Raw genomic sequence first — 72,089 nt, forward strand, 5'->3', positions numbered from 1 at the left:
TGGGGGTGGTGAGGAAGGGATGGGATATGGCCATAAGAAGCCAATAAACTGGTGCTTTCCATCCTGAAAGTCTGCGAACACTCCAGATGTCCTGGGACAGTCGTGTGGTGTGCGCGGACACCCCGGATGTCCTAGGACGTCTGTGCCTATTTCTGTATTACGGAAATGCTGAAAAGCAGTTTTTGGATGGCTTATAACTTTGGTGCCACTCAATGAAACTGCATGTAATTTTGGAATTTTATTCTAGACCTAATTCTGTATGGTTTGCAAAGTTTGGTGGGATTCTGTCAAGAGGGGGCAAAATTAGAGGGGGAGTCCCAAAATATTGTAAAGGCTTATAAATGCGGTGCCATTTGACGAATCTGTACGACAGTTGGCAAATCGATTTTGGAACTAGATGTAAATGGTTTAGCAAAGTTTGGTTGGATTCTGTCAAGACGGGGCAAAATTAGAGGGGGGGTCCCAAAATAATGTAAAGGCTTATAAATGTGGTGCCATTTGACGAATCAACACAAAAGTTTGCAAAACGATTTTAGATCGAGATATAAATGTTTTTCTAACATTTGGTGGGATTTTCTCAAGACGGGGCACAATTAAAGGAGGGTCTCAACATTTTTAGATGGCTTATAACTTTGTTGCCATTTGACGAATGTGGACAAAAGTTCTCAGAAAGATTATTGACCCAACCCTCAATGTTTATGTAAAGACTGAATGGATTTTGTCAAGTGGGGGCTAAGTTATATGACTATTGTATGTACATACATTTTGACACTTTTGAAAAAATAAAACATGGATGGATTTCAAGCAAACCTGTGTAAGGAGTATTGGCAAGGACCTTAAAGCATGGTTTTGCACATGTGCCCGTGTTTTATTTTTTGACAAGTGTCATAATGTAGGTGCATGGGCAGTGGCCAGATTTTCTGGGTCATGGTATAAGGTCATGACCCGGACAATCTGGCTACTGGCTCTTAGGGAGAAATCTCATAAATGTGCTTTCCCTGAATTCCCATCACCTTAGAGACCCCAGCAAATTTGCTGGATTTTGAGGACTTCATTTGTTTACCTGGAGAGAGTGTGAGCCTTTTCTCTCACTCTTTCATGTATTTTAATGTGTGTTTTACTCTTCTGTTCCTTGATTATGGAGTTTTAAGATAACTCCATAGGCATCTTTTCATGTGGGTTACACAGCACCCTGTGACACAGGGATGTCTTTTTTAGACTTCCAAAAGGTTTAAAAACCTTCTCTGGGATAAACTACTGTTTCCCAGAGAATGTAAAGTTAAATTGACTTTACTAGTCTTTTTAAATTCCTAGACCCAGCACACAATATCTTCCTATAGAGTGCTGGAGGGGTTATCTAGTATCCCCTGTGTTTAGAAACTCATGTAGCAGTCAAATGCTACACCTTTCCATTGAAATGGCTGGTGGCAGTGGTTTTAGAACAAACTACCATGATTATTCCCGACCGCGAACACCGGTAGCTAAAAATCACAGGGAGCCATGTTTTTCAATATGGCACCTTAAGCCCCTTTGTTTAAACGATGAGCGAATGCTTGCTTAGAACAGACTAGTAGGTAGAGCCGATGAGTGTATGGAGCAGACGAGTGCGTATGAGCGAATTAGTGCGTAAGTAAGGAGGGGTGCGTAAGAGCGAGTGAGTGCGTAGAGCGGATGAGTACATAGAACGGATGAGTGCGCAGAGCGGGTGAGTGCATAGAGCGGGTGAGTGAGTAGAGCAGGTGAATACATAGAGCGTGCGAGGGCAAAGAGCGGACGAGTGCCTAGAGCGGACGAGTGCCTAGAGCGGATGAGTGCCTAGAGCGGACGAGTTGCGTAGAGCAGATGATTTGCATAGAGTGGATGAGTTGCGTAGAGCCGATGAGTTGTGTAGAACAGATCAGTGCATAGAGCGGATGAGTTGCGTAGAGCGGATGATTCTCCATCACTCCCTTCCTGGGCAAGCTCCTGGAGAAACTGGCCATCTCCCAGCTCAGTCTCCACACTTAATCTGTTGGGTGTCTTCATGACCATCAGTCTGGCTTCAGAGCTGCCAGAAGCATGGAAACTGCTCTCCTGAACATCCGTGAAGACCTGCTCACCATCCTTGACTCTAACACCCTGTGCTTTCTCATCTTGCTTGATCTCTTTTCTGCCTTTGACACTGTCAACCATGCCATCCTGCTCAACTGTCTTTGTGATAACCTGGGTATCACTGGTCTGGCTCTGGCATGGCTGACTTCTTTCCTCTCCAACCGACCCTCCCAGGTCCAACTTGGGTCCTTCCTCTGTGAAATATTTTTCTCTACCTGTGGTGCCCCCCAGGGATCTAACCTCTCTCCCTGGCTGTTCAACCAATACCTGGCACTCTTTGCTCACCGCATCGCCGCTCTCTGTCCCAACTTTCAGTGCTATGTGGATGATACGCAGCTCATTTTCAGGCCACCCTCGGCCTCCTCCTCTGCTACCCTCATCTCTGACTGTCTGTCTGCCATCCAGGAGTGGTGTGCCACCAACAACCTCTGCCTTAATGCCAGTAAGACTGAGATTCTACTCATCGGCACACCCACTCCCTCCTTCCCTGCAGCTCTCTGGCTGGCCTCTCTTGGCCCTCTTCCTACTCCCACCTACAAGGCTAAAAACTTTGGGGTCGTCTGCGACTCTGCACGCTCCTTCTCCCCTCACATCTCTGACGTATCTAGGAAGTCACACTGCCAGCTGCACCTCCTTAGAGGTATTCTTCCTTTCCTCTCCTTCCCCCAGAAGCTCACTGTCTCCAGAGCCCTGGTCCTCTCTAGGCTGGACTATTGTAACAGCCTCTATCTTAATCTGCCTGCCTCTACTCTCCGCCCTCTGCAACATATCCAGAACAGGACTGCGAGACTTGTCCTTGGCTTCAAGCCCAGGGATCGTATCTCTCTAGGACTGACATCTCTACACTGGCTCCCAGTGGCTGCAAGGATTAATTTCAAAACCCTCTGCATTGTACACAAGGCCTTCTGGGGTCTGGGGCTGTAATACTTTCAACTCTCTCTTCCTAAATATCTTCCTTCTCAAGCTCTTCGCTCATCTGGTCTGATCACTCTCTTCGGGAGAGGCCTCTCTCTGGAACAGCCCTCCTGCCTCCCTTAAACTCGAGGAGAACCATCTTCGATTCCGGAAGCACCTCAAAACCTTCCTCTGAAACTGCACTGTTACCTGGCCACTCTCTCTGATCTCTGGACAAGGGCCGGTCAATTGCCCACCTGTACTGCCTCCCTGGCTACCCCTGCACCTGTATCCCTACAGTCCCCTTACCAGCACTTATGTCTGCACTTCCTTGCACTTGCCACCAGCTGGTCGTTTTATCTTATTTATTCCACTTTCCCATGTACTGCACTTTCCCCTCTCCCTTCCCCCGTGCACTTTTCCTTTTCCCCCCTTCCCATGCACTTGCGCGATCTGAATGACACCTGGCCTAGTAGGATCGTTGTCTGTCCTCCCTTTGTTTCCCCCCCTTGCTTCGTCGCGCCTTGAAACACTTGTGTATAGGCGCGTTATAAATACCATATCATATCATATCATATCACATCATATCAAGTGTTTCAAGGCGCTAGAAGTGTTAAAGTGGCCATTTCCACCTGGGACCGGCTATTTGGTAAAGCTATTTGAAAGTAGGATAGGTTTGAAAGGGAAAAAAATGTGCTTGAGGTAATATGGTCATAGGGTTCTGACTACGCCTTCTGTGGGCCGCCATGGAAAGGGAAGAAGGGCTCTGTATGGAGCCCTGCCTTCTCTTTCCATGATGGCCATCTTGGAAAAGGATGTTCCTTCCTACAGCGGGACGCGGCATCCCGCTGTAGGAAGAAAAATCTATTTTTAAGCACCCCGGGTTCTTGCTTTGTGCACCAGGGGTGCTAATGGACTTTATCCACCATTGCAGGGGATGCAATGGAGCAGAAAGGTCCAGAACCCTTGTTATTTATTTATTTTTTTACGTTATTCCCCTTTCCAGTACCTAGCACAGAGGAGGAACGTCACATTATTCCTATTAGCATAACACAAAATGCTAATGTAAATGTTGGAGAAACGTATTGTTTCTATGTACTTTACTGGGAAATGTAAAGTAGATGGAATCTATAAGATTTTTTTTAGTTCTATTTTTAACTGTGAGAGGTGATTCCAAGAGGAACCTTTCTTTTGTTGTTTTAAAAAGAAAAATGTTTGCAGGGAAGGTTAGAACGCAAGGTGAGGAGGGGAATGAGGGAAGAGGCACCCAGCACTAATATGGAGGGGTAGGTGGACAGGGGAAGAAGTTGCCAGTGTGTTACTTCTAAGGTAGTGGGCAGTGTTTCTCATGCTCCTTGATTTCAGCTTCAAACGCATTTCAAAATTGCTTCCCCCTGCAGAGTGGTGTGTTGAAGTATATACAGAGGACTGTTGTCTTCCAAAGATATTTATCAAAAGCCTCCTTTATTGCTTATGATGATAGGTTATTTATAACACGCTTAATACCCAGAGGTTTCTAAGCGTGGACCCAGTGTTTGAACCTGTACTGCTCCTTGTCATCTTGCTTCCAAGGTGAGCACGTTTTGCTGCTGAGCTATCCTCCCGAGCTTGCAAGGTAGCTGGTGGTATTTTGTGTACCACAGAAGAAGGCTGTGTGGTTACAGTATTGGTTGAGGAAGATGATGTGGAGGAAGACTCCCTACTACTTGCTAAAAAAGGAACAATCTTTCTGGGAGAATTGCGTTAGTTGGATTTGGTGTGGCAGCGCAACAGGTGGTCCGTATGAGTAATGTTCAGCTAGTCCGCGGCTGAGTACAAAGTTGCACTCAGTGCATTTCACTTTTGTAGCTTTAGCCTTTGGTACATTCCCAACAGTGGTAAAGAACTGCCACACCCTTGATTCTCTCTGGGTAATAAAGGTAAGCGCTTCCTCTACCTCAACTTCTTGGTCTCTTCATTGTCTTTAGAAATACTGTGCTTTTTTGTTGTGTGGGTCCTCCAGCTGGTGGTGGTGGCTCTTGGGGAGAAGGGATGGCAATAGCTGATGCCATTTTTAAGATAAATAGCAGTTTTGCTACTATTCTTCCAAGTATGCACTTTGTACTAGATTGTTAATGGATAATGAGTAACAATATGTGTAGGAGCTGTGCAAGGGTACATTTTGAGCTTGAAAGTTCTTAGATCAGTAGAAAATGCAGTTCCAAACTGTCCTCGAAGCAAGGACCCGAATGCGAAGTGCAAACGTGTTCATGGACACTTCATCATGCCGCGCGCAAGCGCATGGTCATGTGGCACTGTCTGGAAGTTCCACAATGACGTCAGATGTTCGCGGATGTCGATGGAAGCAAAAACAGTGGGAAAAGTATAGAAGTGTTAAAAATTTTGCTAGAAGGTGGGAAATGGTAAAGTTTTAAGGTGCAACGTTGTATAAGCTACAACTTTTGAATAGTTTTGTTGTTGTATTGTTTCTTTGGTGTGACTAATACTCTTCTCTTACAACTCCCTTTTCGTTTTAGAGAGGGGTAATCAATTCTATGTGCTTCGGCACCCCTTTGTGACATCACTGATGACATCACATGTGAAATTAATTTTTATGAAAAGTCCCTACAAGGGGTTGTGTTTATAATGTTGGTTACATGATGTCAGGGGTGATTGTGTAATGTTAAACATGCAATAACTAGCTAACAATTCAAGACTTACTGCACACTTGTGCTAGTACAAACAATACATATGAAGACCCACAATGCATACAAATCAGAAGCACATACAGGGAAACTAAAGTAAGGAAGAAAGAAACAGCATCATCAGAAAATGTTAATAGCATTAAAGTTTATCTTCATGTATACAAATGAATTGTGTGTTTGAGGCGTGTCAGCAAAAGTTAAAATTAGATTGTGGTTTGTGGCCTATCGACAAAGCCATAAACCATGTTCACAGGGAAGGGAAACAAAAAATGTATGAGAGGCGAATGGACCTAAGAGGCGAAGGTGAAGGCAGGTAGCATTCCAGAAGTTTACACATTTTTGCTGCCTTAGTGAAATTCCTTTTCCAGAGGATTTTTTGTGAGTTGGTGCCTGCCGACGAAGCCTTAAGCCATGTTCACTGGGAAGGGAAACAAAAAATGTTGTTTCTCAACAGGTCGCGACACAAGGAACAGAACTTGCGGTCCTGAAGACCATGATTCAAGGCCCTAGGATGCACGATTTCTGAGATTTTTGCACCGCAATGCACCACAACAAACTGCACCATGCCAGTGTAAAAGGGAACAGCCACCTACAGGATCATTCATTTTCAACAATTAATGAGAGTGTTATCTTGTCTGTCTACAGAACCCTTTTGGTGACTTTTACTAGTTAGTTTATAAAACGGTATAGATCAAAATGAAGATGGTAGTTGCTACTTCTAGTGGTATTAATGGTCTATATTTTTTAAAAACCTAAAGTGTCTGATGAATCCAGCATTAATTGAAAATGCAGATTCATCGCTAGTAGAATTCCTTATGCTTTCTAAAATTAACTGGCAAATATTGAAGTTGCACAACCCAGGTAGGTCAAGAAAGTTCAGCTGCGAACATGCCTTACTATCAAAACTGCTGTGGGAAATAAGAAAATAGTTTTAATTAAAATATATCAATACCAAATTATTGCAATTGTTTATATACAGTTTTGTATAATCTTGCAAAAGGAATGCTAGGACACTGTATAAGAAACAGGTTATGTATCCATTTAGAAGAATGTGTTGACTTCATAAAACAAGGACCTCAAAACTGTTTGCTCTACGGCCTGATTCTAAAAGATTTGCACTGGAGCAAATCAAGAGATGCCCATTAACATTGCAGATTTGCACGTGCTACCTTACACCAGATACTCAAACCCTCAAACTCGAGCAAATCTGTAGACCATTAAACCGTACTTGAGTTGTTCAAGTGCAAATCTGGTTCCAAATGTTTGCTCAAGAGCATCTCACAAATGAAAGGGGCAACTTCATATTTTCCACATTTGTATTCATTGTGAATTACATATTCAATGAGAATCAAGGCCAACATTTCTTTAAACTCCTGATTTACAAAGTTCTGAACCAGGGCAAAAGAGGAGAATCCTTTGACCATGTCAGACGTTCACCTACTATCTGGTTCCTTTTTCAAAAAGCCTAAAACTGGAACAAATGTAGACATTACGGAAAAACTTTGAAGTGCTCACATGCATTAACAAAGGTTTGCTCAAGGGCATTCCAGATGTCTTTGGAAATGATCCAGGTTCAGAATCTGTGCATCATGTGTAGCATGTGCAAACTGAGATGGTCAATCGCATCTTCTGGTTTGCTCCAGTGCAAATCGTTGTGAATCATATAATGATGCGCAGTAAAGACATTCTTAGATTTTCACTGACTTTATTCACTTAGTTCCCATTTTTATTATGCACACATTGCACTGCTTCCCTAAAACTGAATGTGTGCCCGCGTGCAATTAGAGAGAAAGGGGTTTCCATCGAGGTTAAAACTCTTCTGCTCTACTTGGTGATCCCTGAATCCTAGTCATGGATGTTTATCTGAGTCTGGATCTTGAAATAGGGGTATCTGCCATTAGGATTTTCCTTCCACTTCAAACGTATGCCTGAGAAAGTTTGACAGCAGGCAATGGCCATCCTTTTTCAGTTAGATTCAGTTAAGAAAAGACAGCAGATTGTCAAGCTACGGACATAGTGATAATGATGATGTGTTATTTATATTGAGATACCTGTAGTTTCTAGCCTGGCATAACAATCAGTAACTGACATTGGCAGCCATGTTTTGTGGCTCGGCTGTAGAGTTCTAGTTATTTAAGGTCGAGAATGTTCATTTGAGACCTTGATACACAAAATGACCATGGGGTTCTTTGTTTGCACCTTGTGATGTTTTTCTATTTCACATTTTCTGGGGAGTTAAGCAGAGGCATGAACTCTTTGATGATTGCTTTATTCAATTTGTATTTTGCACACATTATTTTGTTTCAGACTTGCTCAAATCAGATTTTGTGATAAGTCATTCTGAGAGCCTGAGTCATGTTGGGCACCCTGCGCTCTGCATTAGAACTTGTTTTACAGAATTATTTCTTGGATCTTTTTGTTTCCTAAAAGAGCAAGGGACTGACCCAGACCTATCGGCTAACATTTGCCCTGTGTTTCTCTTTCCCAGAGTTGTGTTCAAATGTCTTACCAATTTCATAGACATCCACAACCTTCGAGACCCCCTACAAGCAGGCTTCTGCTCCCGTCACTCCACAGAAACTGCTCTCATGAATGTGTCCAACTTCATTGCCTCTGCTAAGCACTCCAACCTATCTTCTATCCTAATTCCCCTGGACCTGTCTGCTGCCTTTGACACTGTCCATCACGCTGATCTCCTTAATACTCTCTTTCTTATTGGGATTTGCGATCAAGCCCTTGCCAGGATTGAATCCTACCTTTCACCTTGCCAATTTTCTGTCTCCTGGAGCAACATCACATCTCAACTCACTAGTCTAACTGTTAGTGTTCCACAAGGCTTTGTCTTGGGTCGGCTTCTATTTAGACTCTGCACCTCTGCTCTTGGGGCACTAATCTCTTCCTTTGGGTACTTGTAGCAACTCTTTGTGGATGACACCCAAACCGTCTCCTCCTTTCCTGAACTCTACTATGATATCTCTATCAACATTTCCAACTGTCTCTCTGCCATTATATATTGGATGCCTTTGCACTCTCTAATGTTAAACTTTACCAAAACAGAGGAATTCTTCTTCCCTGCCAAAAGCTCTCTCTCATCTCCCTCTGCCTACCCAGTTCCCACCTGACACTCTCCCCTACACTTTTTCGGTGAGAAACCTCGACATCGTCTATGACCCTCCTCACACCTTTGCTACTTTCATCTCCAATACTGGAACAGTAGCACGCCTCAACTGCCTAAGTATTAGGAAAATCAGGCTCATCCTTCCTTTCAACACCACCAAGAATCTCTTAACCACTCTTTTTGTCTCTAAACTGGACATCTGTGTCAGCATCCTCATTGGTCTCTCCAGTTATGCTTTCTGTCCTCTCTACAGATTTAAATGTCTTCTTCTGGTTCACAAATCTATTCATGGTAAGGAACCACTGTATCTATCCTTCTCTATACAACTCTACACGTCTTCCCGTAACCTCTGCTCTATTTCCGCAACTACCCTTGTGGCTCCTCGCCCTCCCTGGGCTTCATCTCAATTCTGTGCTTTCTCTCTTCTTGCTCCACTTGCAAGCAATTATATTCCCGAAACAAACCAACCTAAAAGCATACCTCCTCACCTCTGAGTTACCCTCTTTACCTCCCTCTCATCTCCCTGCTAGCAAAAATGTTTCTCTCACCTGTAACCTGCCTCTGTCCATCACTTCCACTGCCTCCACTCTAGCACTTCACTCATCATGGTCACATCCCGAGCACAGCTGGCCGCACCTCCTAGCTGCCCTTAAAAAAGTCCAATGTTAGTTGTCCTTAATCTGTGTATGTCCACTTATGTATTGGCCCCAGTTACTGTTCCATTTAATCCCCGACACAACCGGGTCAGAATGTCCCTCAAACTCGCCCCACTGTAAAAAGCTCACTGCTTAGCTTCAAATCGGATTTCTTGTCTATTGTATCTTCATTTGGGATCAAAAGAGCATGTTCCTCCTGTATATAAATAATTCATTAAATAAAATAAAGGTTTGATGTTTGATCAGCAGGTAATAGTTACTTCTGCACAAACATTCCTTAGTGATTAAACACACCAGTCAATGGATTTCTTTTCTCATAAATCATTAGATTCAGTCAGTTGATTTTGTAAAAGAAAATCCAATAAACTTTATTAAGGAGGGGTTTCAATGATGAGAAGATAAACATTGAGTTGGTAAGAATAGGGCATTCTCCAGTGGCGGCTGGCAACCATTTTGATTGAAGGTGCTTACATGTTTCCATCAAATATGCGGGAGCAACCTAGCGGGCAGCCCACTGGGTAGTTCCCAGTTAATGTCAACATATTATCAAGGGTTAAACATAGCAATTAAATGGTAAATAAATAAAAAATACATTATATAGCCGTTATATGCAATGTTTGTGGAAAATGTGGACATACTTATGGTACGTTTGTGTGTTCCACTGTTGGCAAATGCTCTCTCCTCACCTTCCATGGGTACTCCAAAACTTCATCCTCTATCACCAGAAGTTATGAGTACCACAGAGAAGGTATTCAGCTGAGTTGATCTTGAGCAGTCAAGGCTGACTCGTTTTCTCCAGGATGCTATCCATAATTACTTATCAGCTGTTATTTGAAATTATTTAAATATTTTAACTACTTGTCATGTCTTCAACTTGATGGCATGAGGTGCAGTCTCTGCTGATTACAACATTTCTCCCAAACATATGAAATGATCTGTATTTAACATTTTGCATAATTAGTCTTTAAAATATCCAGGCTACCCGATGAGACCAACAATGGCTGCAACTTCTTATAATAATCCACTTTATGTCACATCATTAATTTGCAAGTGTGTATATTTTATAACCTGATTTGCTTGAAATATTGCTACAAAATATACATAAAGCCACCTTATGTTGCTGGATATGCCATAGAGCCTAGACGTGTGTTATGTGCATTCTCTCCCTTGGCATAATTAGAGATTTACTATGTTTCAGATGGATAACTCCGTATTAGAGTAATAAAATGGGCAGGCCTAACAGCTTTATTTTAACTGCAGTTGCAACAGTGGCAATGTCTTTTAGCAGTGGAGGCTGTTAAAAACGTGCAGAGTGGTGAAGCGTAAATATTATTTCTTGAATCGAGCACACTGAGCAAGAGGGGCGAGCAGGCCCAAAGCAACTTCTTACTCGTGGGTTCATCGCCCGAAAACGGTTACTAAATTATGGCTGAAATGGTGCCTTTGACTGCACAAACTTCAGAGAATGTAGGTAAAAAGCCATACAATTTCCAATCGGTTCTGTAGGAGAACGCATGGAATACTCCATTAGATGGAAGATCACGGACAGCACAGAGAACGCCTCACAACATGTTTTCACACTCACTGCAAATCAGAGAAATAATGAGGACCACATGAACATTTATGGCAGCCTGGCCATTGCAAAGAACATTTTCAAGCTACCAGTGCCCAACGATATTCATGAAACTGGCTCAACAGTATAAACCACTTTTCTTTCGTGCTGAGTATGCAAATAAAATCATGAGGCATGACTCAATACTAAATGCCAGCACTCACTCTGTAAAGCACACGTTCATGCTGTTTGTCCCCCTGGATAATTATGAGGCCAGTATTCCCAGTATTCAACATGTTTTCATGTTGCTGAAGCCCGAAGAAAATCATGAGGCATTTATTAACAATTAACAATGTATAACATTGTTAAATATGTTCATCCTGTGTGTGCTGAAGAAAAATAATGAGGCCTAATTCTGTTTTATTTATTAATTTGTTTATTCGTTATAGCTTAAAAAACAGCCTTTCAAATACAAAATATTAACATCAGTGTAACAATATTTCAACCTTTAAAACACCTATACATCATAGTCATAAAAAGAAAAACTTTACATTTAAGAGTTTCACAATATTAATAACACAATTAACTCAGTTTACACATCTCATAATTAATGGAAAGGAAAAAGAGTCAATCTTTCTTTTCATTCAAAGATTTGGTTACTTCAGGCAGATTTAAAGATTGCATAAAGTTTACCATAGCTATATTCGTACCAGATATATGGATGTCGAACAAAGCCCTCCACAATACCTCTGGATTTGAGATTTGATAATCCTTAAACATTTGGCGAAATAATCTAGTTCTTAAAATGATAATTGAGGGACATTCGGCAATCAAATGCTTTATGATCTCAGGCTCGGAGCTCTTAAAACAAAATATGCAGCCATTATTTTTACTAATTCTGCGCATATACAAAACATCATTAGTATACCATAAGTTCATCCTTAGTCTCATATACAAATGCCTTTTCTTATGGTCAGGAAATCTTGTCAGATAAGGCTCTGAAGTGTGTAATTTTTTTTATCCTGAAAGTGTGATCTCTAAACAACCACCATTCACAGCATTTTTCCCTAGTTCTTATCCGGTCACTCAGCCACAGTTTTGTTTTGGCCTTTCATCCAAATCAAAATAATGAGGCCTAATTCAACAATACATGCCAACATAACCAGTGTAAAAGGCTTGTGATTGCTGCTTGCTGCCCCAGTTCTGCCTCCTGTCACTCCACCACCTGCCACACATCTGCAACCCATTTTCTTATCAGTGCCCATTTGTGCATCATTAGGCTCACAATGAATAACACAAACCCCATAAGCTCCATGGTGCCCAGGTATGCCCCCATTTACCTCTCAGTACCTAGCTCCGCTCCAATTTGGCCCACAATTAATGGTTCTGCCCTTCTTTGCCCCTAAGGGCTGAGAGATTGCTGAGTGTGTCTCTTGAAGCCTAATTCCACCTCATTTGGTCCTCAATGAACAGTTCTGCCACAATGTGCACTTTGGTTTATAGTTCTATCCCCATTAAACCTCAGAAGTAACCTCCTTTTTCCCTGATGAAGGCAGGGTTTTTTTTTTATCAAAGACTTTATTGATTTTAAACATAGGAAAACAACTTAACAGTACATGCATCTCTCTGTGTATCAGGGCTGGGAGCAGGGGAGCAGTCATACAATCAATATTTTCAGGAGGAGGGTCAGGAGAGGAGAGAGAAGCAGGTAAAAAACTAAAAACAACAAAAGAGAGGAAAGAAGAGAGAAGAAAAAATCTCTTGATAACTGGGACTGCCGTCTAGTGGTCCGTCAGACTTTGCCAAAGCAGGGGTTGCTTGTGGCACAATCAGTATGTTTCTGGCTCGCTTCCTGATGAAGGCAGGGTTGATGTGGTTACATCCCTAGAAGTCGCACAGGCTTTGTCTGAAGCGAAAAAGGGAAAGGCACCCCGAGCCGGATTGTATTCCTATTGATCTTTTTAAAAGCAAACCTATGCTCTGGTTACCCTTCTTAACGAAATGTTTTAATGATATTTTTTCCAGTAATCCTCCCCCGGGCAGTTGGAGGGAGGCAATTATTATTCCACTATACAAGAAAGGCGACCGGGACTCCCCGAGCAATTACAGGCCAATCTTGTTGATTGACTCACTGGCAAAACTTTATTCCTGGGTACTTTTGCACCATCTGAAGGACTGGTTTGCTAGAGAAGACATCCTTTCCAATGTGCAAGCAGGATTTAGGGCAGGAATTTCCACGGTCAATCAAGCTATGAGGCTTTGTATCTGGCATTTGTGGATCCACAGTCGGCTTTTGACACAGTCCTGAGGGATTCCCAGTGGTCTGTGCTAGAGGGACTAGGCATCCCATCATCCCTGGGTAATGCTATTAAGTCATTATATTCTGGGAATACGGCACGGATCCATTGGGGGTCTGGCGAGTTAACTGATCCAGTATCTATTGATGTAGGGGTTAGGCAGAGATGTGCTGCAGCGCCACTGCCTTTTTAAAATTATACATCAACAGTCTAGTCCCTGGATTCTTAGAAGCTGCAAGGGATGCCCCAATGTTGGGTAACAGAAAATCAGAAAATGGAGTCTACTGCTGTTTGCGGATGATGCAGTTTTGTTATCAAGTACTCCAGTTGGCCTGCAAAACCAATTGGATGTTTTCCATAAGCTCTGCTCTGCAAAGGGCCTTCGAATTAATTTATCCAAAACTAAAACCATGCAGTTTGCTGGCGCTGGGAAAAAGGCCATGGGCAAATTTCAACCTAAATGGCCAGCCCTTGGAGTCGGTGGACTCATACACGTATTTTGGGGTTGATCTTTTTGAATACACTGAAATGGCAGGATCAGATAGCAAGGTGCTCACTTTTGCATTTGCGTCAGTGTGGCCTCACTAGGGACCTGCTGACAAGATAGGATGGTGAGGCTCTTTTGGTACCCCTTAAGATTTACCAGGCCCAGATAATCCCAGGGATAATTTATGGTGCCGATTTATGGGGCGCAAATGATTGCACTGTCATTCCGATAGCCGAAAAAAGATTTTTGAAATCATTGTTGGGTTTACCCCCCAATGCACCCTCCACGCCAGTGGAATGCAAATTTGGCCTTATTGAGATCCAATATGCAAGGATAGGTAGTGCCTATAAGGTGGTGGTCAAGAATAATTCTAGAGAATGGGCATGGAGTATGATGGTTGATAATTGCCTAAGGGGGAAAAAGCCAGGGCTTATTTGCAGCTTCCGGACATCTGGGGGTCGGAGATATATCTGGACCTCCCGATGGTAACAAAATTAAAAACCTGGTTTGCTAAGTTCCAATTAGGCATAATCCCATTGGCCCATGAGTCTGTTAAGTGGAAGAGTGGGTCTTGAGCCTCGTCCGCATGCCCTCTCTGGGCAAGGGGTGTGAGGATGAGGTGCATCTTTTTTTTTTTTTTTTTTGCAATGCCCATTGCAAGGGGGCATTGGCTTGCCCCAGTTTGGAGGCACTTTGTCCAGCTCCCAACCCCATCAGCTATCCGAGCCCTGAAATGTTGTAAATGTTGTACCCATCCTGAACAGGTGCTAGCAGTCTCACAATGCATAGGATTGGCATTCAAGAAGTGAATGCCAGGGTCCAGAATCCAGAATGATCACTATATTGGGAGAACTGTAGGTTGGGTGGGATGCGTGTACCAAGGTCGGGATTTCTATAAGCTAATAGGGGTTTTATTTTTGTATGCAAATTTTACACACAATGATTTTAAAATACAGAGAACAATGCAGATATTAATGTAAATCATGTTTTAATGTTTTGTACCATATAAATTGCACTTTGATGGAGATTTTGTTTCTGAATAAAGTTAATAATGACTGCTAAACCTCAGCATCCAGTTTTACTTCACTTTATCCTTCAGTGCTGAGTTTTACCTCAATGTTCCACTGGCCTTCATTTGCATCTCAACTCCCATTTCTGACCCATTGGCCGTTCAATTCACTCTCATCAGTATGCGCTACCACCATCAGACTGACAATGAGCAGGGCAGATCCATGGAGCCTTTGATATTTAATTAGGCTGGCCATGGCAGGAGGAAGGTGTTGCCCGCCTCCTCTTGATGCTCATGTAATCCTGGCTGTCACATTCCAACTAAATGTAACAGGGAGGACTGCACCTGTAAGCTGTGTCTCCCCGCAGAGTACACAGATCTATGTGTTTGTTGTGCAGTGAGCATAGGAAAATATGTGCGATTTAGTCCCTCACATTTTCCAAGGTTGATCTCCCATCAATCCATTTCTTAAAAACATATTAAAAAAGCCCATGCGAGATCACACCCACCGTGCAGATGGCCGAATTCCTCATAGCCCTCTTTAATGGGGTTTGCCCCAGTATCTCCTTCAATAGTGAGTTATACTCCAATATTCCCTGAGTGCTGCGTTATGTCTCAATTTGTCTCTACATTACTGGCTTCTGCCCTAATGTACCCATAATTTGCACGTTTTTTGCTAATTTTCCAAAATGTTCTGTTTTCTGCCCCCATGTTCCTCTTACCACCCAGTTCTACTCTTATTTGTCCCCCCAATTCCAAGTTCTGTGCCAGTTTGTCCATCAGTACTGAATTTGGGCCCAATTTGCTCTCACTGCAGATTGGTACAAACATATCACTCTCACTGCCCAATTTCTCTGCAACACCTCTGCGTCAACACCCAGCACCTCATCCTTATATGCAAACATACAAGCGTATATGAACATATACAGGCACCCTCTACCACACAAGCACAAACATACTCCATTTCATTCACATGAGCACACACACACACAACAAACACAAACATGCATTCATACAACGCATGTATTCGTACACATGTTTTTCTCCCTATTCGCAGCCGTGTTCTCTGGCTCCCACTTTTCTCATCCTTTTTGGCTAAAACAGCAGCACCAGAGATGAAGTGTTACCAATTCACTGCCCCTACTGTAGGGCAGCCATCGAGCACTCGGTGCCCCATCCATTCATACTCTCCCTACTTATAATGTATGCCAGGGGTGTGGTCTGCATTCAAACGCCACCTCCAGGCTGAGACAGGAAGCGAAAGTTGAAGAAGTCATTATTTCCCTCAGGCCACTGTTATAGGCACTGATACAATTAAGGCTGTGACTTCACCATCATTGCATCTCTGGTCTCCATGGGACTCTGCAAATTGATATCAGTCCATTAGTGTTGTTTTAAAGTGTGCACCACCCCATGACCCATGCACAGCACTGTGCACAGTAATATGGAACCCCCAGTCTTTGTATCTGCAAAGAACAGCGTACATATTACAATTATTATATTGCAATAGTCTTCGTTTGCAAATGCAAAGAATACGCCTTGCAAGTCTACTTGCACTACTGAGTGAAAGACAGAAACACATGTGGCCGTTATTGGAAATGGTGTTACATATTTCACCCGTCTGCATTGCTATTCAATTGCCATTCAGATGCCTAGACAAAGCTGTTTAACTTTCCTAAAAATGTACCAATATCTTTTTTGCTTTGATAGATGAGGATATCATAACACACAAATGTAATATTTGGCAACAGGACTATTATTTCAATGTAATTCTGCCTTTTATCGTTAATAGAATAAGATTCAATGTTTCCATCAGATGGAAAATATTTTACTTCAGAATAAGAAACGTCAAGAGGACTCTGTCCTCTACATCCTTTATTACTTGAACTCTACATGTTTTATAGTGTGTTTGACTAGATTCTTCAACATTCTAAGATACAATTCTTCATTTCCCTGTTTTGAGACTTAGGGCCTGATTCACATATTTTTTCCGTGCTGAAAAGTGACTTTGCACACTTTTTTGCGTGTCCTTCCAGGACTTTGCGCAGGTCCCTCATGTCTTTGCGTGCAGTCGAGTGCTTTGCCTGAGACTCCACGCAAAGAGTTGGATTGGCCTACACAAAGAAATAAATAGGGGGCAGAACATGCATATTCCCCATTCTCCCTGCAAAATGAGGATGAACAAGGAATAACGTGGACGTGTTGAGGGAAGGGCCATGCAAAGAAATCTCATGCACGGTCAATCGTAAACCCAACCGAATTCATGGATTCCAACACGCAACTTCACATCAAGGAACAGTCTTGTGATCTTACTGCCACATTATAGGAGGCGCAAAGTACCAAGCTCTTAAGAAGTAACGTGCAAAGGTAACGTTTATATAGCAATTAAGGGGTGACGGCATAGAGTTGAGGTGCTCGTATGCATATTAGCAGGGTACTGTCTTGAATTTATGAGGGTTCGTACACAGATCATCCAGGTGCTGCCTTGAGTTATGTGGAATGGAACACAGATTAACAGGGTGCTGACTTGGGTTATGGGGGGGTTATATCCAGTTTTGCTGAGGAGTTGCCTTGAGTTGCGGGTGGTGGTCTCTAATATCGCAGGGGTGCTGGCTGGTTAGGATAAGGTAGGCGCAAAGGTTGGTATTCGTTGCTGGTATTGGTTTGCATGGGGGCGTGTTGTGGCGTGCTAGTAGTCAGAAAGTTGTTTTACATGCTAAGTACTTTGCAGGACTTTGCTCTTTTGCTATGATTTGGGCCCTTAATCTTATAACCTGAAATTTACCCTACATTTTTTATCATGCCATACAGTTATTTTAATAAATACTGTATATTAGCAGTGTGTTGTTCTAAATCACCAACATGGAGGTCAACTTATATTTGTACACGTTGAGTATCATTGCAGGTTAGGTGGTGAAATGGTGCTCATTCTTTTACTGCCACCACTTCCCCACATTGTCAAATCGCAAGACTGTAGGTTGAGTGGATGAGCAACCTCCAAGAGGTAGCTGCTCCACTTTACTGGCAAAACGTGACAGATTTACCAGAGGCACAATTATAACATACAGTACATTTTCCAGAGCCCCCAATGGAGCCCTCCAGACTCCAGAAATGGCAATTAACACTCCCACATTGCCACTCATAATACGGCAGTGAATCTGCTGGACCGAGCAGTGGAAATGGTAAGCAGTTTGGTGGAATTTCCATGAGTTCATTATATACAACAAATGAAAGACTGAAAAGGTGCAGCCATGATGTGTATGATCTATGGTTTTAAATGCATTGCCATTTCTCAAGGCGCCTTGTGCTCTAGCACCTTGAAGCGTCTCTTGTGCTAGATGGAATTACCAATAAAAATCTCAAACCAAATAACCGAACAGACTCAGAAAATATGGTAAAATACTACTTTATTCTCAATTCAATAAAGCAGGATGAACTGGAAAACAAAAGTGCGATGCTCGCACACTCACACATAAACTTGATTATACAAAGGTTATATACCCCAATATGCATCATCCCTGACGTCATCCTACGTGGAAAATTGAAAAACCTATTGAAGGGAAGGATTGGTTAAGGGAACATGTGTACCTATGGCATACATAGGGGTTAGTACTTCATTGGCTGTCCCTTATCTGTAGGGCACACCTTGAACTACCTTTAAATATGTACCATGCTGATTATAGCAAAGAGAATGGCAGTAGATTGGTCTATGCAACATTGTATAGCATGTTTCTCCATAGATCCTCTTATTGGTTGGTATGCTGACCCAACCATGGACTTTTGCTCATTAGCAGCATGTAAGCAAAATTAAACTTAGGTGCTTGAGTCATGTCAGATCTCTCATCAGTCCAACCACAGAGCAGGACGATTAGGCGCGGCCAGTTCGGCGTGGGCCGATTCGCCACGACCGATTTGGCGCGGGAGCCAACTGGGCGCACCCATTTTGGCGCGCCCAATTCGGCGCTGCGACGTTTGGCCGCAGGGATGTTTTGGCGCGGGGTGGGGGTTACAGTATTTTTTTATGTGATTTGCTCAAATGATGTTTTGGCGCGGGGAGTGGGTTACAGTATTTTTTTACAGTATTTATTTTAAAGCACATGCTTTAGAGTATTTTTTATTGTGAATTGTTTGAATACTTTGTTATTTTTTTTTCTTTAGCAATTGTTCAATCGAGGGACTTGAATATAAAACTTTTGCTGCCCAGGCACACGGCCTGTTTGGTCTTGTGGTTAAGTTCAAAGCCTCACAATTTTGCAGGCCATGGTTCGTGGCTTTGGCTAAAGCTTTTAATTTTATTCTATTTGCAAAATATCACATTATTTTTATTTAAAAGGGGGAATTAACGAAAGGTTCTGTTTATCCACAAACCATGGCCTGCAAGACTTTGGGGTAGAGAACTTAACGCAAGGCCACTACCTTCGAGGTGGTAGCTGGGAGGTGGTAGTGGGCAGGGGGTAGGGGGTGGATGAGCGAGGTGGTAGCTGGCAGGTGGTGGGAGGCGGTAGTGGGGAGGGGGTGGAGGAGAGAGGTGGTAGCTGGCAGGGGGTTAGAGGTGGTAGCTGGCAGGTGTTGGGAGGGGGAGGTGGTAGTGGGCAGGTGGTGGGAGGGGGGAAGTGGTAGTGGGCAGGGGGTGGGAGGGGGAGGTGGTAGTGGGCAGGGGATGGAGGAGCGAGGTGGTACCTGTCAGGTGGTGGGAGGGGGGAGGTGGTAGTGGCCAGGTGGTGGGAGGGGGGAGGTGGTAGTGGGCAGGGGGTGGAGGAGCGAGGTGGTAGCTGGCAGGTGGTGGGAGGTGGTAATGGGCAGGGGGTGGAGGAGAGGTGGTAGCTGACAGGTGGTGGGAGGTGGTAGTGGGCAGGTGGTGGGAGGAGAGGGGTGGTAGTGGGCAGAGGGTTCTTTTTTATTGTGAATTGCCCAAATGCTTTATTATTTTTTTTTTATTAAACTGTTCAATCATGGGGGTTAAATATGTAACTTTTGCAGCCCCAGGCAGAAGACCAGTTTGGTCTTGTGGATAAGTCCAAGCCTCACAATCATGCAGGCCATGGTTCATGGCTGGGCTAAAGCTTTTAATTTTATTCTATTTGCAAAATATCACATTATTTTTTTTTTTCAAATAGAATAAAATTAAAAGCTTTAGCCCAGCCACGAACCATGGCCTGCAAGATTGTGGGGCTTGGAACTTAACCACAAGAACAAACTGGACTTGTGCCTGGGGCAGCAAAAGTTGCATATTTAACTCGCATAATTGAACAGTCTAATAACAAAAAAAAAATAATAAAGCATTTGGGCAATTCACAATAAAAAATACTACACTTCACGCCAGTTACTTGACCCCAAATTATTTTCAAATGCAACACGTTGTCAGGCACAGTTCCTGTCAACGTGCTGCATTTGAAAATAATTATGCTTTTAAATTTGGCGTGAGGGAGTTTAGATGTGGCTGCAATGTCAGCCACGTCCAAACGTCCCTCGTACCAAATCGGCGGCACCAGAAAGGCTCCCGCGGCGAAATGGGTGTGGCGAACTGGCTGCTGCGGCCAACTGGCCGCGCCGAACTGGCCCGCGGCGAAACGGCCACGCCAAAAGGGGGTGTACCGGTCCAACCATAAACCAAGGTTTCCCATCTGTAGTTGACTTTGTAGCCTTCTCTCTGTTCTGTGACATTTGAGGGAGTGTAAGCACGTCTTTATCTTCATCCAAGGCTTAATGAATAGCCCTTGTTTTCGACTTCTGAATCACATGTGAAGAGACCGCAAATGTGTCAATTTCAACCTGTTATTTACTGATATTTGATTTATTTATACTGGGTGTTCTTGCTTCTCTTGCCCTCTAGAGACTTGCTCACTCCATCTTGTATAGACTCTATTCACTGTTAATTGTCCAATACTTGGCTCTTACAAATGTTTTCTTCTTTTTTAATCTAAGAGAAATATGTCTTATTTGCACTTATCCATCCGCCTCCCTTTGTGCCTTGCAATTATTTCTTAAAATTGCACCCTTTATCCCAGGCCAACATATACTCCTCTTCATTTGCACGCAAAGCTGCTTCTACAGCGTCTTCTGACACTGCATCCCTGGTCTGTCTCTGAGGTAGCTGAATTGAGTATTAACACAAGCTGACGTCCATCTTCCTATTATGGCCACCTCAGCCACGATATATTTTCCTCTATAGCAAGCTTCTATATGTCTCATCTACCTTGCGTTACTGCATATTTACACTTATTGGTCAGCAAGTTACTTTATCTTCTTTTCATATATGATTACTTTATCATTTCGCATATGTTTCTCTTGTCATTGGAGTTACATCGTCGGCTTACAGTCCCTGAAATCTCTTTGGAACCTTGCTGTATGTAGGTTGTGGGCAAAGATCACTTTTGAAGACTCTCATAGGCCAAGCCTATAGAACCTTACAATGGGACACTTGCATGGGGTTTCCAGGAGTATTTGGTTTAGGGAGATGGAACAAACAGTCCTGAGACATTTCTCTGACATTTGAGTGATGAAGTCTGAGGTCAAATTCCATCTTGCTAAAATGGAGGAGAAAATTTGCTATCAAGGCAGAATATTATCCTTAGCCCAATTGGCTTTACGACCCAGATATGTACAATACTTCCATCAAGGTCAGTTTGGGGGGACACCACTGAGTTATCTTTCTAAGCTGCGCTCTCCGGGGTTGGTCCATTTTATTCTATATTTAAGGTTCGATATTTTGCCAGTATTGGGCTATACCGGTGCCTGGGAAGGAATGCCTAAGGAGATGAGACTCTGCAGAATGTGCAGGGAAGTGGTAGAGACTGCACAACATATCTTAACACAATGTCCTAGGCTTCGCTGTTTGTATGATAAAGGATATGCCAAGTTCAGAAATGTTGAACATGACCAATTTTGGAGTCTGCTATATGGGGCTGAATCGCTTGTTGTAACCTCAGGGACCCACCATATTTGCAATATTTGCAATATTGTGAAAACTAGATTAATGGTATGAGTCAGTCAAATGTTTTTATGAGATTTCTTTTGTATACTATATTCCTGAATTGTCCTGAAATGTATGAAATTTAGATGAATTTTCTTTTATTGCTTTTTATGTATGTTTTATATGTAGTGACACAGGTTAATTAACCAAATGTACTTAATAATAAAAAAGAAATAAATGAAAACGTTGTCACAATTAAGTATTTTCGTATCGTTTCAGTATGTCCTCGTATATCTTCTTTATGACATCAATCTGACATCACTCTGCCCTGAGATTTTGCTCAGCAATACATGATGTTCAATGGTGCGTGCTGACATCCTTTCACTCTTTCAGTACGAGGGTATAATCGGTATGATTGCCTGAGTGCTTAATGTGGCTCATACACTCAATGCGGTACAGGGACAACACACTCCCCCTGCTGTTCCAGTATGATAATGGTAAGGTGATGGGAGCTAGGGAAAGTGCATCTACCTGCTCCTCTACATTACTACATTACCCCCTCTATTTTCCTCTTAAAATTGCTTCACCTTCTCTTCATACTGCCGATTCTTTGATATCCATATCTTTGTCACCTCCCTCAGGTGTCTTGCATCCTTTATAAGTTGATCCACACTCCGGGTCATGTGACAGCATTCTCCTGATGGTGGACAGAATATTCTACATCCTACTTAATTTATGTGATCCTTAGCAGAGTGGAACTTCATTCCTAGAGGTGCCAAGGATATTTTCTTTATATTCTCACAGGTACCTTTCTAATCTTTCATCGTTTCACCAGCTCCATCATCTATATCAATCATTATCTTCATCCAAATAGCTTTGTTGGCTGTCTTCTAGCACTGTCCCAAGATGATTCTTATGAGACAAAATCCTAGCAATACCAACACTAGTATTGCTCCAAGTATTTTGAAAGCATTCACAGCCAGGTTGCAATCCATGATAATAGAAGTGAACATCGGTCATCTCCTGCTGTCTCATCAGCTTCATCTTCCATCTTTGTATGCAAGGTTATCAGCATAGTTATTGCTTCTATCAGGTTTCCATTTTCTCCATCATGGGATGGTATAAATGTACAGCAAGAAGGTCTGACCTTGGCACACATACCTCCTTCCAATGCTGTAATTAAGTCCAGGACATACCTGTTCTGGTGAGTCATCAGCCTGATTGCATTGAATCCTTTTATTGTTGAATTGATCATCTGTAACAGCTCCCATCTGGTGATTTACAGCCACTTGGCATTCACTGCGGTCTGGAGTCCTGGCATGAATATAGATGTCATTATCATTGCTGTCTTGCTGGACAGTTTATGATTATCTGAAATATCCTCATAGGCCTTTATTGAATTTGATGAGAAGTAGACCTCTTCATACTTTGGAGATCATTCATTTTTGGAAATCCATCAAAATTGAGGTCACTTTGAGGAATCACTAATGCTGGAACCTGTATTACTACAATGTAACATATTCCTCCCCGATTTTTAGGCAACTGCATGTAAGCTCTGGATCCAGAGGCCCAATATCGGTCCATCAGTACTGCACTTACTCCATTCATTCCTGGGACCTCAGTTTTCTGTCCACATCCTTTGTTTTCACCAATCAGAATCAAGCCTTCATTCTTGAAGCATGCTGTTGCATTCTTTAGTGGTATTATAGATACTGGTCCTCGTTAGGGAGAATTCTCATTTCTGTGCTAATTCCCTTCAGGCTTAGAGACCCCCATTCTTTTGCTGGACTTTAGGACTTTTAATTTTTATCCTGGAGTGAGTGAGACCTTTTTGTCACCCCATCATGTATTCTTGATCTGATTTGGACTCTGCGTTTCTTTGTTTTTGAGGTCTGACAAACTCCATAGGCATCTGCTTTTTGTATTGGGGCACACAGCACCTTCAGTGCAGTGTCACAGATAAGTCCTTTGGATTTCCCCTAAGGTTTAAATACCTTCTCTTGGGTTAACTACTGTTCCCAACAGTAGTAAAGTGACATTGACTTTACTTACTTTTTTCCTTTGTAGGTCCAGCACAACCCATCTTATATGGAGAGCTGGCATGGTTACATAGTACCCTTTTCCTACTTACTCATGTAAAAGAAAATATGTTACGCTCACTACATTTAATGGCTGGTGGCAGTGGTTTAATTTTCCTACCATTGTGCGTTCTTACCGCAGGATGAATCCTCAGCTGCAGTATAGCACCCATGCGTGACCATCTCGTCAAAATGGCCCGGTCTTCTTTTTTTGCAATTTTGCTGCATGCCTCCTCTGCTTCTACATATTTTGGCTAGGTGTCCTATTCTCCTGCAATTCCAGCATTGTTGCGGTTGTCCGCCATTGAATCCTCCTCCTCCTCCCTGAAGGTTCTGAAATCCATCTCGCTCTCCTCCTCTAGCTCCATTCCCTCTTCCTCTCGGCAAAGAATTGTACACACCCTGATCTGTGCGGTACATTGCATTGTTTAGTTGCACTGGTTTCATTTCCTGTGTCATGATACCCTCATTACTCGTCAATACCGCTCCCTCTATGACGAATTTTGATAACTTCTTCTGAAATAACTTTGCCTTCTCCTGCATTCTACTCTTGGATTTCTGCTTATTCTTCTCTTCTAACAATCAGCAGTGATGCACGATTGTCAACTGTATTTCTGGCCATCGTTTCACTTCCATTCTCACCTGTTTCTTAATTTGCTGTTGCACTGGCTCGGGCAGTCCTTGGCACAAAATGTGGTAAAATAATGCCACTGTTTCATCCCACTGTTTTCCCATCTCAAGGCAACATCTCGCTTTAATATTTTCAATAAAGGCAACAGGGTCTTCATCCTCTACCATTTTCATAGTCATTATTCTAGTCATAATCACACCCACATCTGATGTATCGGGATATTGCACTCTGAGCACCTGCCATACATCTGCTCTGCAATTGTTAAATAGCGATTCATCATGTGCTGTGTTTTGTGCAATCACACCTCCGTATCCTGCTTGCTTCCAAATGTTGTCACCTCTCTACCCTAGAATGGCTTTTATGTCGCCTATTGCTATCGTCATTGCTGATGTCATTCTCTCTAGCTCATAAATCATTTTTCCCGCACTGGAAGTTAAACTTGGTAATGTACATTTTAAATTGTCTTTATACACCTGTGGCCATGTAATATATTGTGGGCTTCCTCCCCCCTTCTCTAATAATGGGAATTGTGAGAATCCTGGTCCATTATCATACCTGCCTACACTTCTTGTTTTCCAGGCAGGGCTAGTCTCGCCCATTTCTCTCCATCCTGGTAGTGTCCTTAATCTTTTTACATAAGGCATGGATACATCCCCTGCACTGCACGATCGTGCTTCTGGTTGCTCAGTGTATGGTGTTGATTCTGGTGTTCTTTCTTGGGGTCCTCTAGGTCTGACCAATATACCCCTTTCTCTAAACTCAATTCTGTTGAAAATCCTTATGCGCTCTCCCTTTGTGCTCTCTCATTTTCTTCCCTTTCTTCGTCTGACATAATTATGCCACAGCTTGTATGACTATTATCTTTCTCCACATCATCAAGATCTAATCTGTTAAAGACAGCATTCTGTGCTCGTCTGGTATGAAGTCATCTGACCTACCACCCATTTCCCTTCTATATCCTCTTGGGTTTTATACCATTCCTTACGCTCATTTTGCCTGTATAAATCCCCAATTCCTTTCGCTATGTTTTCTGTTTCATGCTTGTCAGCCCATGTTAGTATTCTTGGTCTCCCTTGCAGCTCCCTGCGGGGATGTTGTGACTGACCCTCTCTATTCATCGAGTGTTTCTTATGCTTCAATCAGCACTATGCTTCTATGACATAGATACTCTATCTCATCATCTTTTAATCCTCTACTTCTATTCACCTCTTCTTCCCTTCTCCACATCTCCCTCAATTCATCTTCCTCTCACCTTTTTTGCAACCTACGTACTTTCATTCTTTGTGCTTCTACCTCCTCTTGTTTCTTTTCTTCTAATCTCTCCTTTTGTTTCCTTGCCTCATACCTTCTTCGTTCTTCCCTTTGCTTGCTTTCTCTTTCATTCTCTTCTTTGTATGCTCTCTCTCCTTCCTTTTCTTTCTTTTCCCGCTCTTCTCTTTCTTGAACCCCTTCAATGACTTTATTGTCCAACTTAAGTAATATTTGTCTTCCAATCCATTAATTCTGCGCTATTATTACTTCCAGGGCCTTATCCTTCTCTTCCCTTTGTCTCTTTGCTTCTTCCCCTATCTCTATCTGTTTGTCTTTTCTCTCATCATGCTGTTTACTTTCATCGCGTGTTGACATATATTTGCATTTTCTGCTTTTGCAATTGTCCTCACTGTTACAAGTGGGGGGCTTGTAGGTAGGATTTACAGAGCCCGCCACGATCTTTGAGGCCACGGCATGAGTTTCTTATTCGTCATGCCTCAAACCCACCCGGATTGATACTTTATTATTTTGGCTGTATATTTTGACAATGTTCTGCATAAGTGTTGATGAGGAGTGTCTCCCATGGTGACAAGTCGATCTCGACTGTCCATACTTACCCGATCTTTTATTCTTCTCTTTATTTTATCAAATATACCACACTGATCAATTTGGGCAGGCACCATCAATCGCCGCTTATTATCCAAAAATCCAAATATTTTAACCACTTTTAAAATCTATGGAACAATGTTCTTTTTGTTCCTTCATTTACTTTTTCTATTAATGTTAAGTATTTTGATGTGTTATCATTGATATTTGAATCTCTTCTTTATTTATTTATTATTTTCCTTTGATTTGTATCCTCCTATTTGATGTCCATCTTCTGATTAAAAAAATCTAATAATCACTTTCATTTTTTACTATTGTTTTATATATATTCATCTAAACACAACAAATGTTGATCCTAACATATCATAACCATACGCACATTTTTCGTGCATATGCCTTCCTCTACTACCTATAGCAAATGTATCTCATCTCGTTTTTTTACTCCATATTGGAGTTTGATATGCACTCTTATTGTTGCTTCAGGAATCCTTAACACCTCTATTTGGAGTGGTTTAGTGTGTACCCTTCCGCCCGTTGGCACTGGGAATCGAAGTACTTCCCTTCTTTATAATCTCAAAAATCCCACTACTTTTACACCTTTTATTTACAACACAATCCCTCCCCCTATTTTTGTCATCTTCAATGTTCTACTTAGATCCGTTGCTCAACTCTAGTCCCTCTGCATCGACTCTTGTTCAACCAACCAGTTAGCCTTCAGTCCGCAGGGCACCTGCGGGGACCATACTGGAATTTCATCAAAGAGGGACCTGCCAACCGTATCTTCTTACATGTGTTTTGTTATGCGTCGTTCCCCACAGGAAGCTCTGCAATCTTCTGGCTAATGGCGGAAGCAGACGAAAGTCCGAAGAGCTGCATCTGGGCCTAGGTCCATTAGACCTGAAACATCTGCACCGCTACCAAAATGTGCTCTAGCACCTTGAACGATCTGTTGTGTTAGATGGAATTACCAATAAATATCTCAGACCAAATAATCGGACAGACTCATAAAATTTGTAAAAATACTATTTTTTTCTCAATTCAATAAAGCAGGGCGAACTGGCAAACAACGGACTGATGCTCGTACACTCACACCTAAACTTGATTATACAAAGGTTATATACCCCAATACGCATCATCTATGAGGTCATCCGATGCAGGCAATTGCAAAACCTATTGAAGGGAAGGATTGGTTAAGGAAAAACATGTACCTATGGCATACACAGCGGTTAGTACTTCATTTGCTTCCCCTTATCTGTAGGGTATGCCTTAAACTACCTCTAAAAATGCACAATACTGATTACAGCATAGAAAATGGCAGCATATTAGTCTATGCAACATTGTATAGCAGGTTGCCCCATAAACCCTCTGATTGGTTGGCATGTTCACCCAACCTTGGTCTTTTGGCTCATTAGCAGCATGTAAGCACAACGAAACACAGGTGCTCGAGTCACATCAGATTATTCTCCACTCTCCCAAGGAATCCATCATCTCTCAATAGCCCTTGTTTTAGACTTCTGAATCACGTGTGAAGAGACGGCAAATTTGTCAATTTTGACCTCTTATTTACTGCTATTTCATTTATTTATACTGTGTGCTCTTGCTCCTCTTACCTTCCAGAGACTTGCTCTCTCCATCTTGTATAGACCTTATTTATTGTTAATTATCCAATGTTTGGCTCTTACAAATGTTTTCTTCTTCTTTAATTTAAGAGAAATATGTCTTACATACATGGCTTATCCGTCTGCCTTGAAGTTATTCCTTAAAATGGCACCCTTGATCCTAGGCCAACATAAACTCCTCTTTATTTGCACACAAAGCTGATTCTCCAACGTCTCCTGACTCTACATCCCTGGTCTGTCTCTGAGGTAGCTGGATTAAGTCTTAACACAAGCTAATGTCCATCTTCCTATTATTATGGCTGCTTTTGCCATGTTGTATTTTCTTCTATAGCAAGCTTCTATATGTCTCAGCTACCTTGCGTTACTGTGTATTTACACTTATTGGTCAGAAAGTTACTTTATCTTCTTATCATATATGATAACTTTATCCTTTTGCACATGTTTCTCTTGTTACTGCTGTTACATAGTCACTTTTAAGTATTTTCATATTGTTTCCGTATGTCCTCAAATATCTTCTTCATGATATCTCTCTGCCCTCGTCAGATGTCACTCAGCACTACATGATGTCCAAGGGTGCGTGCTGACATCTTTCCACTCTTTCAGTACAAGAGTACATTCGGTATGGTTGCCTGAGTGCATATCGTCTCTCATACACTCTATGCGGTATAGGGACAACACATGTGGTCCCACATAGGGCTCTTCTGCTGTTTCAGTATGATGGCGGTGAGGGGCGGGAGCTAAGGAAAATGCATCCACCTGCTCCTCTACAGCCTTTCCTTTGCTAATGCTGATTACAGAAAGGCATTGATGTGAATTCTAAAGTGGTTGTCCTTTTCACATGCATTGTTAACCTACAGGTAAATGAGCATGCTTCTTAACTTGTTATATAGCGTTTAACAAATAAGAAAACATTAATTTCAAGAGACCTTCAGTCTTAATGACTCTACCTCCAGAAATCCCTCCAGATATCTTGTATATTTGTATATGGCATGTATTTTGAGTACCATTTCTCACGCCATTGGGCAATAGTCAAGCAATATTTTTTTTATGGATATTTTTGAGGCATGATCCAAAATAAATAGTTTATTAATTATGATTAAGACCAGTAGTGATGCAAGAAAGCATTGCAGTTCACCTTAATTCACACCACAATCGGACACAACTGTACATGACAATAGGCTATGAACTAATTTACTTGGCAGGTCTGATTCTGATTCTAAGTCTGATTCTTACTCATCTAATAGAAAGATGTGCTCTGGTAGTAACAACACAATGTTCTGATTCAGCTTGTTCTCAACACTTTTGATGTGTCCCTCTCACTTTGCTCATGGTAGAGTGATTGTGTAAAGCAGGCTCCCAACAAAGCATTTCCTTCAGCATAAACTGATCCTGCAGCCAAACTTTCCTTCTAATTATCAGTATGGAAGTAATGGCAAAGACAGCTATTATGTGCACTACTGCCTGCTTTACAAACTATATGAGGTTAGAATGATGCAAATGAGCTGCAAAGGGGTTGCAATGTAACCATCTTAGGCACTCACATCCTCATCTTTATCAAGGGGCTCATTTCATCCCTAGATTACGTATGCATCTTCTCTGTGTTTTTTTTGATTGGGCCTGATGACTATGGAAATATTTGACTGTATTGCCATGTGCTGGACTGCACGTTGTATGGTGATGTTAGATCATTTCTACTGGCCCCTTTCGTAAAGCTATCAAAACCAGACATTTTGGGCCTCATTACGACCCTGGCGCTAAGGGATTACCGGTACCGGTAAGGGTACCCGTACCGGTAATCCCTTAGCTCCTGATTACGAGGTCCCTTTGCGGGTTCCCAGCCGTTAAGGAATGGACCCGCAAAGGGACCTTGGTGCTAATTACGGTACCACAATTTGCGGTACCGTAATTACTGCCTTCCCCATTCCCATTGAGCCCTATGGGGCAAAAATGGGAATGGGGAAGGGCCATGGAGGAAGGGGGAATTACCGCCCGCCAACCTTGTAATGGGGTGGTAATTCCCCCTTTCTCCATGGCGGAGTCGGTAAGTTACCGGCATGGACCATGGTGCTATTAGCACCATGGTTTTCCGCCTGGGTCGTAATGAGGCCCTTTGTCTAAACCTGATTCTGCATCATCCATCGCATATATGCCTGACAATGGGCCTCATTACGACCCAGGCCGTAAGTTACCGCCTGGGTCGTACCTTTACCACCATGGCGTAAACTACGTTTACGCCATGGTGGTTGGCGGACTTACCGCCCCATTCCGAGGTTGGCGGGGCGGTAAGTCCCCAATCCCCATTTACCCTTCCCCATTCCCATTTTTGCCCCATAGGGCATAATGGGAGTGGGGAAGGCGTTAATTACGCCACCGTAAATTACGGTGGCGTAATTAACATCAAGGTCCCTTAGCGCCATGGACTTTAACACCTGCTAAAAGCAGGTGTTAAAACCTCCATGGCGCTAAGGGACCTCGGAATCAGGCGGTAAGGGTCAGCGCTGTTTACGCCGCCGTAAACCCCTTACTGCCTGAGTCCTAATGAGGCCCAATCTGTAACTAAGAGCCCTCCTGGCACATGTCTGTAATCTTAAACCTGCATATTCTCTGTAACAGCGCCTCGATGCCTTATGGGCTGCAAGTGCGCTTAACAAATGCAAATAATTGAATAGATAGCTCCACCAATCTCTTGACTTCATATCTGGCCAGCTGCTCTGCAGTGCCCCCTGGAGGTATCCTTTCCAGATGCTCCACTTCTTGATCTGACCCAAAGCAACCACCAAGGATTCTGTGTGATTGTGTTGCATTGCACATAGACAGAAATGTCGGACTTCGTAGAGTGAATCCTCATTGCATGCTGCCACTACAAAAAAAAAGAATCTGCGTGATAGGATAAGTGTTTCTACAGTAGTTGATGCATTTAATGAAATACAAAACCTAATGCACCGATTAATTCAGGACATGTATAGTTTAATTGAACTGGCTGAGGCAGTAGAATGTTATCAGCCTACAAACCCGTACATTTACCCAGCCAAATGCTCACCTCCCCACTACTTTCAAGATGCACAATTCACCCAAAAGCTACTAATGGAGCATCTGTACATTTTTCTTCTCTGTGGGACACCAAAGTTATATACTGCTTCTGTAGCATATGCATTTTCATCCTACAATATGTGCTTATTATGAGTTTGGCAATAATTCATTGGTATGTATTTGACTGTGAATTGTACGGTAATGGGAGAACATTTGTAATGACTCCTGTACAGTAACTCTTCCAGCATAGTTTCAATTAAGTTTGATATGCTAACGACTAGGATAGTGGCAGATGTCTGTGAAGTACATGCGTGTCTATTGTAAGGTCCTAGAGGGGTGTCAATTTGTCAAGGAAGGCAGGAAGGTCAAAATAACCTGAAATTTTGAACTCCTATCCTTGGCCATTTGCTTAACAGCAACCTCAGAAAAATGCACAACTAATCTTGAGCTCCCCACACACCAGAAGTAGTACTCAGCTTTGCACTCTGCTAAATTACTGTATTTGAGCAGTCATGGGTACTTTGCATTTCCCTACAATTTGTTAATCTTCACCTTCAAGTTGAAGCCAGTCGAGGATGCTTGCATTTCAAAAACAACAAAAAGATGATTTACATGATAAACTGTCTGCTGATGGGGCCATGGTCCAGCAAGTGCATAAAAATGAGTGCGAGATTCCAAGGACCACCATTATTGCAAGTTAAAGGACTCCGGCGCTAACCCATGGTGCTATTAGCACCATGGTCCATGCCGGAGTCTGCCATGGCGGAATGGGGAATTACCACCCCATTACGAGGTTGGTGGGGTGGTAATTCCCCATGCCGCCATGGCCCTTCCCCATTCCCATTTTTGCCCCATAGGGCTCAATGGGAATGGGGAAGGCGTTAATTACGGTACCGGAAATTTCGGTACCGTAATTAGCACCAAGGTCCCTTTGTGGGTCCCTACTTTAACGGCTGGTAAAAGCAGCCGTTAAGGTCGAGTCACGCAAAGGGACCTTGTAATTAGGCGCTAGGTGTTTAACGGCTCTGCAGCCTTTTACGGTGCCGCCGTTAAACACTTAGCGCCTGGGTCATAATGAGGCCCAAAGTATTATCACACATTGGGCCTCATTACAACCCTGGCGTTGGACCATGGTGCTCTTAGCACCATGGTCCATGCCGGATTCCGCCATGGTGGATGGCGGATTTACCGCCCCATTCCAAGGTTGGCGGGGCGGTAAATCCCCATTCATCATGGCCCCTTCCCCATTCCCATTTTTGGCCCATAGGGCACAATGGGAATGGGGAAGGCGCTAATTACGGCACCGTAAATTACCGTGCCGTAATTAGCACCAAGGTCCCTTAGTGGGTTGGACTTTAACGCCTGCAAAAAGCAGGCGTTAAAGTGTGAATCCGGCGTTAAGGGTTTAACGGCGCTGCAGCCTTTTAAGGCGCCGTTAAACCCTTAATGCCAGGGTTGTAATGAGGCCCACTGTACCAAAATCTAATACGTTGATGGCAACACACTCTGAATGGAGTAAGAAGAGTTCTGCAGTTGCCACACTTGCTACGCAATTAGCTGCATTTCATTGTTACACTGATGTTGTCATATGATGTGCCTATCATAAAAAGCAAAATACTTCAGAAGAAATGGAGAATGTCCCCCAAAGGCCAGGAATATTCTATGTATTCCCCAAAGTAATTTACTGTACTGCATAGTGTTGTTTTCTCTCTTTCCATACAAAAAAACGTTTCACACTATTTTGGCAACTCTGTCCCACTCTGATTTTGCTTCCTCCTGTGTGGCGTATCTCATTCTAACTCTTTGTTCCTACTCCTCCTACTATACTCCCCATTCACCACCCATTGGGCACACTCAACTTTCTCTTCTTCTCTGATCTTACTCACAATGCTTGGAAAAGAGAAAATTGGACGGATATGGCACACCCTATTAATGTGGGTAATAGTGTATTGGATTATTGTCTAAGTAGGCAATTTAAGGAAAATAGAAAATAGACATGAGGTGCAGAGGAGAGATAGGCAACCTTAACACCTAGGTTGCACAAAGTAATAAGAAACAAGATAAGTTCCCAATTAAGGAACTCACGCCCCCTGCGCACTATCCAGAGCAACAATTAGTTTATATTCTAAACAGTGTTTCTAATAATATCTTTGGAAACCATTGCATTAAACAAAACTTAAGAAGGTCAATTATTAAAGAAATCAACATTCAGGCAAAGTAGGTCACAAGAACCAAAATTAATATTTATTCTTGATGTTGAAACTGTGGATGGCCCAACGCGTTTCGAGTGGTACAACACTCTTCATCAGGGGCAAATCAAAAATTCTAAGGAAAGATATGTACAAAATTTACATTAGAGTGATATTTTCCATTAACAACAATTTTGCAAAACAAGTCGTTTCTACAAACTTCAACTGGTATACAGGCTAATTGAGTGAGCATAATAAACAGTAGATATCCAAAAGTCCTGGGTACATTGACGCAACAAAATAACATGTTTTAACTGGACAGCTACCATAACATTTCTATTAGAATAAAAGCAGTAGATCGGTATCATGGGATTACTTTATAAACTGTGCTGTGCACAATGGTGACTATATGATCATGGAATAGATATAACCAGTGTGGACTAAAGAGTAACTGCAGATAGAAGTAGCTCTAACCTTGTGATTTTAGTAAAATATCTTCAAACGAAGAGGTAGTAGATCCGGGGAGAGTAACCCAAGTAATCGATGAGACAGTACAAGATGAGTATTGTCAACTGACTCACAACTGTAAAAGAGGAGTGAGTATCAGAAGCTAGTAAGAGGGTGCAGGAAGAGAAAACTAAGGCTAAAAAAATAATAATCAACTTACAACTGATGGTGATCTATCTGGACACTGAATAATTTGTATAGCCATGGTATAGTTCCCAAGGTTCTTAGTGGTCCAAGGAGGTGGCTTGAAAAACCCAGATTGTAGCCAATATCTTTTTCAAATGTTCAGCAGGTATCCACTGTCACTAAAAGAAATAACAATGGGAAGAGTGGAAAAAATCTTAGCGGGAAGAAAATTGGGAAGAGTGTAACTAAAGAGGTGCTGGACTTAGTGGGAAGGAGGTACTGCACAGAGAGGGCTCCTGTGCATATCAAGTGTACCTTTGGTAGGGAAGAACTTACCTGTTTAACAATAGCGCTGCCAACTGGAGACCGGAGTCCAGAAGGAAAGCCGACACCATTTGCAACACTGTGCGTGTTTATATTGTGTTCTAAGGCATAACGTCATCAAGCGGATGCGTGTGACGCGGCGTGCTCAAATTGGAATATAATTAGAAGATATGCCATAAGTATTATCTGGGGAAGACATCACAATAGTGGAACTATTGTCAATGTCCCAAAGTGAGTAATTGTTGCGGAAAAGTGTGAGGCAGACTAACGGAGGCCTGGGATCTTGATAAAATGATGTCATCACGTATGCGCGTGCATGACGTAATGTGTAAACAAACCCGAGACGGCGAACTTGCGATCCCTACAAGGCACATGGGACCTCATAGAGTTGAGTATAAAGGCCCGTGAAAAAGATGCAGGAAAGCAAAATACTTCTAGTTCGGCTGGAGACAAGGCCAATTTTGCTAATGGTGTGAACGGCGCCAAAACATGGCATCCATGTCACGGAGAGTTAATGTCATCAGAGGAACATAAAAACACTATGTGAGCAGCCTAGAAAAGCCCCCCAAAGAAACAACCTAATAATAATTTCCGGGAGGGGGAGATCAAAATCGAGGTGTGGTAAAAAAACAACTTGCTGTTACGTTAACCAGCTAAAAAAAGGCCCCTGTGTGGGGAAGAAGGTGCTACTCGTTACTCAGAATGAATGTACCAGAGGATATCCAGTGCACAGAACACAAGAGTGTTCTGTTAGAATAGTGAGGACTTTGTAGTGCAGGACCGCTGTAATTGACCATTATGTAATTATTACAGTAGTATATAGTGATTAGCACCGCATGCATGAATGATGTGACTGGAATTTATTAGAGTCCATAATGGATCTGGTGGCACATAAAAGAGGGGCGAAGGATCAAGGATATTAATCTAAAAACAACTAATATATCAAGAGTCACAAGGTCTATTATTTATGCCCCTTCAAGATATAGTAATTTCCATAATTGTGATGTATAGGGCAGACAACTTCACTGCCCATAAATGGTTCACAATTTGGTTGTAAATCAAGTGTCATAGAACATATGATCAATGACATATAAAAAACACTTGGCCGGTCATGCAGACAGACTATAATTTGTGTATAACCAAATTAAGAGGCGCTCATCTGCCCATCGGCATGGTGCACAATCTAAAGGTGGTCATACAGTCATGTAATCAGTTACATCTCTAGCCAGAACATATCAAGTGTGACTACAGGTGGTAATCAGGACAGAAAAACAAGGAGTAGTATGTTAGTGAATTTTTAAATAAATGGACCCAAGTAGTAGTCTTCGTTAAGCCCCAGGGGGGACATTGCATCAAGTCTATGTATCCAATATAGGGGTCGATTCATGGAAATAATGTGCGCCGAAAATTCCCGCACAGAGGTGCCAAAATGTGCGAATCGCAGTAAAAGTGCGAAAATCGCAGTGCAAGTGCGAAAATCGCAGGGAAACCAGCGCACATCGATTCATGGAAGTCCGTGCGCGAGAAAAACATTGGATGTGCGCTAAAAATGTGCGCCGCGCACATCACAAAAGTAGGCGGAACACGGGGCTTAACACTCGGAATGGGGAACAATGCGTGAAAATATGGGCATCATGGGGGAAGTACAGGAGGCGCGGAACGCCCACACGCTCGCCTACAACCCGTATTCATGGAATCGAATAGGGCAAACCAGCGCACGGTCAAAGACGCGCACAGGGCCAAACAAGTACCCCACAAGAAAGCAGGCGGTAGAGCCCCTGTGACTGAAAAAAATGTGCGCCAAAATGTGTGCTAACAAAAAGCACCCATATACAGCCATGATGAATGAGCCATACAGTGGCCCTCTAGGACAAATGAGGTGCAAAGGGGCACCGACAAACACGGACACCCGCTGTGTGAAAAATAGCGTGTGCGCATGTTCCTGGGTGCGCGGGAAGTTCCACACGCGATTGGCCTGGGTACGTGTACTTCGGGGTGCGCGGGAAGTTCCACACGCGATTAGCATGGGTACGTGTACTACGGGGTGCGCGGGAAGTTCCACACGCGATTGGCCTGGGTAGGTGTACTTCGGGGTGCGCGGGAAGTTCCACACGCGATTGGCCTGGGTACGTGTACTTCGGGGTGCACGGGCAGTTCCACACGCGATTGGCCTGGGTACGTGTATTCCGAGGTGCGCGGGAAGATTCACACGTGATTTCAGCAGGGTACATGTATTTCGGTGGTGCCAGGGAATGCTACACGTGATTTGGCCATGTGGGACCTCCCAGGTGTTCCCTCTACACCCTCCAAGGCCCCTGCAGGCAGCCCACACCACAGGGTACTACCCTGCACCCCTGCTCATGTCCCACAGGCAACCCATCCACCATGGCCATGCCCACCAGCCAACCCACATGTCACCTTGCACTAATGATCATCAATACATGTCTCCCATCACCCCCACCCCCCAGCCACCAGGGACAGCCTCCACCAGGCCCCCACTCATGTCTCCCACCACCCCCACCCCCCAGCAGTGCAGGGGCAGCCTCCACCAGGCCCCCACTCATGTCCCCTATCACCCCCACCCCCCAGCCACCAGGGGCAGCCTCCACCAGGCCCCCACCCATGTCTACCACCACCCCCACCCCCCAGCAGTGCAGGGGCAGCCTCCACCAGGCCCCCACTCATGTCTACCACCACCCCCACCCCCCAGCCACCAGGGGCAGTCTCCACCACGCCCCCACTCATGTCTCCCATCACCCCCACCCCTCAGCAGTGCAGGGGCAGCCTTCACCAGGCTCCCACACATGTCCCCCTGCACCCCCACCCCCCAGCCACCAGGGGCAGCCTCCACCAGGCCCCCACTCATGTCTCCCATCACCACCACCCCCCAGCCACCAGGGGCAGCCTCCACCAGGCCCCTGCTCATGTCTCCCTTCACCCCCACCCCCCAGCCACCAGGGGCAGCCTCCACCAGGCCCCTACTCATGTCTCCCATCACCCCCACCCCCCAGCCACCAGGGAGAGCCTCCACCAGGCCCCCACTCATGTCTCCCATCACCCCCACCCCCCAGCAGTGCAGGGGCAGCCTCCACCAGGCCCCCACTCATGTCTCCCTGCACCCCCACCCCCCAGCAGTGCAGGGGCAGCCTCCACCAGGCCCCCACTAATGTCTCCTATCACCCCCACCCCCCCAGCCACCAGGGGCAGACTCCACCAGGCCCCTACTCATGTCTCCCATCACCCCCACCCCCCAGCAGTGCTGGGGCAGCCTCCACCAGGCCCCCACTCATGTCTCCCTGCACCCCCACCCCCCAGCAGTGCAGGGGCAGCCTCCACCAGGCCCCCACTCATGTCTCCCATCACCCCCACCCCCCAGCCACCAGGGGCAGCCTCCACCAGGCCCCCACTCATGTCTCCCATCACCCCCACCCCTCAGCAGTGCAGGGGCAGCCTCCACCAGGCCCCCACTCATGTCCCCTATCACCCCCACCCCCCAGCCACCAGGGGCAGCCTCCACCAGGCCCCCACCCATGTCTACCACCCCCCCCACCCCCCAGCAGTGCTGGGGCAGCCTCCACCAGGCCCCCATTCATGTCTCCCTGCACCCCCACCCCCCAGCAGTGCAGGGGCAGCCTCCACCAGGCCCCCACTCATGTCTCCCATCTCCCCCACCCCCAGCCACCAGGGGCAGCCTCCACCAGGCCCCCACTCATGTCTCCCATCACCCCCACCCCTCAGCAGTGCAGGGGCAGCCTCCACCAGGCCCCCACTCATGTCCCCTATCACCCCCACCCCCCAGCCACCAGGGGCAGCCTCCACCAGGCCCCCACCCATGTCTACCACCCCCCCACCCCCCAGCAGTGCAGGGGCAGCCTCCACCAGGCCCCACTCATGTCTCCCTGCACCCCCACCCCCCAGCAGTGCAGGGGCAGCCTCCACCAGGCCCCCACTCATGTCTCCCATCACCCCCACCCCCCAGCAGTGCAGGGGCAGTCTCCACCAGGCCCCCACTCATGTCATCCTGCACCCCCACCCCCCAGCAGTGCAGGGGCAGCCTCCACCAGGCCCCCACTCATGTCTCCCATCACCCCCACGCCCTAGCCACCAGGGGCAGCCTCCACCAGGCCCCCACTCATGTCTCCCATCACCCCCACCCCTCAGCAGTGCAGGGGCAGCCTCCACCAGGCCCCCACTCATGTCCCCTATCACCCCCAACCCTCAGCCACCAGGGGCAGCCTCCACCAGGCCCCCACCCATGTCTACCACCCCCCCACCCCCCAGCAGTGCAGGTCCAGCCTCCACCAGGCCCCCACTCATGTCTCCCTGCACCCCCACCCCCCAGCAGTGCAGGGGCAGCCTCCACCAGGCCCCCACTCATGTCTCCCATCACCCCCAACCCCCAGCAGTGCAGGGGCAGCCTCCACCAGGCCCCCACTAATGTCTCCCTGCACCCCCACCCCCCAGCAGTGCAGGGGCAGCCTCCACCAGGCCCCCACTCATGTCTCCGATCACCCTCACCCCCCAGCCACTAGGGCCAGCCTCCAGCAGGCCCCCACTCATGTCTCCCATCACCCCCACCCCCCAGCTGTGCAGGGGCAGCCTCCACCAGGCTCCCACACATGTCCCCCTGCACCCCCACCCCCCAGCCACCAGGGGCAGCCTCCACCAGGCCCCCACTCATGTCTCCCATCACCCCCACCCCCCAGCCACCAGGGGCAGCCTCCACCAGGCCCCCACTCATGTCTCCCATCACCCCCAGCCACCAGGGGCAGCCTCCACCAGGCCCCCACTCACGTCTACCACCACCCCCACCCCCAGCCACCAGGGGCAGCCTCCACCAGGCCCCCACCCATGTCTACCACCACCCCACACCCCGGCAGTGCAGGGGCAGCCTCCACCAGGCCTCCACTCATGTCTACCACCACCCCACCCCCAGCCACCAGGGGCAGCCTCCACCAGGCCCCCTCTCATGTCTCCCATCACCCCCACCCCCCAGCAGTGCAGGGGCAGCCTCCACCAGGCTACCACACATGTCCCCCTGCACCCCCACCCCACAGCCACCAGGGGCAGCCTCCACCAGGCCCCCACTCATGTCTCCCATCACCCCCACCCCCCAGCCACCAGGGGCAGCCTCCACCAGGCCCCCACTCATGTCTTCCATCACCCCATCCCCCAGCAGTGCAGGGGCAGCCTCCACCAGGCCCCCACTCATGTCTCCCTGCACCCCCACCCCCCAGCAGTGCAGGGGCAGCCTCCACCAGGCCCCCACTCATGTCTCCCATCACCCCCACCCCCAGCCACCAGGGGCAGCCTCCACCAGGCCCCCACTCATATCTCCCATCACCCCCAACCCCCAGCAGTGCAGGGGCAGCCTCCACCAGGCCCCCACTCATGTCTCCCTGCACCCCCATCCCCCAGCAGTGCAGGGGCAGCCTCCACCAGGCCCCCACTCATGTCTCCCATCACCCCCACCCCCCAGCCACCAGGGGCAGCCTCCACCAGGCCCCCACTCATGTCTCCCATCACCCCCACCCCCCAGCAGTGCAGGGGCAGCCTCCACCAGGCCCCCACTCATGTCTCCCATCACCCCCACCCCCCATCCACCAGGGGCAGCCTCCACCAGGCCCCCACTTATGTCTCCCATTACCCCCACCCCCCAGCAGTGCATCGGCAGCCTCCACCAGGCCCCCATCCATGTCTCCCTGCACCCCCACCCCCCAGCAGTGCAGGGGCAGCCTCCACCAGGCCCCCACTCATGTCTACCACCACCCCCACCCCCCAGCCACCAGGGGCAGTCTCCACCACGCCCCTACTCATGTCTCCCATCACCCCCACCCCTCAGCAGTGCAGGGGCAGCCTCCACCAGGCTCCCACACATGTCCCCCTGCACCCCCACCCCCCAGCCACCAGGGGCAGCCTCCACCAGGCCCCCACTCATGTCTCCCATCACCACCACCCCCCAGCCACCAGGGGCAGCCTCCACCAGGCCCCCACTCATGTCTCCCTTCACCCCCACCCCCCAGCCACCAGGGGCAGCCTCCACCAGGCCCCTACTCATGTCTCCCATCACCCCACCCCCCAGCAGTGCAGGGGCAGCCTCCACCAGGCTCCCACACATGTCCCCCTGCACCCCCACCCCCCAGCCACCAGGGGCAGCCTCCACCAGGCCCCCACTCATGTCTCCCATCACCCCCACCCCCCAGCCACCAGGGGCAGCCTCCACCAGGCCCCCACTCATGTCTCCCATCACCCCCACCCCCCAGCAGTGCAGGGGCAGCCTCCACCAGGCCCCCACTCATGTCTCCCTACACCCCCACCCCCCAGCAGTGCAGGGGCAGCCTCCACCAGGCCCCCACTCATGTCTCCTATCACCCCCACCCCCCAGGTACCAGGGGCAGACTCCACCAGGCCCCTACTCATGTCTCCCATCACCCCCACCCCCCAGCAGTGCAGGGGCAGCCTCCACCAGGCTACCACACATGTCCCCCTGCACCCCCACCCCCCAGCCACCAGGGGCAGCCTCCACCAGGCCCCCACTCATGTCTCCCATCACCCCCACCCCCCAGCCACCAGGGGCAGCCTCCACCAGGCCCCCACTCATGTCTTCCATCACCCCCATCCCCCAGCAGTGTAGGGGCAGCCTCCACCAGGCCCCCACTCATGTCTCCCTGCACCCCCACCCCCCAGCAGTGCAGGGGCAGCCTCCACCAAGCCCCCACTCATGTCTCCCATCACCACCACCCCCCAGCAGTGCAGGGGCAGCCTCCACCAGGCCCCCACTCATGTCTCCCATCACCCCCACCCCCCAGCCACCAGGGGCAGCCTCCACCAGGCCCCCACTCATGTCTCCCATCACCCCCACCCCCCAGCCACCAGGGGCAGCCTCCACCAGGCCCCCACTCATGTCTCCCATCACCCCCACCCCTCAGCAGTGCAGGGGCAGCCTCCACCAGGCCCCCACTCATGTCTCCCACCACCCCCACCCCCCAGCCACCAGGGGCAGTCTCCACCACGCCCCCACTCATGTCTCCCATCACCCCCACCCCTCAGCAGTGCAGGGGCAGCCTCCACCAGGCTCCCACACATGTCCCCCTGCACCCCCACCCCCCAGCCACCAGGGGCAGCCTCCACCAGGCCCCCACTCATGTCTCCCATCACCACCACCCCCCAGCCACCAGGGGCAGCCTCCACCAGGCCATTTCTCATGTCTCCCTTCACCCCCACCCCCCAGCCACCAGGGGCAGCCTCCACCAGGCCCCTACTCATGTCTCCCATCACCCCACCCCCCAGCAGTGCAGGGGCAGCCTCCACCATTCCCCCACTCATGTCTCCCATCACCCCCACCCCCCAGCCACCAGTGGCAGCCTCCACCAGGCCCCCACTCATGTCTCCCATCACCCCCACCCCCCAGCAGTGCAGGGGCAGCCTCCACCAGGCCCCCACTCATGTCTCCTTGCACCCCCACCCCCCAGCAGTGCAGGGGCAGCCTCCACCAGGCCCCCACTCATGTCTCCCATCTCCCCCACCACCCAGCCACCAGGGGCAGCCTCCACCAGGCCCCCACTCATGTCTCCCATCACCCCCACCCCTCAGCAGTGCAGGGGCAGCCTCCACCAGGCCCCCACTCATGTCCCCTATCACCCCCACCCCCAGCCACCAGGGGCAGCCTCCACCAGGCCCCCACCCATGTCTACCACCCCCCCCACCCCCCAGCAGTGCAGGGGCAGCCTCCACCAGGCCCCCACTCATGTCTCCCTGCACCCCCACCCCCCAGCAGTGCAGGGGCAGCCTCCACCAGGCCCCCACTCATGTCTCCCATCACCCCCACCCCCCAGCAGTGCAGGGGCAGCCTCCACCAGGCCCCCACTCATGTCATCCTGCACCCCCACCCCCCAGCAGTGCAGGGGCAGCCTCCACCAGGCCCCCACTCATGTCTCCCATCACCCCCACCCCCCAGCCACCAGGGGCAGCCTCCACCAGGCCCCCACTCATGTCTCCCATCACCCCCACCCCTCAGCAGTGCAGGTGCAGCCTCCACCAGGCCCCCACTCATGTCCCCTATTACCCCCACCCCCCAGCCACCAGGGGCAGCCTCCACCAGGCCCCCACCCATGTCTACCACCCCCCACCCCCCAGCAGTGCAGGGGCAGCCTCCACCAGGCCCCCACTCATGTCTCCCTGCACCCCCACCCCCCAGCAGTGCAGGGGCAGCCTCCACCAGGCCCCCACTCATGTCTCCCATCACCCAACCCCCAGCAGTGCAGGGGCAGCCTCCACCAGGCCCCCACTCATGTCTCCCTGCACCCCCACCCCCCAGCAGTGCAGGGGCAGCCTCCACCAGGCCCCCACTCATGTCTCCGATCACCCTCACCCCCCAGCCACTAGGGGCAGCCTCCAGCAGGCCCCCACTCATGTCTCCCATCACCCCCACCCCCCAGCAGTGCAGGGGCAGCCTCCACCAGGCTCCCACACATGTCCCCCTGCACCCCCACCCCCCAGCCACCAGGGGCAGCCTCCACCAGGCCCCCACTCATGTCTCCCATCACCCCCATCCCCCAGCAGTGCAGGGGCAGCCTCCACCAGGCCCCCACTCATGTCTCCCATCACCCCCAGCCACCAGGGGCAGCCTCCACCAGGCCCCCACTCACGTCTAACACCACCCCCACCCCCAGCCACCAGGGGCAGCCTCCACCAGGCCCCCACCCATGTCTACCACCACCCCCACACCCCCTAGCAGTGCAGGGGCAGCCTCCACCAGGCCTCCACTCATGTCTACCACCACCCCACCCCCAGCCACCAGGGGCAGCCTCCACCAGGCCCCCTCTCATGTCTCCCATCACCCCCACCCCCCAGCAGTGCAGGGGCAGCCTCCACCAGGCTACCACACATGTCCCCCTGCACCCTCACCCCCCAGCCACCAGGGGCAGCCTCCACCAGGCCCCACTCATGTCTCCCATCACCCCCACCCCCCAGCCACCAGGGGCAGCCTCCACCAGGCCCCCACTCATGTCTTCCATCACCCCCATCCCCCAGCAGTGTAGGGGCAGCCTCCACCAGGCCCCCACTCATGTCTCCCTGCACCCCCACCCCCCAGCAGTGCAGGGGCAGCCTCCACCAGGCCCCACTCATGTCTCCCATCACCCCCACCCCCCAGCCACCAGGGGCAGCCTCCACCAGGCCTCCACTCATATCTCCCATCACCCCCAACCCCCAGCAGTGCAGGGGCAGCCTCCACCAGGCCCCCACTCATGTCTCCCTGCACCCCCATCCCCCCAGCAGTGCAGGGGCAGCCTCCACCAGGCCCCCACTCATGTCTCCCATCACCCCCACCCCCCAGCCACCAGGGGCAGCCTCCACCAGGCCCCCACCCATGTCTCCCATCACCCCCACCCCCCAGCAGTGCAGGGGCAGCCTCCACCAGGCCCCCACTCATGTCTCCCATCACCCCCATCCCCCATCCACCAGGGGCAGCCTCCACCAGGCCCCCACTTATGTCTCCCATTACCCCCACCCCCCAGCAGTGCATCGGCAGCCTCCACCAGGCCCCCACTCATGTCTCCCTGCACCCCCACCCCCCAGCAGTGCAGGGGCAGCCTCCACCAGGCCCCCACTCATGTCTCCCATCACCACCACCCCCCAGCAGTGCAGGGGCATCCTCCCTCCACCAGGCCCCCACTCATGTCTCCCATCACCCCCACCCCCCAGCCACCAGGGGCAGCCTCCACCAGGCCCCCACTCATGTCTCCCATCACCCCCACCCCCCATCCACCAGGGGCAGCCTCCACCAGGCCCCCACCCATGTCTACCACCACCCCCACCCCCCAGCAGTGCAGGGGCAGCCTCCACCAGGCCCCCACTCATGTCTACCACCACCCCCACCCCCCAGCAGTGCAGGGGCAGCCTCCACCAGGCCCCCACTCATGTCTCCCATCACCCCCACCCCCCAGCAGTGCAGGGGCATCATCCACCAGGCCCCCACTCATGTCTCCCATCACCCCCATCCCCCAGCCACCAGGGGCAGCCTCCACCAGGCCCCCACTCACATCTACCACCACCCCACCCCCCAGCCACCAGGGGCAGCCTCCTCCAGGCCCCCACCTATGTCTACCACCACCCCCACTGCCCAGCAGTGCAGGGGCGGCCTCCACCAGGCATCCACTCATGTCTACCACCACCCCCACCCCCCAGCAGTGCAGGGGCAGCCTCCACCAGGCCCCCATTCATGTCTCCCATCACCCCCACCCCCCAGCCACCAGGGGCAGCCTCCACCAGGCCCCCACTCACGTCTACCACCACCCACACCCCCAGCCACCATGGGCAGCCTCCACCAGGCCCCCACCCATGTCTACCACCACCCCCACCCCCCAACAGTGCAGGGGCAGCCTCCACCAGGCCCCCACTCATGTCTACCACCACCCCCACCCCCCAGCCACCAGGGGCAGCCTCCACCAGGCCCCACTCATGTCTCCCATCACCCCCACCCCCCAGCAGTGCAGGGGCTGCCTCCACCAGGCTCCTACTCATGTCTCCCATCACCCCCACCCCCAGCCACCAGGGGCAGCCTCCACCAGGCCCCCACTCATGTCTCCCTGCACCCCCACCCCCCAGCCACCAGGGGCAGCCTCCACCAGGCCCCCACTCATGTCTCCCATCACCCCCACTCCCCAGCCACCAGGTGCAGCCTCCACCAGGCCCCCACTCATGTCTCCCATCACCCCCACCCCCCAGCCACCAGGGGCAGCCTCCACCAGGCCCCCACTCACGTCTACCACCGCCCCCACCCCCCAGCCACCAGGGGCAGCCTCCACCAGGCCCCCACCCATGTCTACCAGCACCCCCACCCCCCAGCAGTGCAGGGGCAGCCTCCACCAGGCCCCCACTCATGTCTACCACCACCCCCACCCCCAGCCACCAGGGGCAGCCTCCACCAGGCCCCCACTCATGTCTCCCATCACCCCCACCCCCAGCAGTGCAGGGACAGCCTCCACCAGGCTCCCACACATGTCCCCCTGCACCCCCACCCCCCAGCCACCAGCGGCAGCCTCCACCAGGCCCCCACTCATGTCTCCCATCACCCCCACCCCCCAGCCACCAGGGGCAGCCTCCACCAGACCCCCACTCTTGTCTCCCATCACCCCCACCCCCCAGCCACCAGGGGCAGCCTCCACCAGGCCCCCACTCATGTCTCCCATCACCCCCAGCCCCCAGCAGTGCAGGGGCAGCCTCCACCAGGCCCCCACTCATGTCTCCCATCACCCCCACCCCCCAGCAGTGCAGGGGCAGCCTCCACCAGGCCCCCACTCATGTCTCCCTGCACCCCCACCCCCCAGCAGTTCAGGGGCAGCCTCCACCAGGCCCCCACTCATGTCTCCCATCACCCCCACCCCCCAGCCACCAGGGGCAGCCTCCACCAGGCCCCCACTCATGTCTCCCATCACCCCCACCCCCAGCAGTGCAGGGGCAGTCTCCACCAGGTCCCCACTCATGTCTCCCATAGCCCCCACCCCCATCCAGCAGGGGCAGCCTCCACCAGGCCCCCACTTATGTCTCCCATCACCCCCACCCCCCAGCAGTGCATGGGCAGCCTCCACCAGGCCCCCACTCATGTCTCCCTGCATCCGCACTCCCCAGCAGTGCAGGGGCAGCCTCCACCAGGCCACCCTCATGTCTCCCATCACCCCCACCCCCCAGCAGTGCAGGGGCAGCCTCCACCAGGCCCCCACTCATGTCTCCCTGCACCCCCACCCCCCAGCCACCAGGGGCAGCCTCCACCAGGCCCCCACTCATGTCTCCCATCACCCCACCCCCCAGCCGCCAGGGGCAGCCTCCACCAGGCCCCCACCCATGTCTACCACCACCCCCACCCCCCAGCAGTGCAGGGGCAGCCTCCACCAGGCCCCCACTCATGTCTACCACCACCCCCACCCCCCAGCAGTGCAGGGGCAGCCTCCACCAGGCCCCCACTCATGTCTCCCATCACCCCCACCCCCCAGCAGTGCAGGGGCAGCCTCCACCAGGCCCCCACTCATGTCTCCCATCACCCCCACCCCCCAGCCACCAGGGGCAGCCTCCACCAGGCCCCCAATCACGTCTACCACCACCCCCACCCCCCAGCCACCAGGGGCAGCCTCCAACAGGCCCCCACCCATGTCTACCACCACCCCCACCCGCCAGCAGTGCAGGGGCAGCCTCCACCAGGCCCCCACTCATGACTACCACCACCCCCACCCCCTAGCAGTGCAGGGGCAGCCTCCACCAGGCCCCCACACATGTCTCCCATCACCCCCACCCCCCAGCCACCTGGAGCAGCCTCCACCAGGCCCCCACTCATGTCTCCCATCACCCCCACCCCCCAAGCCACCAGCGGCAGCCTCCACCAGGCCCCCACTCACGTCTACCACCACCCCCACCCCCCAGCCACCATGGGCAGCTTCCACCAGGCCCCCACCCATGTATACCACCACCCCCACCCCCCAGCTGTGCAGGGGCAGCCTCCACCAGGCCCCCACTCATGTCTACCACCACCCCCATCCCCCAGCCACCAGGGGCAGTCTCCACCAGGCCCCCACTCATGTCTACCACCACCCCCATCCCCCAGCCACCAGGGGCAGCCTCCACCAGGCCCCCACTCATGTCTCCCATCACCCCCATCCCCCAGCCACCAGGGGCAGCCTCCACCAGGCCCCCACTCACATCTACCACCACCCCACCCCCCAGCCACCAGGGGCAGCCTCCTCCAGGCCCCCACCTATGTCTACCACCACCCCCACTGCCCAGCAGTGCAGGGGCGGCCTCCACCAGGCCTCCACTCATGTCTACCACCACCCCCACCCCCCAGCCACCAGGGGCAGCCTCCACCAGGCCCCCACTCACATCTACCACCACCCCACCCCCCAGCCACCAGGGGCAGCCTCCTCCAGGCCCCCACCTATGTCTACCACCACCCCCACTGCCCAGCAGTGCAGGGGCGGCCTCCACCAGGCCTCCACTCATGTCTACCACCACCCCCACCCCCCAGCAGTGCAGGGGCAGCCTCCACCAGGCCCCCACTTATGTCTCCCATTACCCCCACCCCCCAGCAGTGCATCGGCAGCCTCCACCAGGCCCCCACTCATGTCTCCCTGCACCCCCACCCCCCAGCAGTGCAGGGGCAGCCTCCACCAGGCCTCCACTCATGTCTCCCATCACCACCACCCCCCAGCAGTGCAGGGGCATCCTCCCTCCACCAGGCCCCCACTCATGTCTCCCATCACCCCCACCCCCCAGCCACCAGGGGCAGCCTCCACCAGGCCCCCACTCATGTCTCCCATCACCCCCACCCCCCATCCACCAGGGGCAGCCTCCACCAGGCCCCCACCCATGTCTACCACCACCCCCACCCCCCAGCAGTGCAGGGGCAGCCTCCACCAGGCCCCCACTCATGTCTACCACCACCCCCACCCCCCAGCAGTGCAGGGGCAGCCTCCACCAGGCCCCCACTCATGTCTCCCATCACCCCCACCCCCCAGCAGTGCAGGGGCATCATCCACCAGGCCCCCACTCATGTCTCCCATCACCCCCATCCCCCAGCCACCAGGGGCAGCCTCCACCAGGCCCCCACTCACATCTACCACCACCCCACCCCCCAGCCACCAGGGGCAGCCTCCTCCAGGCCCCCACCTATGTCTACCACCACCCCCACTGCCCAGCAGTGCAGGGGCGGCCTCCACCAGGCCTCCACTCATGTCTACCACCACCCCCACCCCCCAGCAGTGCAGGGGCAGCCTCCACCAGGCCCCCATTCATGTCTCCCATCACCCCCACCCCCCAGCCACCAGGGGCAGCCTCCACCAGGCCCCCACTCACGTCTACCACCACCCACACCCCCAGCCACCATGGGCAGCCTCCACCAGGCCCCCACCCATGTCTACCACCACCCCCACCCCCCCAACAGTGCAGGGGCAGCCTCCACCAGGCCCCCACTCATGTCTACCACCACCCCCACCCCCCAGCCACCAGGGGCAGCCTCCACCAGGCCCCACTCATGTCTCCCATCACCCCCACCCCCCAGCAGTGCAGGGGCTGCCTCCACCAGGCTCCTACTCATGTCTCCCATCACCCCCACCCCCAGCCACCAGGGGCAGCCTCCACCAGGCCCCCACTCATGTCTCCCTGCACCCCCACCCCCCAGCCACCAGGGGCAGCCTCCACCAGGCCCCCACTCATGTCTCCCATCACCCCCACTCCCCAGCCACCAGGTGCAGCCTCCACCAGGCCCCCACTCATGTCTCCCATCACCCCCACCCCCCAGCCACCAGGGGCAGCCTCCACCAGGCCCCCACTCACGTCTACCACCGCCCCCACCCCCCAGCCACCAGGGGCAGCCTCCACCAGGCCCCCACCCATGTCTACCAGCACCCCCACCCCCCAGCAGTGCAGGGGCAGCCTCCACCAGGCCCCCACTCATGTCTACCACCACCCCCACCCCCAGCCACCAGGGGCAGCCTCCACCAGGCCCCCACTCATGTCTCCCATCACCCCCACCCCCAGCAGTGCAGGGACAGCCTCCACCAGGCTCCCACACATGTCCCCCTGCACCCCCACCCCCCAGCCACCAGCGGCAGCCTCCACCAGGCCCCCACTCATGTCTCCCATCACCCCCACCCCCCAGCCACCAGGGGCAGCCTCCACCAGACCCCCACTCTTGTCTCCCATCACCCCCACCCCCCAGCCACCAGGGGCAGCCTCCACCAGGCCCCCACTCATGTCTCCCATCACCCCCAGCCCCCAGCAGTGCAGGGGCAGCCTCCACCAGGCCCCCACTCATGTCTCCCATCACCCCCACCCCCCAGCAGTGCAGGGGCAGCCTCCACCAGGCCCCCACTCATGTCTCCCTGCACCCCCACCCCCCAGCAGTTCGGGGGCAGCCTCCACCAGGCCCCCACTCATGTCTCCCATCACCCCCACCCCCCAGCCACCAGGGGCAGCCTCCACCAGGCCCCCACTCATGTCTCCCATCACCCCCACCCCCAGCAGTGCAGGGGCAGTCTCCACCAGGTCCCCACTCATGTCTCCCATAGCCCCCACCCCCATCCAGCAGGGGCAGCCTCCACCAGGCCCCCACTTATGTCTCCCATCACCCCCACCCCCCAGCAGTGCATGGGCAGCCTCCACCAGGCCCCCACTCATGTCTCCCTGCATCCGCACTCCCCAGCAGTGCAGGGGCAGCCTCCACCAGGCCACCCTCATGTCTCCCATCACCCCCACCCCCCAGCAGTGCAGGGGCAGCCTCCACCAGGCCCCCACTCATGTCTCCCTGCACCCCCACCCCCCAGCCACCAGGGGCAGCCTCCACCAGGCCCCCACTCATGTCTCCCATCACCCCACCCCCCAGCCGCCAGGGGCAGCCTCCACCAGGCCCCCACCCATGTCTACCACCACCCCCACCCCCCAGCAGTGCAGGGGCAGCCTCCACCAGGCCCCCACTCATGTCTACCACCACCCCCACCCCCCAGCAGTGCAGGGGCAGCCTCCACCAGGCCCCCACTCATGTCTCCCATCACCCCCACCCCCCAGCAGTGCAGGGGCAGCCTCCACCAGGCCCCCACTCATGTCTCCCATCACCCCCACCCCCCAGCCACCAGGGGCAGCCTCCACCAGGCCCCCAATCACGTCTACCACCACCCCCACCCCCCAGCCACCAGGGGCAGCCTCCAACAGGCCCCCACCCATGTCTACCACCACCCCCACCCGCCAGCAGTGCAGGGGCAGCCTCCACCAGGCCCCCACTCATGACTACCACCACCCCCACCCCCTAGCAGTGCAGGGGCAGCCTCCACCAGGCCCCCACACATGTCTCCCATCACCCCCACCCCCCAGCCACCTGGAGCAGCCTCCACCAGGCCCCCACTCATGTCTCCCATCACCCCCACCCCCCAAGCCACCAGCGGCAGCCTCCACCAGGCCCCCACTCACGTCTACCACCACCCCCACCCCCCAGCCACCATGGGCAGCTTCCACCAGGCCCCCACCCATGTATACCACCACCCCCACCCCCCAGCTGTGCAGGGGCAGCCTCCACCAGGCCCCCACTCATGTCTACCACCACCCCCATCCCCCAGCCACCAGGGGCAGTCTCCACCAGGCCCCCACTCATGTCTACCACCACCCCCATCCCCCAGCCACCAGGGGCAGCCTCCACCAGGCCCCCACTCATGTCTCCCATCACCCCCATCCCCCAGCCACCAGGGGCAGCCTCCACCAGGCCCCCACTCACATCTACCACCACCCCACCCCCCAGCCACCAGGGGCAGCCTCCTCCAGGCCCCCACCTATGTCTACCACCACCCCCACTGCCCAGCAGTGCAGGGGCGGCCTCCACCAGGCCTCCACTCATGTCTACCACCACCCCCACCCCCCAGCAGTGCAGGGGCAGCCTCCACCAGGCCCCCATTCATGTCTCCCATCACCCCCACCCCCCAGCCACCAGGGGCAGCCTCCACCAGGCCCCCACTCACGTCTACCACCACCCACACCCCCAGCCACCATGGGCAGCCTCCACCAGGCCCCCACCCATGTCTACCACCACCCCCACCCCCCAACAGTGCAGGGGCAGCCTCCACCAGGCCCCCACTCATGTCTACCACCACCCCCACCCCCCAGCCACCAGGGGCAGCCTCCACCAGGCCCCACTCATGTCTCCCATCACCCCCACCCCCCAGCAGTGCAGGGGCTGCCTCCACCAGGCTCCTACTCATGTCTCCCATCACCCCCACCCCCAGCCACCAGGGGCAGCCTCCACCAGGCCCCCACTCATGTCTCCCTGCACCCCCACCCCCCAGCCACCAGGGGCAGCCTCCACCAGGCCCCCACTCATGTCTCCCATCACCCCCACTCCCCAGCCACCAGGTGCAGCCTCCACCAGGCCCCCACTCATGTCTCCCATCACCCCCACCCCCCAGCCACCAGGGGCAGCCTCCACCAGGCCCCCACTCACGTCTACCACCACCCCCACCCCCCAGCCACCAGGGGCAGCCTCCACCAGGCCCCCACCCATGTCTACCAGCACCCCCACCCCCCAGCAGTGCAGGGGCAGCCTCCACCAGGCCCCCACTCATGTCTACCACCACCCCCACCCCCAGCCACCAGGGGCAGCCTCCACCAGGCCCCCACTCATGTCTCCCATCACCCCCACCCCCAGCAGTGCAGGGACAGCCTCCACCAGGCTCCCACACATGTCCCCCTGCACCCCCACCCCCCAGCCACCAGCGGCAGCCTCCACCAGGCCCCCACTCATGTCTCCCATCACCCCCACCCCCCAGCCACCAGGGGCAGCCTCCACCAGACCCCCACTCTTGTCTCCCATCACCCCCACCCCCCAGCCACCAGGGGCAGCCTCCACCAGGCCCCCACTCATGTCTCCCATCACCCCCAGCCCCCAGCAGTGCAGGGGCAGCCTCCACCAGGCCCCGCCCCCACTCATGTCTCCCATCACCCCCACCCCCCAGCAGTGCAGGGGCAGCCTCCACCAGGCCCCCACTCATGTCTCCCTGCACCCCCACCCCCCAGCAGTTCAGGGGCAGCCTCCACCAGGCCCCCACTCATGTCTCCCATCACCCCCACCCCCCAGCCACCAGGGGCAGCCTCCACCAGGCCCCCACTCATGTCTCCCATCACCCCCACCCCCAGCAGTGCAGGGGCAGTCTCCACCAGGTCCCCACTCATGTCTCCCATAGCCCCCACCCCCATCCAGCAGGGGCAGCCTCCACCAGGCCCCCACTTATGTCTCCCATCACCCCCACCCCCCAGCAGTGCATGGGCAGCCTCCACCAGGCCCCCACTCATGTCTCCCTGCATCCGCACTCCCCAGCAGTGCAGGGGCAGCCTCCACCAGGCCACCCTCATGTCTCCCATCACCCCCACCCCCCAGCAGTGCAGGGGCAGCCTCCACCAGGCCCCCACTCATGTCTCCCTGCACCCCCACCCCCCAGCCACCAGGGGCAGCCTCCACCAGGCCCCCACTCATGTCTCCCATCACCCCACCCCCCAGCCGCCAGGGGCAGCCTCCACCAGGCCCCCACCCATGTCTACCACCACCCCCACCCCCCAGCAGTGCAGGGGCAGCCTCCACCAGGCCCCCACTCATGTCTACCACCACCCCCACCCCCCAGCAGTGCAGGGGCAGCCTCCACCAGGCCCCCACTCATGTCTCCCATCACCCCCACCCCCCAGCAGTGCAGGGGCAGCCTCCACCAGGCCCCCACTCATGTCTCCCATCACCCCCACCCCCCAGCCACCAGGGGCTGCCTCCACCAGGCCCCCAATCACGTCTACCACCACCCCCACCCCCCAGCCACCAGGGGCAGCCTCCAACAGGCCCCCACCCATGTCTACCACCACCCCCACCCGCCAGCAGTGCAGGGGCAGCCTCCACCAGGCCCCCACTCATGACTACCACCACCCCCACCCCCTAGCAGTGCAGGGGCAGCCTCCACCAGCCCCCCACACATGTCTCCCATCACCCCCACCCCCCAGCCACCTGGAGCAGCCTCCACCAGGCCCCCACTCATGTCTCCCATCACCCCCACCCCCCAAGCCACCAGCGGCAGCCTCCACCAGGCCCCCACTCACGTCTACCACCACCCCCACCCCCCAGCCACCATGGGCAGCTTCCACCAGGCCCCCACCCATGTATACCACCACCCCCACCCCCCAGCTGTGCAGGGGCAGCCTCCACCAGGCCCCCACTCATGTCTACCACCACCCCCATCCCCCAGCCACCAGGGGCAGTCTCCACCAGGCCCCCACTCATGTCTACCACCACCCCCATCCCCCAGCCACCAGGGGCAGCCTCCACCAGGCCCCCATCCATGTCTCCCATCACCCCCACCCCACCAACAGTGCAGGGGCAGCCTCCACCAGGCCCCCACTCATGTCTCCCTGCACCCCCACCCCCAGCAGTGCAGGGGCAGCCTCCACCAGGCCCCCACTCATGTCTCCCATCACCCCCACCCCCCAGTCACCAGGGGCATCCTCCACCAGGCCCCCACTCATGTCTCCCATCATCCCCACCCCCCAGCAGTGCAGGGGCAGCCTCCACCAGGCCCCCACTCATGTCTGCCCGCACCCCCACCCCCCAGCAGTGCAGGGGCAGCCTCCACCAGGCCCCCAGTCGTGTCTCCCATCACCCTCACCCCCCAGCCACCAGGGGCAGCCTCCACCAGGCCCCCACTCATGTCTCCCATCACCCCCACCCCCCAGCAGTGCAGGGACAGCCTCCACCAGGCCCCCACTCATGTCTCCCATCACCCCCAACCCCAGCCACCAGGGGCAGCCTCCACCAGGCCCCCACTTATGTCTCCCATCACCCCCACCCCCCAGCAGTGCAGGGGCAGCCTCCACTAGGCCCCCACTCATGTCTCCCTGCACCCCCACCCCCCAGCAGTGCAGGGGCAGCCTCCACCAGGCCCCCACTCATGTCTCCCATCACCCCCACCCCCCAGCAGTGCAGGGGCAGCCTCCACCAGGCCCCCACTCATGTCTCCCATCACCCCCACCCCTCAGCCACCAGGGGCAGCCTCCACTAGGCCTGCACACATGTGTCCCATCACCCCCAACCTCAAGCCACCAGGGGCTGCCTCCACCAGGCCCCACCCATGTCTACCACCACCCCCATCCCCCAGCAGTGCAGGGGCAGCCTCCACCAGGCCCCCACTCATGTCTACCACCACCCCCTCCCCCCAGCAGTGCCGGGGCAGCCTCCACCAGGCCCCCACTCATGTCTCCCATCACCCCCACCCCCCAGCCACCAGGGGCAGCCTCCACCAGGCCCCCACTCATGTCTCCCATCACCCCCACCCCCCAGCCACCAGGGGCAGACTCCACCAGGCCCCCACTCACATCTACCACCACCCCCACCCCCCAGCCACCAGGGGCAGCCTCCACCAGGCCCCCACCCACGTCTACCACCACCCCCACCCCCCAGCCGTGCAGGGGCAGCCTCCACCAGGCCCCCACTCATGTCTCCCATCACCCCCACCCCCCAGCCACCAGGGGCAGCCTTCACCAGGCCCCCACTCATGTCTCCCATCACCACCACCCCCCAGCCACCACGGGCAGCCTCCACCAGGCCCCCACTCACGTCTACCACCACCCCCACTCCCCAGCCACCAGGGGCAGCCTCCACCAAGCCCCCACCCATGTCTCCCACCACCCCCACCCCCCAGCAGTGCAGGGGCAGCCTCCACCAGGCCCCCACTCATGTCTACCACCACCCCCACCCCCCAGTCACCAGGGGCAGCCTCCACCAGGCCCCCACTCATGTCTCCCATCACCCCACCCCCCAGCAGTGCAGGGGCAGCCTCCACCAGGCTCCCACACATGTCCCCCTGCACCCCCACCCCCCAGCCACCAGGGGCAGCCTCCACCAGGCCCCCACTCATGTCTCCCATCACCCCCACCCCCCAGCCACCAGGGGCAGCCTCCACCAGGCACCCACTCATGTCTCCCATCACCCCCACCCCCCAGCAGTGCAGGGGCAGCCTCCACCAGGCCCCCACTCATGTCTCCCTGCACCCCCACATCCAGTAGTGCAGGGGCAGCCTCCACCAGGCCCCCACTCATGTCTCCCATCACCCCCACCCCCCAGCAGTGCAGGGGCAGCTTCCACCAGGCCCCCACTCATGTCCCCTATCATCCCCACCCCCCAGCCACCAGGGGCTGCCTCCACCAGGCCCCCACCCATGTCTCCCATCACCCCCAACCCCCAGCAGTGCAGGGGCAGCCTCCAACAGGCTCCCACACATGTCCCCCTGCACCCCCACCCCCCAGCCACCAGGGGCAGCCTCCACCAGGCCCCCACCCATGTCTCCCATCACCCCCACCCCCCAGCCACCAGGGGCAGCCTCCACCAGGTCCCCACCCATGTCTACCATCACCCCCACCCCCCAGCCACCAGGGGCAGCCTCCACCAGGCCCCCACTCATGTCTCCCATCATCCCCACCCCCCAGTCAAAAGGGGCAGCCTCCACCAGGCCCCCACTCATGTCTCCCATCACCCCCACCCCCCAGCAGTGCAGGGGCAGCCTCCACCAGGCCCCCACTCATGTCTCCCATCTCCCCCACCCCCCAGCCACCAGGGGCAGCCTCCACCAGGCCCCCACTCATGTCTCCCATCACCCCCACCCCCCAGCAGTGCAGGGGCAGCCTCCACCAGGCCCCCACTCATGTCTCCCTGCACCCCCACCCCCCAGCAGTTCAGGGGCAGCCTCCACCAGGCCCCCACTCATGTCTCCCATCACCCCCACCCCCCAGCCACCAGGGGCAGCCTCCACCAGGCCCCCACTCATGTCTCCCATCACCCCCACCCCCAGCAGTGCAGGGGCAGTCTCCACCAGGTCCCCACTCATGTCTCCCATAGCCCCCACCCCCCATCCAGCAGGGGCAGCCTCCACCAGGCCCCCACTTATGTCTCCCATCACCCCCACCCCCCAGCAGTGCATGGGCAGCCTCCACCAGGCCCCCACTCATGTCTCCCTGCATCCGCACTCCCCAGCAGTGCAGGGGCAGCCTCCACCAGGCCACCCTCATGTCTCCCATCACCCCCACCCGCCAGCAGTGCAGGGGCAGCCTCCACCAGGCCCCCACTCATGACTACCACCACCCCCACCCCCTAGCAGTGCAGGGGCAGCCTCCACCAGGCCCCCACACATGTCTCCCATCACCCCCACCCCCCAGCCACCTGGAGCAGCCTCCACCAGGCCCCCACTCATGTCTCCCATCACCCCCACCCCCCAAGCCACCAGGGGCAGCCTCCACCAGGCCCCCACTCACGTCTACCACCACCCCCACCCCCCAGCCACCATGGGCAGCTTCCACCAGGCCCCCACCCATGTATACCACCACCCCCACCCCCCAGCAGTGCAGGGGCAGCCTCCACCAGGCCCCCACTCATGACTACCACCACCCCCACTCCCTAGCAGTGCAGGGGCAGCCTCCACCAGGCCCCCACACATGTCTCCCATCACCCCCACCCCCCAGCCACCTGGAGCAGCCTCCACCAGGCCCCCACTCATGTCTCCCATCACCCCCACCCCCCAAGCCACCAGGGGCAGCCTCCACCAGGCCCCCACTCACGTCTACCACCACCCCCACCCCCCAGCCACCATGGGCAGCTTCCACCAGGCCCCCACCCATGTATACCACCATCCCCACCCCCCAGCAGTGCAGGGGCAGCCTCCACCAGGCCCCCACTCATGTCTACCACCACCCCCATCCCCCAGCAACCAGGGGCAGCCTCCACCAGGCCCCCACTCATGACTCCCATCACCCCCAACCCCTAGCAGTGCAGGGGCAGCCTCCACCAGGCCCCCACACTTGTGCCCCTGCACCCCCACCCCCAGCCACCAGGGGCAGCCTCCACCAGGCCCCCACTCATGTCTCCCATCACCCCCATCCCCCAGCCACCAGGGGCAGCCTCCACCAGGCCCCCACTCATGTCTCCCATCACCCCCACCCCACCAACAGTGCAGGGGCAGCCTCCACCAGGCCCCCACTCATGTCTCCCTGCACCCCCACCCCCAGCAGTGCAGGGGCAGCCTCCACCAGGCCCCCACTCATGTCTCCCATCACCCCCACCCCCAAGTCACCAGGGGCATCCTCCACCAGGCCCCCACTCATGTCTCCCATCATCCCCACCCCCCAGCAGTGCAGGGGCAGCCTCCACCAGGCCCCCACTCATGTCTCCCCGCACCCCCACCCCCCAGCAGTGCAGGGGCAGCCTCCACCAGGCCCCCACTCGTGTCTCCCATCACCCTCACCCCCCAGCCACCAGGGGCAGCCTCCACCAGGCCCCCACTCATGTCTCCCATCACCCCCACCCCCCAGCAGTGCAGGGACAGCCTCCACCAGGCCCCCACTCATGTCTCCCATCACCCCCAACGCCAGCCACCAGGGGCAGCCTCCACCAGGCCCCCACTTATGTCTCCCATCACCCCCACCCCCCAGCAGTGCAGGGGCAGCCTCCACTAGGCCCCCACTCATGTCTCCCTGCACCCCCACCCCCCAGCAGTGCAGGGGCAGCCTCCACCAGGCCCCCACTCATGTCTCCCATCACCCCCACCCCCCAGCAGTGCAGGGGCAGCCTCCACCAGGCCCCCACTCATGTCTCCCATCACCCCCACCCCCCAGCCACCAGGGGCAGCCTCCACCAGGCCCCCACTCATGTCTCCCATCACCCCCAACCCCAGCCACCAGGGGCTGCCTCCACCAGGCCCCACCCATGTCTACCACCACCCCCATCCTCCAGCAGTGCAGGGGCAGCCTCCACCAGGCCCCCACTCATGTCTACCACCACCCCCTCCCCCCAGCAGTGCCGGGGCAGCCTCCACCAGGCCCCCACTCATGTCTCCCATCACCCGCACCCCCCAGCCACCAGGGGCAGACTCCACCAGGCCCCCACTCACATCTACCACCACCCCCACCCCCCAGCCACCAGGGGCAGCCTCCACCAGGCCCCCACCCATGTCTACCACCACCCCCGCCCCCCAGCAGTGCAGGGGCAGCCTCCACCAGGCCCCCACTCATGTCTACCACCACCCCCACCCCCCAGCAGTGCAGGGGCAGCCTCCACCAGGCCCCCACTCATGTCTCCCATCACCCCCACCCCCCAGCCACCAGGGGCAGCCTCCACCAGGCCCCCACTCATGTCTCCCATCACCACCACCCCCCAGCCACCAGGGGCAGCCTCCACCAGGCCCCCACTCATGTCTACCACCACCCCCACTCCCCAGCCACCAGGGGCAGCCTCCACCAAGCCCCCACCCATGTCTACCACCACCCCCACCCCCCAGCAGTGCAGGGGAAGCCTCCACCAGGCCCCCACTCATGTCTACCACCACCCCCACCCCCCAGCCACCAGGGGCAGCCTCCACCAGGCCCCCACTCATGTCTCCCATCACCCCACCCCCCAGCAGTGCAGGGGCAGCCTCCACCAGGCTCCCACACATGTCCCCCTGCACCCCTACCCCCCAGCCACCAGGGGCAGCCTCCACCAGGCCCCCACTCATGTCTCCCATCACCCCCACCCCCCAGCCACCAGGGGCAGCCTCCACCAGGCACCCACTCATGTCTCCCATCACCCCCACCCCCCAGCAGTGCAGGGGCAGCCTCCACCAGGCCCCCACTCATGTCTCCCTGCACCCCCACCCCCAGTAGTGCAGGGGCAGCCTCCACCAGGCCCCCACTCATGTCTCCCATCACCCCCACCCCCCAGCAGTGCAGGGGCAGCCTCCACCAGGCCCCCACTCATGTCCCCTATCATCCCCTCCCCCCAGCCACCAGGGGCTGCCTCCACCAGGCCCCCACCCATGTCTCCCATCACCCCCAACCCCCAGCAGTGCAGGGGCAGCCTCCAACAGGCTCCCACACATGTCCCCCTGCACCCCCACCCCCCAGCCACCAGGGGCAGCCTCCACCAGGCCCCCACTCGTGTCTCCCATCACCCTCACCCCCCAGCCACCAGGGGCAGCCTCCACCAGGCCCCCACTCATGTCTCCCATCACCCCCACCCACCAGCAGTGCAGGGACAGCCTCCACCAGGCCCCCACTCATGTCTCCCATCACCCCCAACCCCAGCCACCAGGGGCAGCCTCCACCAGGCCCCCACTTATGTCTCCCATCACCCCCACCCCCCAGCAGTGCAGGGGCAGCCTCCACTAGGCCCCCACTCATGTCTCCCTGCACCCCCACCCCCCAGCAGTGCAGGGGCAGCCTCCACCAGGCCCCCACTCATGTCTCCCATCACCCCCACCCCCCAGCAGTGCAGGGGCAGCCTCCACCAGGCCCCCACTCATGTCTCCCATCACCCCCACCCCCCAGCCACCAGGGGCAGCCTCCACCAGGCCCCCACTCATGTCTCCCATCACCCCCACCCACCAGCAGTGCAGGGACAGCCTCCACCAGGCCCCCACTCATGTCTCCCATCACCCCCAACCCCAGCCACCAGGGGCAGCCTCCACCAGGCCCCCACTTATGTCTCCCATCACCCCCACCCCCCAGCAGTGCAGGGGCAGCCTCCACTAGGCCCCCACTCATGTCTCCCTGCACCCCCACCCCCCAGCAGTGCAGGGGCAGCCTCCACCAGGCCCCCACTCATGTCTCCCATCACCCCCACCCCCCAGCAGTGCAGGGGCAGCCTCCACCAGGCCCCCACTCATGTCTCCCATCACCCCCACCCCCCAGCCACCAGGGGCAGCCTCCACCAGGCCCCCACTCATGTCTCCCATCACCCCCAACCCCAGCCACCAGGGGCAGCCTCCACCAGGCCCCCACTCATGTCTCCCATCACCCCCACCCCCCAGCCACCAGGGGCAGCCTCCACCAGGCCCCCACTCATGTCTCCCATCACCCCCACCCCCCAGCCACCAGGGGCAGCCTCCACCAGGCCCCCACTCATGTCTACCACCGCCCCCACCCCCCAGCCACCAGGGGCAGCCTCCACCAGGCCCCCACCCATGTCTACCAGCACCCCCACCCCCCAGCAGTGCAGGGGCAGCCTCCACCAGGCCCCCACTCATGTCTACCACCACCCCCACCCCCAGCCACCAGGGGCAGCCTCCACCAGGCCCCCACTCATGTCTCCCATCACCCCCACCCCCCGCAGTGCAGGGGCAGCCTCCACCAGGCTCCCACACATGTCCCCCTGCACCCCCACCCCCCAGCCACCAGGGGCAGCCTCCACCAGGCCCCCACTCTTGTCTCCCATCACCCCCACCCCCCAGCCACCAGGGGCAGCCTCCACCAGGCCCCCACTCATGTCTCCCATCACCCCCAGCCCCCAGCAGTGCAGGGGCAGCCTCCACCAGGCCCCCACTCATGTCTCCCATCACCCCCACCCCCCAGCAGTGCAGGGGCAGCCTCCACCAGGCCCCCACTCATGTCTCCCTGCACCCCCACCCCCCAGATGTTCAGGGGCAGCCTCCACCAGGCCCCCACTCATGTCTCCCATCACCCCCACCCCCCAGCCACCAGGGGCAGCCTCCACCAGGCCCCCACTCATGTCTCCCATCACCCCCACCCCCAGCAGTGCAGGGGCAGTCTCCACCAGGCCCCCACTCATGTCTCCCATCACCCCCACCCCCCATCCAGCAAGGGCAGCCTCCACCAGGCCCCCACTTATGTCTCCCATCACCCCCACCCCCCAGCAGTGCATGGGCAGCCTCCACCAGGCCCCCACTCATGTCTCCCTGCATCCGCACTCCCCAGCAGTGCAGGGGCAGCCTCCACCAGGCCCCCCTCATGTCTCCCATCACCCCCACCCCCCAGCAGTGCAGGGGCAGCCTCCACCAGGCCCCCACTCATGTCTCCCTGCACCCCCACCCCCCAGCCGCCAGGGGCAGCCTCCACCAGGCCCCCACCCATGTCTACCATCACCCCCACCCCCCAGCAGTGCAGGGGCAGCCTCCACCAGGCCCCCACTCATGTCTACCACCACCCCCACCCCCCAGCAGTGCAGGGGCAGCCTCCACCAGGCCCCCACTCATGTCTCCCATCACCCCCACCCCCCAGCAGTGCAGGGGCAGCCTCCACCAGGCCCCCACTCATGTCTCCCATCACCCCCACCCCCCAGCCACCAGGGGCAGCCTCCACCAGGCCCCCACCCATGTCTACCACCACCCCCACCCGCCAGCAGTGCAGGGGCAGCCTCCACCAGGCCCCCACTCATGACTACCACCACCCCCACCCCCTAGCAGTGCAGGGGCAGCCTCCACCAGGCCCCCACACATGTCTCCCATCACCCCCACCCCCCAGCCACCTGCAGCAGCCTCCACCAGGCCCCCACTCATGTCTCCCATCACCCCCACCCCCCAAGCCACCAGGGGCAGCCTCCACCAGGCCCCCACTCACGTCTACCACCACCCCCACCCCCCAGCCACCATGGGCAGCTTCCACCAGGCCCCCACCCATGTATACCACCACCCCCACCCCCCAGCAGTGCAGGGGCAGCCTCCACCAGGCCCCCACTCATGTCTACCACCACCCCCATCCCCCAGCCACCAGGGGCAGCCTCCACCAGGCCCCCACTCATGACTCCCATCACCCCCAACCCCTAGCAGTGCAGGGGCAGCCTCCACCAGGCCCCCACACTTGTGCCCCTGCACCCCCACCCCCCAGCCACCAGGGGCAGCCTCCACCAGGCCCCCACTCATGTCTCCCATCACCCCCATCCCCCTGCCACCAGGGGCAGCCTCCACCAGGCCCCCACTCATGTCTCCCATCACCCCCACCCCACCAACAGTGCAGGGGCAGCCTCCACCAGGCCCCCACTCAGGTCTCCCTGCACCCCCACCCCCAGCAGTGCAGGGGCAGCCTCCAACAGGCCCCCACTCATGTCTCCCATCACCCCCACCCCCAAGTCACCAGGGGCATCCTCCACCAGGCCCCCACTCATGTCTCCCATCATCCCCACCCCCCAGCAGTGCAGGGGCAGCCTCCACCAGGCCCCCACTCATGTCTCCCCGCACCCCCACCCCCCAGCAGTGCAGGGGCAGCCTCCACCAGGCCCCCACTCGTGTCTCCCATCACCCTCACCCCCCAGCCACCAGGGGCAGCCTCCACCAGGCCCCCACTCATGTCTCCCATCACCCCCACCCCCCAGCAGTGCAGGGACAGCCTCCACCAGGCCCCCACTCATGTCTCCCATCACCCCCAACCCCAGCCACCAGGGGCAGCCTCCACCAGGCCCCCACTTATGTCTCCCATCACCCCCACCCCCCAGCAGTGCAGGGGCAGCCTCCACTAGGCCCCCACTCATGTCTCCCTGCACCCCCACCCCCCAGCAGTGCAGGGGCAGCCTCCACCAGGCCCCCACTCATGTCTCCCATCACCCCCAACCCCAGCCACCAGGGGCAGCCTCCACCAGGCCCCCACTTATGTCTCCCATCACCCCCACCCCCCAGCAGTGCATGGGCAGCCTCCACCAGGCCCCCACTCATGTCTCCCTGCATCCGCACTCCCCAGCAGTGCAGGGGCAGCCTCCACCAGGCCCCCCCTCATGTCTCCCATCACCCCCACCCCCCAGCAGTGCAGGGGCAGCCTCCACCAGGCCCCCACTCATGTCTCCCTGCACCCCCACCCCCCAGCCGCCAGGGGCAGCCTCCACCAGGCCCCCACCCATGTCTACCACCACCCCCACCCCCCAGCAGTGCAGGGGCAGCCTCCACCAGGCCCCCACTCATGTCTACCACCGCCCCCACCCCCCAGCAGTGCAGGGGCAGCCTCCACCAGGCCCCCACTCATGTCTCCCATCACCCCCACCCCCCAGCAGTGCAGGGGCAGCCTCCACCAGGCCCCCACTCATGTCTCCCATCACCCCCACCCCCCAGCCACCAGGGGCAGCCTCCACCAGGCCCCCAATCACGTCTACCACCACCCCCACCCCCCAGCCACCAGGGGCAGCCTCCACCAGGCCCCCACCCATGTCTACCATCACCCCCACCCGCCAGCAGTGCAGGGGCAGCCTCCACCAGGCCCCCACTCATGACTACCACCACCCCCACCCCCTAGCAGTGCAGGGGCAGCCTCCACCAGGCCCCCACACATGTCTCCCATCACCCCCACCCCCCAGCCACCTGGAGCAGCCTCCACCAGGCCCCCACTCATGTCTCCCATCACCCCCACCCCCCAAGCCACCAGGGGCAGCCTCCACCAGGCCCCCACTCACGTCTACCACCACCCCCACCCCCCAGCCACCATGGGCAGCTTCCACCAGGCCCCCACCCATGTATACCACCACCCCCACCCCCCAGCAGTGCAGGGGCAGCCTCCACCAGGCCCCCACTCATGACTACCACCACCCCCACTCCCTAGCAGTGCAGGGGCAGCCTCCACCAGGCCCCCACACATGTCTCCCATCACCCCCACCCCCCAGCCACCTGGAGCAGCCTCCACCAGGCCCCCACTCATGTCTCCCATCACCCCCACCCCCCAAGCCACCAGGGGCAGCCTCCACCAGGCCCCCACTCACGTCTACCACCACCCCCACCCCCCAGCCACCATGGGCAGCTTCCACCAGGCCCCCACCCATGTATACCACCATCCCCACCCCCCAGCAGTGCAGGGGCAGCCTCCACCAGGCCCCCACTCATGTCTACCACCACCCCCATCCCCCAGCAACCAGGGGCAGCCTCCACCAGGCCCCCACTCATGACTCCCATCACCCCCAACCCCTAGCAGTGCAGGGGCAGCCTCCACCAGGCCCCCACACTTGTGCCCCTGCACCCCCACCCCCAGCCACCAGGGGCAGCCTCCACCAGGCCCCCACTCATGTCTCCCATCACCCCCATCCCCCAGCCACCAGGGGCAGCCTCCACCAGGCCCCCACTCATGTCTCCCATCACCCCCACCCCACCAACAGTGCAGGGGCAGCCTCCACCAGGCCCCCACTCATGTCTCCCTGCACCCCCACCCCCAGCAGTGCAGGGGCAGCCTCCACCAGGCCCCCACTCATGTCTCCCATCACCCCCACCCCCAAGTCACCAGGGGCATCCTCCACCAGGCCCCCACTCATGTCTCCCATCATCCCCACCCCCCAGCAGTGCAGGGGCAGCCTCCACCAGGCCCCCACTCATGTCTCCCCGCACCCCCACCCCCCAGCAGTGCAGGGGCAGCCTCCACCAGGCCCCCACTCGTGTCTCCCATCACCCTCACCCCCCAGCCACCAGGGGCAGCCTCCACCAGGCCCCCACTCATGTCTCCCATCACCCCCACCCCCCAGCAGTGCAGGGACAGCCTCCACCAGGCCCCCACTCATGTCTCCCATCACCCCCAACCCCAGCCACCAGGGGCAGCCTCCACCAGGCCCCCACTTATGTCTCCCATCACCCCCACCCCCCAGCAGTGCAGGGACAGCCTCCACTAGGCCCCCACTCATGTCTCCCTGCACCCCCACCCCCCAGCAGTGCAGGGGCAGCCTCCACCAGGCCCCCACTCATGTCTCCCATCACCCCCACCCCCCAGCAGTGCAGGGGCAGCCTCCACCAGGCCCCCACTCATGTCTCCCATCACCCCACCCCCCAGCCACCAGGGGCAGCCTCCACCAGGCCCCCACTCATGTCTCCCATCACCCCCAACCCCAGCCACCAGGGGCTGCCTCCACCAGGCCCCACCCATGTCTACCACCACCCCCATCCTCCAGCAGTGCAGGGGCAGCCTCCACCAGGCCCTCACTCATGTCTACCACCACCCCCTCCCCCCAGCAGTGCCGGGGCAGCCTCCACCAGGCCCCCACTCATGTCTCCCATCACCCGCACCCCCCAGCCACCAGGGGCAGACTCCACCAGGCCCCCACTCACATCTACCACCACCCCCACCCCCCAGCCACCAGGGGCAGCCTCCACCAGGCCCCCACCCATGTCTACCACCACCCCCGCCCCCCAGCAGTGCAGGGGCAGCCTCCACCAGGCCCCCACTCATGTCTACCACCACCCCCACCCCCCAGCAGTGCAGGGGCAGCCTCCACCAGGCCCCCACTCATGTCTCCCATCACCCCCACCCCCCAGCCACCAGGGGCAGCCTCCACCAGGCCCCCACTCATGTCTCCCATCACCACCACCCCCCAGCCACCAGGGGCAGCCTCCACCAGGCCCCCACTCATGTCTACCACCACCCCCACTCCCCAGCCACCAGGGGCAGCCTCCACCAAGCCCCCACCCATGTCTACCACCACCCCCACCCCCCAGCAGTGCAGGGGAAGCCTCCACCAGGCCCCCACTCATGTCTACCACCACCCCCACCCCCCAGCCACCAGGGGCAGCCTCCACCAGGCCCCCACTCATGTCTCCCATCACCCCACTCCCCAGCAGTGCAGGGGCAGCCTCCACCAGGCTCCCACACATGTCCCCCTGCACCCCTACCCCCCAGCCACCAGGGGCAGCCTCCACCAGGCCCCCACTCATGTCTCCCATCACCCCCACCCCCCAGCCACCAGGGGCAGCCTCCACCAGGCACCCACTCATGTCTCCCATCACCCCCACCCCCCAGCAGTGCAGGGGCAGCCTCCACCAGGCCCCCACTCATGTCTCCCTGCACCCCCACCCCCAGTAGTGCAGAGGCAGCCTCCACCAGGCCCCCACTCATGTCTCCCATCACCCCCACCCCCCAGCAGTGCAGGGGCAGCCTCCACCAGGCCCCCACTCATGTCTCCTATCATCCCCACCCCCCAGCCACCAGGGGCTGCCTCCACCAGGCCCCCACCCATGTCTCCCATCACCCCCAACCCCCAGCAGTGCAGGGGCAGCCTCCAACAGGCTCCCACACATGTCCCCCTGCACCCCCACCCCCCAGCCACCAGGGGCAGCCTCCACCAGGCCCCGACCCATGTCTCCCATCACCCCCACCCCCCAGCCACCAGGGGCAGCCTCCACCAGGTCCCCACCCATGTCTACCATCACCCCCACCCCCCAGCCACCAGGGGCAGCCTCCACCAGGCCCCCACTCATGTCTCCCATCATCCCCACCTCCCAGCCACCAGGGGCAGCCTCCACCAGGCCCCCACTCATGTCTCCCATCACCCCCACCCCCCAGCCGTGCGATTTGCCTGGGTACGTGTACTTCAGGGTGCGCGTGAACTTCCACACGCGATTGGCCTGGGTACGTGTACTACGGGGTGCGCGGGAGGTTCCACACGCGATTGGCCTGGGTACGTGTACTTCGGGGTGCACATGAACTTCCACACGCGATTGGCCTGGGTACGTGTACTACGGGGTGCGTGGGAAGTTCCACACGCGACTGGGTCTGTGAGAGTGGGGTACATATATTTCAGGGGTGGGCGGGAATATTTACCCGCGACTGGGCCTGGGAGAGCGTGCTACGTGTATTCCTGGGGTGGGCGGGAAGATTCACATGTTCGCCTACGACGTGCAGAAAAATAAATGGTCCAATCCTGAAACACGTACGCCAGCATGAAGCAGGCGTACATCGACCCGCGCAGCATAAAAGTGCGCGCAAACAACAAACAAGCTCATACGCCAGGATGTATATACCGTTCCTAGCAGCAGTGGCCGTGGGTTACCAAAGGAGGAGGAGGAGGATAGTGAGGGCCTGAATTTTCACTCCCAGAACCAGCCTTTTTGGGATGCCTGATGACCAGGTGTATGGGAGGTACAGGTTTCCACCACACATAATACTGGACCTGGTCAGTGAGAGGGAGGATGACCTCACATCACCCACCCAGTGCTCCCAAGCACTCAGCCCCCTGGAGAAGGTCCTCAATGTACTGCACTTCTTGGCCACAGGATCATTTCAGCGGACAAGTGCCATAGTGGGTGGGGTGTCACAGGCCACGCAGTCACGCTGCCTACACCAGGTCTTGAACATCATCACTGCACGCCCATCAGTCCGTAGGCACATATACCTGCCCAGGACACCTGCAGAAAGGCAGGCTGCCACCCTCGATTTCTACGGTGTGGCACAATTCCCAAAAGTGCTAGGTGCCATTGACTGCACCCATGTGGCACTACGTCCCCCCAGGGCATCTGAGCACATCTATAGGAACCGCAAGCACTGGCATTCCATCAACGTTCAGGTAGTATGTAATGCTAATGGAATCATCACCTCAGTATATGCCAACTATCCAGGGTCCACCCACGACAGCTTCATTTACCGAATGTCTACCCTAAAACGGGACCTCGAAGCTGGGTGGCATGGCGATACATGGCTGCTTGGTGAGTATGAATGCCACTGCACATGCATGCATGTCAGATGCAGAGTTATGTCACTACCCCACTAATGATACCCATCACCTCCTCATCAGGGGACAGTGCCTACCCTCTGAGCACCCACATGATGACGCCAATTCGGAACCCCATCACGCCTCCAGAGGTAAGATACAACACAGCCCATATTGCAACCCTGGGCAAAATGGAGCGCACATTCGGAGTGCTCAAGTCACCCTTTCGATCCCTTGACCGTTCTGGCGGGCTGCTGTTATATGCGCCCCCAGTAGTGTGCAGGATCATAGTGGCAGCATGTGTCCTGCACAATGTTGCAACACGCCGGGGCGTGGCTGTGGACATGGTGGTGCCCCCACATCCCCAACCACATGCACGCCCGCTGCGCATGGGAGGGGAGAGGGCACGGGGTGAGGCAGCCCGTACGCAGCTGGTGGCTAATTACTTCACATAGAAATCACACCCCAGTGGAGTGCACACAGGCCTGGCACATACCATCTGATAAGCATTGATGTCTCGACCTGACAATTAAGACGAACAAAGGGACAGTCAACTGTCAGAACCATAGCAGCCTGAGATTATTCATGTGGAAGTGTCACAATGTGTGCATCCCTACCTACACAAACACCACCAATGCAGTGTCATCAAAAGACACTTCCATGCTGCAGAAATGAATACCTACTCGCAAAATACTACATGAAAACAGTGCCATGTCACCGAACCCCTCCCCGGCACAGCCAAACAACACACCATGGCATGTCATGCAATGTGAGAGGAAAGAAATGAATCCCCACAACATGCCCCAAGTGTCACCAGCTACAGTGTCCCTAATGGAAACATGTCCACACATGAAATGCTCACAGTAATGCAGGACCTACAACCCACATTACCAAATACTTACCAAGAATACCAATCACCTACACAACCTCCAACCTTCCTTAAACATGACATTACAGACTTAAAAATTTGCTAGCCTCACTACCTGATGATGACAGCCCTTCGAACACTTCCAAGTATACAGTGTTAGCGCCACGCAAGAGTGTAGGTGCACTACTTACAACATGGACTCCAGTTCCAAGGTGGACCGCATTGTGAAGACATGAGCAATGGACCTGCAAATTAGGAGGATGAGATGGATGCAGAGGCACATATCAATACACCATGCAGTGTACAATACAACAATATGCACTATGAATGTATACACAGTATTGACTACAGACTGCCCACACAGCTCATGGGAGTCCAATGTCACCATGTACGTCAATGTCACTTGGGCACACCCTTTGCAAGCCCATGGAAACGGGAAGCAGGAGGGGTGTGTGTAACAAAAACCCAAGCATCTGAACCAAATCCATGACAAGCCTGCATGTGCCCAGCCACAATGCAGCGTATACCCACGGGAGCCACACAAGGCAACACACTGTCCCAAAAAAATAGAAAAAAAAAGAAAAAGAAAATCAAAAATGGCCATTAATGGGCCCGGGGGGGTGGGGGAGGCCACCCAGGAGGTCCGAGGACAGGGTGCACACCAAAACCCACCTGTGTGGATCTTGCGAGAAAAAAAACACCTCCATGGGCTCATGGCCTACACGGCTACCCTATTGTGGGAGTATCACTGCTGTCGCTCTCCTCACCCTCTGCAGCTGCATCAGGAGGTGGTGGCACTATGGGAGGCAGCCCATGCAAAGCCCTAATCTGTTCCTCCATGGCTGCAAGCATGCGGGTGTGGTAGGTCTCATTCTGGAGGATAAGTGTGCGGAGGTCCCCATGCAACAACTCACGGGATGCCCGGACCTCCGCCCTAGTTGCCTGCATCTCAGCTGAGAGCGTACAGGTGAGACGCTCCAGCTGCTGTTCTGTCCTTCTGTTTGTTGAAGCCTCAAGCTCAACAAGAGTCGTCCTGAGGTGAAGGAGTTCCACCCTCAGGGCTTCCCTGTGGCCCTGGGACTCTATGGAGATGGCTTCCTGCAGAGTCGCCAGTGCCGCCCGCCTGTCCCTGTCGGACGCCAACATGTACTCCCTGTGTGACTGGCAGATGGAGTCGGTTGCCTGCTGTAGTCGCTCCATCAGCCTTTCGGGGGGGACAATGGAAGTGGCCAGCCTATCCATGGCCTGAGCCATCATCTCTGATGATGCTGCCTGTTGGGTTGCCATACCGTATATGGATTGCTCCCATGCGGTATTGCCAGGTGGCTGACGGCCAACACGTCTGCCCGCACCACACCTGTCTGGGGCAAGGCGAACTGCACCTTGCTGTGCCGGCACTGGCTGAGGCTGCAGGACTGCATTCCCCCTCTGATCTGCTGGCCCAGGAACAGGATCAGATGTCGCGGAGTGTGACCCTGCATCCTTAACCACCAAAGGCGTACCTGCCAACACTGACATCCCCATTGAGGGTTCTAACCCTGGTGCAGGTGGGTCAGACAGAACAGAATCCCTCCCAGGAACACTCACCTGCGACGGCACATAGGTCTCATCATCCGAATCGACACCTGAATACAGCTCGGGGGAGGTGCAGCCAGAGACACCCCTTCAGAGCACGACCTGCAGCAGTTGTGGTTTCTCACCCACCACCACATCACGTCCCTCACTGGTGGTCGGTCGGCCCTCAGACCCACCCTGGGTCTGCACCATCTCCACAACCCCAGCAGTATCAAGTGCGTCATGCCCTGCAAAGACATAAAAGAAAACAAATGGAAACAGGCATTAGCACTATGGCACACAATTAGGGCTGAGAGGCTATAGAAACAGTACTTGATTGACACATGTCCCATATGACTAAAACCCTCCCATGCATGCACCGTCACTGCGTGTGATGGGGAGTCAGATGGCACACATTGATGACACCAAGATGGAAGATGAACACATTTGCTGCATGCTGCCTAGCAGTGGCATCACACATTGGCCAGTGATTGGCAGGTCAAATACACATGCCTTCACACAGATGGCATGTACCCTTAGCCATGAAGTGAAGAGGGAGAGGAGGTCACCAATTGTTCATTCAGTCCAGTTTGCTCATATAATTGATTTTTTCATTGAAATGGTTCAAATGTTTAACCTGCAGCTGCCAGTCCAAAATGGTCCTATAGCACAGGGACATGTCTAAACTAATCATGTCCAGGAAACTAAGCCAGTCCACTGTACCATAGACATGTCATACATGTGACAATAGGACTGAGAAATCCCGAGTAAAAGTGGTGGTATGCAAACAATCTGCCTGAATAAACAGAGGTAAATAAGCAACAATGTTGTGGCAAGATGACACTCCAAGGGCAACTGGCGTGGTGTTGGGCTGGATGTCTAATGTTGGCAGAAGGGATGCTGCTATACCCAAATGCTGGTGCCAAGAATGTATAGGAAGAGGCACTTGAGTGACCCGAACCACTCAGGCACACACACCCTCACCTGGCACCCAAACAGAAGCCCTCCCACACACACCATGCACATGGATGACACACACATGCATGTGCACTCACCGGACAATGCCTCGTAATCTGCCAGTTTTCCCACGCCTTGGATCTGTTCCTCCGTGACGTAGGTCCCAGCAACCTGCTCATGTGGAGTGAGTTCTATGTCGTCTGCTGGAGACCCACCTCCAGTCACTAGAGTTGCGGCATGACTTGAGGCCAGCTTATTCTTTGCCCTGCGCTTCAGGTCATTCCAGCGCTTGTAGCATTCATTAGCTGTGCGCCTCACGATTCCAAGGGCACTTATGATGTCCGCAATGGTCTGCCAGTGTGCCTGACATTGTGCAGGTGTGGTCTTGGATCCTGAAACAATCACCATTTCGCGGTCATGTGCGGACACATACTCTACACGTGCATTCAGTTCAGCCTCAATGAAGCTGGGCTTCCTTGACGGGCCAGACTGTGTAGCCGTGTCTGGGGCATCAGCCTCTACTGGACGAGCACTCTTCCTCTTACACTTGGAAGGTGGTGGGGATCCTGAGTGTCCTACGCCGCTCTGGACACTAGGGGCAGGAGCGTGGGATTGCACACTCAGCATGGGAATTGGTGCAGGCATTAGCTCAAGTGTGATGGTGTCAGGGGAAATGTCAGCATGATGGACTTGGACCGACACTGTCCTGGCTGGGTGTGTGAGAGGTGGGGTGGATGGAGCCGCAGCTGCCCCTGCAGCCTCCCCAGCCTGCCTACGTGGGGCAGCAGATGACCTAGCTGCCCCTGATCCACGTGGCCTGATGACACCAACGTTCACCGGCGCATGTGGCCTAGGCCTGCTGACCTGGAAGTCAGCCATGGAGTCACCCTGTGCCAGGTCTGGTTCCACAGTGGGCTGGTCCAACAAGGGCTGAGCATGGATGGTGTCAGCCACGTTAACCTCAACCAGGGGGGGCATGGGTGTCCCTGACTGCTCCTCCACACATGGGGGTCTAGGGGCACCCTGCAAGTCACGGCCACGTCCCCTACTGGATCCACCACGGCCACCACTTGGGGCTCGGCCACCTTTGCCACCCTTACGGCTTGGTCGCCTCCCAGCCATGGCACTGATGTTATTGTGCGTATGGGAGTCGATGTGAACTATTGTCCTGGGCAATTGGGGGTCAAAGGGGTTGGGTACCAGATGGTAATCGTACCCTAGTGCTCTAGCAAGGCTGTATGTCACCCCTGGGGAAAGATGACGGGTCAAGCAACGGACAGGCACCCCAAAAAAGGGAAGTAAGGTGCACGCAACCCCTCCTAGACCACGTGCGTGGAAAAATAAACCTGCACTACATTGTGGCACCCAGAAACACAAGAATGAACGTATGCGTGTCACATGCAGCCTAGAATGACCTCTGAAGGGGTACGCGACACACGGGGCAAGCACAGATGTTAAATATGTGCGCGACTCACCGTCTGCCAGGAACAAAAGCGTGAAAAATATGCGCGTGTGCACGTTGGCAACACCCCCGCCAAAAGAAGAATTGTACGCTGTCTGAGGAGACAGGACAACAGTAGAAGGGAACGCTGTTTGAGGAAACAGGCCAAGGAAAAAGAGGAAAAGAGAAAAAGCTATCAGAGGTAACAGGGAGTACGAACTGGAAACGCTGTGAAGTAAATCGCGTGTGAACCGACAAGAAGTACAGATTTCACCCACTCGCTCTCCACGAAAAGCACGTACAAGGAAATGGCGTTCTACATGTACCTTTTATACACACATCACAGACGCGCATACGCGATGAGGCCATTTCCACCAATTACGCGCTTTGACACTCGGACGTGTATCTCTTCATTTTTACACGCGCCATTCTCTACGGCCATGCGCGTGACGTCACAGCTGCGCATGGTGGCCTTTGGGCCAATGAAATCGCATATGCGAGCA

Source organism: Ambystoma mexicanum, chromosome 5p (assembly GCF_040938575.1).
Source record: "Ambystoma mexicanum isolate Mex_15411 chromosome 5p, UKY_AmexF1_1, whole genome shotgun sequence".
NCBI lineage: Eukaryota > Metazoa > Chordata > Amphibia > Caudata > Ambystomatidae > Ambystoma > Ambystoma mexicanum.